Source organism: Phalangium opilio, unplaced genomic scaffold (genome assembly GCF_054372755.1).
Source record: "Phalangium opilio isolate 3A_F unplaced genomic scaffold, DU_Popi_V2 ptg000082l_1, whole genome shotgun sequence".
Lineage (NCBI taxonomy): Eukaryota > Metazoa > Arthropoda > Arachnida > Opiliones > Phalangiidae > Phalangium > Phalangium opilio.
In genome coordinates this window covers 20,135,557-20,207,645 of record NW_028324189.1, presented here as the reverse complement: position 1 = coordinate 20,207,645, position 72,089 = coordinate 20,135,557, and the positions used below count along the sequence as shown (strand labels likewise).

Sequence of the window (72,089 nt, the reverse complement as noted above, 5' to 3'; positions counted from 1 at the left end):
ACTTACATAATAAACATCAATGGTCCCAGCTAAACCCCCACGCAACTTGCGTTAGAAGTCACCAAGTACAATTCAGTTTAAACGTGTGGTGTGGTATTGTGGGTGACAATTTAATTGGGCCATATTTCCTAGAGCCCAGGTTAAACGGTGTGGCTTACTTGCAGTTCTTACGGGACGATTTACCGGAACTACTCGAAGACGTACCCTTAGGTTTGGTAAACAGAATGTGGTTCATGCACGATGGTGCACCACCACATTTCAGCATCGCGGTCCGAAATTATCTTAACGCGACCTTCCCTTTGCGGTGGTTAGGTCGAGGTGGACCTGTGGAGTGGCCTGCTCGATCACCCGATCTGAACCCTTGTGATTTCTTTCTTTGGGGCCACCTGAAAGACTTAGTTTATCAGACTGAAGTGCCCGATGTTGAAGAGCTACGTCGACGAATAATTCACGGCTGTCAAACAATTCGCGAAACTCCAGGCATTTTTCAACGTGTAAGGGAATCATTTGTAAGACGTGCTAATGTGTGCCTTAACGCGGGTGGTGAACACTTTGAACAATTTTTGTAACTAGTTGCAATTAAATGTTAAAACTTGTCAATAAATTCATTTTCTTCGTGCATTAATCATGGCGTTTTATCTATGACACATGAAACACTTACTGAACGAAACAAATTAAAGTTTGTTCTTGTTTTTGGGACCACCTTTGTGGGCCATTAACGCCGAAACGTGGCTCTGCATTGTAATTGTTCTCTGGGCGAGTTTACTCTGTTGGAAACAAACAACACGCCCCTTAATTGGAGATGGGTTTTTCAAATACATTCGAGATGTCCTTTTAGGTTTTCTCAAGGTCATACCTAACGTACAAGAGTGTTGTCCGTGATGATGAAGATTTGCGTAGCTTTTTACGGTTTGAGATAACAGGAACAAGCCAGGGATCTTCCAACATGTCCAAGTATCATTCGAAAGACTGCCTCGTTTTTGTAATGCCGCCCGTGGACATTTGGACTAATTCCTGAAAATAACGTTGTTTACGCTGTGCTAATAAAAGTCCCTTCAATCAGAACCATTTTACTTGGTGCTGGGAAGATCTTGAAACATCATGTCACTTGGGATTAATTTTACATTACCACCGTAGGCATACTTCTACTCATTTATACGCTTCTGATTAGTAAAGGTAGAAATCAATTGTTCGATTAAAAGCTATTGAAATTGTCTAGTAATTTTAAACAAGCTGGTTAGTCGGTCTTAAGTGTTACTCCTCATTTTTGGATATTTCCTTGTTTTAGGGGCGAATGTTTGGAAGGCCATATCTCCGTAACAAAATGTTGTACACCCCATGTTCTTTGGTACTTTCCGCTCAGTTTGGTCCCATAAACACGCCCCTTAATTTGTGATGGACTTTTCAGAAACACCCTGTATATTATTTTGGTGAATAGTGTCCATGTTTAAATTGGAGTCAATGTTTAAATATTTGTTTCATATGTTTATATTATTTTGGGGCCAGTGTAAATATTTAGTAAAGGGATTTTTAATTTTTTATCTTTGTTTGGCCAATGCCTTCTGCCTTGGTTATGGTATTTTGGTTCTTCTATTAAATGCTGTCATTCGCTTGGACATTTTAAACCTCTCCATTTCTTAAACCTATTCATACCCTTAGACTTAAGTTGAAACCACCTTAAGATTTCGAGAAGCCTCGTGCCTTCTGTTAGCCGCTAGTAGAGAAACTGAACTGGTTTTGCAAAGCCAGGGAAAAGCGGTTATACATCTTGTCGGTTTTCTTTTGGTGCTATTCATAGAGTGTCGTAGGTACCCGACACCTTTACTTTGAAAAAATTGGAGTGCTCAAAGCAGGCCTGAATAATGGTGCGTGGAATAATGAAAGAGGACTTCGAGTTATATTGTGTTCGTTTTCGGAACACGAGGTAATGATTTAAAGGGACAGACGGGATATTCGTATTGCGACGCTAGAGGTGAGATTCTTGAACCCTCGCAAGACGAACTACAGCGAAAGCATTTGCCAAGAATTTTTTCATTAATCAAGAACGAAAGTTAGAGGTTAGAAGGCGATCAGATACCGCCCTAGTTCTAACCATAAACAATGTTAACCAGCGATCTGCCTGGTGGTGACGGAAGGGCACCACCAGGAGTGGACTCTGCGGCTTAATTTCACTCAACGCGGGGAAACTTACCCGGCCAGGACACCGGATAGATTGACTGACAAATTTAGAGCTCTTTCTTGATTCGGTGGGATAGGGGTTTGTAGTTGTCCCCTTGAACGAGGAATTCCCAGTAAGCGCGAGTCATATGCTCGTGTTGATTACATCCCTGCCCTTTGTACACATCGCCCGTCGCTACTACCGTGTAACGCGTTTTGTTCTAAAAACTTGTTTATGAAAACTTTTAAACTAAATTCTAAAACCTTTCAAACGTTAGAATGGAACTACGGCTACAAATGAACTATCCTTAAGAAACACTGCGGGTTCCTCGCTAAATTTTCAGGGTTTGCGAGTTGTCTAGAGGTGAAGTGGCTTCTGCATGTAGTGACGCGAGGTATAGGCTTAAATTAAATAAATAAACATTGCGAGGGGATACTTCGAACGAGTTGCCATTTAATAATCATAAAACATAAAAACAAATTACGTCTCAATTGAAACATTAAAAGATATTCCTTACTACTTAGAAGGTTTGAATCAACAACATATATATTTATTTTCATATTTACAAATTTACAGTGCATGGCATTTTAGACTTACTGTGACCTTTGCGTGGGTGGTGGATCGCGTTCGCGGTATAATTGATCGTGCTGGGCCAAAGCCTCTTTTTTAAAGTTTGCCAAGGCCTCTCATGGTCACGAGTTATATGTCACGTGTCTTAAGACACCGGTGAAGGGTCGCTTTTTTGTGGCATTAGCCACAACCTCTTGAGGGGTCTTTTACCCCTTTCCAAGTTCAAAGGTCATGGGAACGGATGCTTCGCGCACAGATACCAACATCGCACCCATTAGCTAATTGGCAACATATATACATAGATACGCACATGGTCCTAAATCTTATAATAAAGGAACATTTTTTCTATTCCTAGAATATTTTGCAACTACTCGTACGAAGTATTGAAAATATTGGGATAAGGGAGAGTCATAGTGAACGCTATAAACTGTTAAAAACTTTGAAAGAAACCGATGGAACCTAAGATTAAGCTATGATAAAAGGCGAGCACCGCTAATGGGTAGAGAGGGGAACCGCACCTGACCATCAGACGGTCCTCTCTTTAACCAGGGAACGGGACGCTAGGGAGATAAGGTCAAATGCAAGGCCATTGCATTAAGAAACCTTTCCTCCCGAGTTTGAGCTATTTCTAAGAAAAAATAAAGGGTCAGGGTGACATACTAGTTTTATCTGTGATTTACAAGGTTGCTAAAAGTAGAGACGGTTTTTGAATTTTGAAAGAAATAGCATAGATTTATGGCATGATTGTAGAAATATTGAAAATGGTAAAACTGGGCGCTACAACTCTCCCCCAATTAAAGTCTCAAAGACCTCGTTGTTATAATGTATATTTTATACTTTTTATTTATTTATGTAAACAGTAGGCTAGTCTATTTTCAACTCTCTTATCTTATCTAATAACAGACATGGGGGTCAGAGTCCCTTAAGAGTTCACCTGGTGACTTGATTGAATGCGTTAACGACAGTTGTATTATGACGCTCGAAAAATAAAGTTTATTTATCACTGCAGCAACTCGTACTATTTAACATGGTGATATAGGTGGGATAAGATTACCACACCCGAGAAGTACCATAGCTAACTCATCATGACGTCCTTTAAAAGTCCTGCACAGTTTGTTCCCGGACCCGACCCAGCCTCAGCTTGGCGAGAATATAAAGATTCCTTTGAAATCTATTACGAAGCGGAAACAATCAAGACGCAAAGATCAACCTTCCTGCATATACTTGGGCCTGCAAGACGACAAATTTATAACACATTGAAGATCGACGAACAAGACAACGCTCGCACGATAAAGGTAATATTAAAGGCTTTCGACAAACATTATGCTCCTAAGAAGAATCTCGCCTATTTACGCTATGTACTCTTCATCACAAAACAAGCGGATCATCAATCTTTTCATGATTTCCTCACAGACCTTAAAACGAAGGCAAAAGTCTGCGAATTTGCGGAACTGACGGACTCTATAATCACAACGCTGATCGTAACAAGTATAAGAAAAGAATCCCTTCGCAAATCGCTATTGGCTGAACCTAATCTGGATCTCGAAAAAGCTACCAAACTAGCTCAAGCTGAAGAAATGGCAACCTCGTACGCGGAAGCTATGTTAACTGACTCACGCCAGTCAAATACCACCGGAATTCCAGCAACAAACGTTGACGCCATACAACACCAGAGATTTAACTCGCTGCGCGGACGTTTTCAACCAAGACAAACGTTCTCGAACTCAAAGGTCAACCAACACCACCGGTCCAACTTTCAACGACATGAACCTGGACGTCAACAAACCTTTTATCACAATCGGCCCTTTCCGGCGAATAATCAAGCAGGAGCTTCATCTCAAAATAATAGGAGACCTAGCTGTTGTTTCTGTGGACATCCGCATGAGCCAAATCGCTGCCCTGCTCGCAACACCACATGTCTTAAGTGCTCTACGCCCGGCCATTGGGCTACTGTGTGTCATTCTACCAATGAGTTACAAGCAAGCGGCAATGGGCATATGATAGAGGACGTCCAAGGACAAGATTACTATGATCATACCGATACGCAAGAGGATGTTCAAAGACAAGACTACTACGCTTACAACGCTCCTCAGCAACGAGAATCACCCAATCAGTATTTCAACTACTGCTTAACCCTGACCGCGCAATCATCCAATCAACTGAAGGTTTATGCTTTGCCGATGACCAAATCATGTGTTATTCAAGATAAAGAAGACTAAATATATGACGAAATATATATTTTCGACGAGCCAACACTCTTCAAGCTAGATACGGGCTCCCAAGTCAACATAATTACGCAAACAATGTACCAGAAATTACCGCATCGTCCCTTACTCCGTAAGCCAGAATTTACAGTTACTGCCTACTCAGGCCGCACCGTAGACTTACGGCATTGTAGACTTACCGTGCGCTTCCTACAACGCGGGGTCCACGTACCCATTTTACGTGACAACAGAAGAACGGACGCCCATACTAGGCGCAAAGGCCTCCATATCACTCGGATTAATTAGTGGTCGGCGTTTGGACAAGATAATCCACAGAATTTTGGTTAATCAGTTATTCGTGAATAATAATCAGATAATTATTCGTGATTACATTGCATTAATCATAGACTTCCCGTGGATAATTTCAAATTATGGATAAAGATAAAACAAACAGATATTATCCTATCCAAATGCCGACCACTAGGATTAATCCAGCACCATAGATATCCACTAGGACCGCGACCACCGCAATTCATTCACGCACTTACTCCAAGCCAACCTTCTCCGGCCATGACGAACGGAGAAGAGCATTACACTGCCAACTCAGCAACGCAAGAACTGGGTTTCACTTTCGAGCAGCTGACTCAACAATATTCGGTAGCGTTTGACTCCATAGGGAAACTTCCTGGACAATACTCAATCGAACTTCGACCAAATGTTACCCCAGCTATATCAGCAGCTCACCAGATCCCATATGCTTACCGACAAGCGGTCAAAAAGGAACTGGACAGGATGTTACAGTACGGTATCATTGTTCCAGTTCATGAACCATCAGAGTGGGTACACTCAATGGTGGTTGTACTTAAAAATGACAAGGATGTCAGGATATGCTTGGATCAACGAAACTTGAATTCCGCGGTAAAACGCCAACCATATCCACTCCCGTCAACACAGGAGATATTCGCAGAATTGAGTGGCTCACGACTCTTTACAGTACTGGACGTACAACGTGCTTTTTGGCAGATTCCACTCACGGAAGAGAGTTCAAGATTATGCACTTTTGCAACACCATTTGGACGTTTCCGTTATACCAGATTACCATACGGTGTAGTCACCGGTACTGAAATCTGTCAACATACGATTCGAACAATCTATCCAGCCAATGAATTTCCAGAAGTCCACATCTCGACTGACGACTTTCTAATCAACTCACCTGACCCGGCAGCTCACAAAAGCACCATCCTAAAAGTACTGGACAGAGCGATCGAAGTCGGACTCTGCTTCGGCTCTAAGAAAGCCCAATTTGCACTACCCAGAGTGAAGTTCTTGGGCAATATCCTCACACCGGCAGGAGTAGAAGTGGATCCATCTTAAGTGACAGCAATTTGTTCATTGCCACCTCCTCTTAATAAGGCGGAATTACAAAGTTTCCTGGGGATGATTAACTATGTCGTTAGGTTTTTGCCCAACTCGAATACGGATACCGCGCCATTAAGAACGCTTATCAAGAAAGATGTCGTATATCGGTGGGAAGCAGAGCACCAGATCCACTATGACAACCTGAAAAAGCTAGCCACCACAGCACCTATACTAGCTTTTTACAATTCAACGAGACCTATAACACTCTCTGTTGATGCGAGCCAAATAGGAGCCGGAGCAGTCATGCTACAAGACGGGCATCCTGTCGAATACGCGTCCACGTCTTTCACTCCAACACAATCCGGATATGCACAGATTGAAAAAGAGATGTTGGCAATAGTGTTTATTGTATTATGTCGCAGGCACGAAGATAATAGTACAAACCGACCATAAACGGCTTTTAGCGATAGTTAAAAAACCGTTACATTTGATCTCACCAAGGCTGCAACGTCTAGTTATGAGGCTTTTCAGGTACCAAATGGAATTAATCTACGTACCAGGAACACAGTTATATATTGCCGATATGCTGTCCAGAGCGCCCTAAAGCCAAACCCTAATCGATACCGACAGTTTAGAAGGTCCGAGAGCCGCCGTTTACGTATTAAGCACCTTACCACCACTCGCGCAGGAACGACAGAAGCAATCTACTGTAAATGATGAAGTCCTTCAAAAGCTCATGCAACTCATTCAGAAAGGATGGCCAGCTTCTCACAAAGCGTTTCCTGCTGAATTAAAACCATATTGGCAACACCAAGAGGAGATTCACACCATAGACGGCCTCGTATATAGAGGCACGTGTCTGGTCATACCAACGGTTATGAGACAAGAAATAATGGAGAAACTACACTCAACTCATCAAGGGATAAATTCATGTATTGCGAAGGCCAAACTAAATGTTTTTTTGGCCCGTCTCCAGGATGACCTAACGCGATACATCCAAGCATGCGCAATCTGCATTAACAGACAACGTGCCAATCAACCATTGCCCATGAAGCCACATCCGGTTCCGAACCTCCCATTTGAAACAGTTGGGACAGACTTATGCAAAGTGGATTCTCAAAACATCATACTCCTGGTGGACTACTTCACCAAGTTCGTTGAGGCGAAAGAATTAACAACCACAAATGCCCAGGCAGTAATCGATTTCCTCAACCCCCACTTCGCTAGGCATGGAGCCCCGCGGCGCTTAATGTCCGACAATGGACCGCCGTTCAATTCGGCTGCATTCAAGAACTTCTTGGATCAATGATCAGTGGAACACATCACGTCATCTCCTTATTACCACAATCTAATGGGATGACGGAGAGAACAATTCAAACAACAAAAAAACTCGATGATCAAAGCCAAACAAAATGGACGAGATTTGCAGTATGTTCTGATGGAGTACCGAATAACCCCAAAAAACGATCTTCCTTCACCAGCGGAACTGTGCATGGGACGGAGATTACGAACACCTATGACGACAACCACAAAAATTTTGGAACCCCATTATTCAACCGAAGCAGCGCGACAAACGCTACATAGCCGGCAAAGGACAATGATTACAAATCAAAGAACAATGAAACCATTGCCACCTCTGCATCTGGGCCAAGAAGTCAGATACTTTGCGCGACATCGTAATTGGCAATCCGCTACGATTATCCGTGTAGGACCGGAACCTCGTTCAAATCAAATAAGAACGGAGGAAAATCAGATATTTCACAAAACACGCACGCATCTACGAGCAATTCCTCTCCTCCTCGGTCAGGATCGAACTTAAGGCTTTTCATTGGCGGTGGCGGTTTTGGGGCAAAGCTCACTTAAGACTTGTGAGAGGTTGAAATTTTCGAGCAGACGACATTGACACGTGTGAAAATATACATCAAATTCAAAGTAGTAATTTTGGAACTTGGCAAACCGTTCAGCATCATGAATCGGTTAATTGACCGGTTTTGTTTTGGTTTCTTTTTCCACCGAAACTTAGCAGACTACACTTCGTCGTTGCTAATGGTGGTAATGGCATTGATTCTTTATTACCATAATAATAAAAAGTTAAGTTTGATTTGTTTATCTTATACAAACCTTTAAATAGCTCACCTCATATTTGTATAGGCGCAAATCACATACTCGTTGGTAGTTTATACCTTCAACAACTATGCCAGCCTTTTCTTTAAAGGGATACCTTAAAGTAAAGCATGCTCAACTAATAAAAGTGTTAATACCTTAATATGCAAGTTGATTACAAAACTTCAATGTTGGCAGATATCCTTAGAGGAAGTGCCCACCCTAGATAATTCGCCATTGCCAGTGTCAATGATAGAAATGTCATTACCACAAATCTATAATAAAAGAAAAGCATATGAATATTTCTATTTGTTAGACATGTGTGCAACGTTATTTACCAGTTGAACATTAATGCAATAGTTGCTTAATAAAAGGTAGAAGTATTTCTTTCGCTGTTGGTGCTTTGATTATAAAATAGGTACAGTTCATGGTGCCAAGTGCCAGGGAAGATGGCTGTGATAGTCATGGAATATATATTATAAGCATATCGAATCCGGCTTTCATGACCCATAAGGATTAGGCAATCATATTTGTATCAAAACACAATTATCTTGGTCATGGCCAATGAATGACGAAATACCTTCGCTATGGGATGGGGCCTCATTTCATGTTCCAATCATTTACTAGCGTGCCTCTGTTGCTTGAAACTTATCTTACAGAGCCAAACAATAAGTCAATAACAGAAAATATAAAATCTTTCTTTACTACTTACTACAGTCTACAGAGGACTTTGTTCGTCATAAGCCTCAGTGTAAATCCTCTTCGATTTGGGCAGAGTTCGACTTCATTTTCCCACAAAACAAAGGCATATTTTTTAAATTATAACAACGCAAACCCTTATATTTTGTAAACTAACAGTATTTAAAACAATAATTTAGTTGCCTTTCGTTCTAATGCCAACAACACCAAGAACAATATAGTCCATTACCTGCCATTACCGCCATTAGCAACGACGAAGTGTAGTCTGCTAAGTTCCGGTGGAAAAAGAAAGCAAAAAAACCGGTCATCTAACCAATTCATGATGCTGAACGGTTTGCCGAGTTCTAAAATTACCGCTTTGAATTTGGTGTATATTTTGACAGGTGTCAATGTCGTCTGCTCGAAAATTTCAACCTATCACAAGTCTTAAGTGAGTTTTGCCCCAAAACCGCCTCCGCCAATGAAAAGCCTTAAGTTCGATCCTGACCGACCAATCAGCGAGCTTAAGTCTGGGGGAGGAGCATACTTTTTCTGCAGAATACGGCCGCTGGAGCTAGCCCATTCAGATGATATGCCAGCCATAATACAGAAAGCACTAAGCATTGGTCCTCCGAATCGAAACGCTTTCAGCCCTCAGCGGGCGTTGGTAACAACCGATGTGTTATCACCGACTCAAGCTCCCAATTCGACACAACAGTGAAGATTCTGAAGTAATATGGCCTAGAACCAGCCGTGGTCGTATTAGCATTCCTCCAGTACGTTATGGACAAGAACTTTACCAAACCGATTTCCATTAAAGAAAAAAAAAATATTGAGAATAATAAAGAGAACAGATAATTATGTATTGTATTGTAAGACTATTTATGGAAAAGGAAGATGTTATTAAGGCAGAGCGATATCTATAATTGTAAAACAGTTTACGGAAAAGGAAGATGTTATAATGTATACTTTTTATTTATTTATGTAAACAGTAGGCTAGTCTATTTTCAACTCTCTTATCTTATCTAAAAACAGACATAGGGGGTAAGAGTCCCTTAAGAGTTCACCTGGTGACTTGATTGAATGGGTTAACGGCAGTTGTATTATGACGCTCGAAAATTAAAGTTCATTTATTACTGCAGCAACTCGTACTATTTAACACTCGTGAGACCATTGTCAGTAAAATCTTATCATCAAAAAATAGGCCCTAACAAACAGTTAATAGAAGACCAAAAATGTAACCAAAGGTTATGCACTAACAAAACCCTGGACTGAGGGTTTACAAACTATCGTAACACACATATTTCTTGGTTGCAGCAAGGTTAATTCAATTAATTCGTAAAAGAAAAATTTTTTTTTAAAGTCAATTATTCATAAAACATAAAGTTAATTTATAGTCAATTATTCGTAAAACACAAAGGTAATTTAAATTCAATAACTCTAAACATGAAGTTAATTCAAAGTCAAGTATTTTTCAAACAATAAACTAATTCAAATTCTTTTCCTTTTAAACACAAGTTAATGAAAAAATTATTTTTCAAACCGAACAAATGCAAGCCGAAGCACAATATAACTAAAAAATATATATAGAAAGCCAAAACAGAACGTTCTTTCAAACAAAGTAATTAAATTCATGAAAAAAATACTTAAGAGTGCGCACAGCTATATACAGGGGTACTCGTTTTATTCCAATAATACTTTAAAAACTAAAAAATTTTCTTCAAAATCTTAAATTACTAGAAAATTTATTTATCATTCTAGTCCATGAATCAAAACTCTTTTAGTCTAATCTTTAGGCCTAGTTAAAACTCTTTTTGAAACTGGATCCTGTGGTCGCAATACTCTACCAACGGGTCTATAAGTATTGAGATTAACTTTCACTATCACTCGAGTCGATAGTACTAAAAACATCGCTAGCCAGAGCAAAATTTGTCCTGTTCATGTATTTTTTTAGGCTTGACACCATGTAGGTTCCTTTAAGCGGCCTACCGTTTAGGGTCTCCAACCTGTACGTATGGGACGATAATTTGTGACGTATACAGAAAGGGCCATCAAAATTGGGCGCTAGCTTGGCAGCAAAATAATCGACTTTCTTTGAAAGAAAAAAGGGTTTTCTTAACACCAAGTCTGCCTTGTTAAACTCAAACTCCCTTTGCTTTTTATCATAATACTCCTTTTGTCTATTTAGGGCCGGTTTAATTTTTGCTTGCGCTTTTTCAACCGCTTCTATTATGCGCGGAAGGACACGTAGCGAATATAGCTTCTCCACCTCTGCATCAGAATAGTGATCAGGATCTTTGGAAGTAATTAAACTGGCAGGGATTCCTATGTCGCGTCCAAACATTATTGATGCAGGGGTGAGTCCAGTTGACTCTTGCACTGACGTTCGCAACGCCATTGCGAATAGCAGGAACCACCTGTCCCAATCTCGTTGGTCATTGTCTTGAATGAAAGAGGCTATCATACAGTGTTAAAAATGATGGTTTGAATGTAAACCCTAAAGGGGTATTTCATTTTTGTCAGAAAATCCAACCCTAAATGGTTAAAATTCAAACCACCTCCAAATATAATGGTTTAAAAAGATACCATACGTTATAACCAAAATTCTCTCAAGAGTTTAAAATAAAACCCTTTACGGTCTTATTAAAAACCGTTTCAGGTTAAAATCTAAACCATTTTCACCCAAAAAATTCACCTAATGGCTTTAATTTAAACCATAATTAGGTTTAAAAGTACTCCCTATTGGGTATACTTGTTTTGTGTTCTTAGTCACTTTTGTTTCTTATTTCAGTCCATTATGGTTTCCCATTTTATTTATTAGCCCCTACAACTTCCCAATTTAGTCCATTTAAATTCCTTATACATACCCTTTCTTTTATTTATTTATTTATTTATTTAACAAGGCTCGAGGGATAGGGTCGTGAAGCCACCAGGGCTTGGAAATGACGGGTCTCGTACATAATCCCCCTGGACATAATCCCCCCGGACAAAATCCCCCTATTTTGGATTTGCCAAGACTTTTTCCCCCCCGATTTTAGACGTGTTTGTACAAAATCCCCCCAGAGAAAACGTCCAGGACAAAATCCCCCAAAAGGAAAACTGTTCAACAAAATCCTACCGAAAGGATCATTTTATTGAAAATCCCCCAGATAATTCTACAGGGCCGGTAGGCCCTTGTAGATATGACATGACACCCTTCCGTAATGTTAAAGAAAAAGTCACACCTTTTAGGGTTAGCGTCCCATAGAAAAAGCATTAAAAAATTTTCGGTTTTTTAAGGCAATTGAAGCCGGCCATACGGAAAAACTATAGCGAAGTTAGTTTTCGGGATACTTCTAAATTAACAAGCATTTATTAAATCGGAAACTTACCTGTTTCGATTTTTAATTAATGAATTCTAATTTTTGTAATTTAACTAATTAAGATAGTACGTCAAAAAATTACTTTTGGGTCAGATGTCAGCCTAACCTTATAGCGCGCTTAAACCTATTTTCTTCATTTCGTTCTCGTTGACAACTAGGTTTGTGGGTGCTAACAAGTTACGTTGATATATTTCAAACGTTTGCTTTTATGTTGTAAATTCCTAATTTCATAGCAGACGACAGTAAGGCAACTAGAATTAGTTACTTTGGTATTTTGTCCGAGCTTGAACACCTTTGATTGGATTTGCTAATTATCTATAACACCCTTAATAACAAATACTTTGATATCAGGTCGAATTTTCGTCTAAAAAATTAATTCAGGTAAATAATTACAGTTAATAGAGGTTTTTATATCTTTTGAAGTAAGTTTTTTGACGTTCTTTACGGCCAAGGCTTAAGTTGTATAGACTAATGTCAATTCATGTTATTTCCCCATAGAGCTTAATACAGTCGAAGGCAGAGGGCTGCCATTACCCTATTTTAGTTACTCTGTGTAATTATAGTCTCATATAGTGTCTTTCCTCTTTAAAGATTATTAAAAAGGCTGATTTCCAGCTCTGAAGCCTCTCATTTGTTTTGGAATCCTGTGTATAGTCTGCTCAATTTTATGCTACAAACATAGCCTAACCGGGTTAACCCTAGGTTTTTTATGCTGTATTTACTTTTACCAACAGTGGATTTTGCTAATTCATAAATATAAGTAACAGTGGTGCTGATTAATCCTGGAGTACAGTGTCGTTATGTAATTTAATTAGTCAAATAATTTCCATGTTTACATCAGCGCAGATTTTTCCAATGTAACCACGTCAGCAACGGAGGGTTACGTTGTTCGCTATCTCCACAGTTCACATTGCCGTTTGTTTATTTGTTTAAATTGCTATGAATTGTTTAGGTATTTAATTTAATTACTGTTATTGAAGCCAAAGTTGCTAAACTATAGAATCACATCATTCATTAACATATGTTATAGATGATCTATATGTTACCGCAAATTTAGTACGTGGTATGATAAAAATTGAACACATTGTGTTGGCAAGAATGAAAAACTCTTCTAAAATTTACAATTAAGGTGCTTTGAAACTCATTTTATAAGCTAAATCAACACTGCCAAACCTCAATCCTTGATTAATTTAAACTTAATTAAGTATAATTAACGGGAATTTAAACATGAAATATACATTATGGATGAGAACTCGAGTAACTTTGAAATAAAATACTTAATTAAGATTAAAACTGCACAAGCTGTTAGTATAGCCCCATGTTTTCTATCTTATACTTAGTTTATTTAAATTATCTTTAAAGTACATTAATAGGCGCGAAATTCGAAAGTTTAAGGTAAAATAAGATTCAAAACCCGCTAAAAATTGCAATTAAGGTTAAGTATATATTGAAAGTCATTTTTAACCTAAATGTACACTGCCGAAACACAATCCTACGTTAATTTAAAATCAATTAAATATAATTAACGTGAAATCAAACCAAAAATATTCATTTTTTGGATTCAAAGCTCAAATAACTTTTAAATAAACTGTTTAATTAAGATTAAAACTACCCAAGCCATTGGTAAATCCAAACATACTGCGGTGTCACTTGTTGAACGTTAAAGCGACCTTCTTCACTTTAAATCCCATGACCTGCTCAATCTGGCAATCTTTGAAAACTCAACTTTCAGGTACTTCCAGTCCCATTTGATATACAGGGTCTTCAGTGTAGGAGCTAAGTACCATATCAAAATTTCAACAACGGAAATCTTCCTGAGGGAGAACTGACAGAAAGTTCATTGTGTTTTGAACACTGGAGCTGTTTACATTAGCGCAGTTCTTTCAACATTACCATATAAAATACACAGGGATTATGCGAGAAAAAACATCGTCTCTTTTTTTAAATAACTGTTTTATTTTTAAAAAATTATTGAAGAAAAAATTTTGTAAAAATTAAAGGACATTTTTCTAATAAAAAAAAATTATAATTTTAAACAATTGTAATTAGGAAAAAATAAAGTTTAAAATAATTCATAATATTAAAAAAACTATAGTTTAAAATAAAAATTTTCATTTAAAATAATAACACTTGAGAAAAAAAAATATTTACAAACCAATTAAATTTTATTGTTAATGCCAATCCTGTAAGGAAATCGTTTAAAATTGTGACTTAAATTATAATGATGAAGGTCCAATTCTGTAATTGTTTTAGTTGTGATAAGGGACATAAAGCTTACGAATTTAACTTGGCCTCTAGTTCATCCAGGGACATGTCGTCCCCGGAGCCCTCCTCCTCCGCCGGCTCGTCCAAGGAGATATCCTCCTCAACCGGCTGCTCCCCAACGCCTTCAGGCTGGGCCGGCTCCTCCCCAGCGCCTAGAGGCTGGGCCGGCTCCTCCCCAGCGCCTAGAGGCTGGGGGGGCTGCACTCCAGCGCCCTGAGGAGGGGTAGGCGCCTCCCCACGCGGAATCTCCGCCAACGGATTTTGTTGGCCATTTTGGACCCCTTTCAACAGAATTGAATAATACTTTGTACATTTTGACATTTAAGTATCAAACGAATTTTATACCACGAACGCGGCTCCAACAGTCGCGTGCCAAGTGGCCATAGCGATCACAATTATTGCAACGCCGGCCTCTGGCGTTGCGACCGCTATGGCCAACATGGCCTATGCGGCCTCCACGGCCTACGTGACCTCCACGGCCCCCGCGTCCTACGTGGCCTCCACGGCCCCCACGTCCTACGTGGCCTCCACGGCCCCCACGTCCTACGTGGCCTCCACGGCCCCCACGTCCTATGTGGCCTCCACGGCCCCCGCGTCCTCCACGGCCCCCGCGGCCTCCACGGCCTCCAGGACCTCCGCGTTCTCCACGACTTGGAGGCGGCCCCATTTCCCCCGTCGCAATACGGCCTCCTCCTCCACCTTCCTCGCTTCCATTACTGTTAAGGTGCACATGGTGCACCGTAACATGGCAGTTTTCCGAAAAATAAAATAGTTTATCCATTTTCGTAACTACAATTTGAAATAAAGACATTTATTTTTATGGTACTAATCTTTCTTTCACTCACGGACTATTTTCACATTCATGGAAGCTGATTTTAATAGTAAAATATATTAACGGGATTGAAAAACAGGGAAGAAAAAGGTTGCACTGGAATAATCTTAAGTCTTATTAATTTCAACAGTCTTGTAACCTTGTTTATCTTAATTACGGGCCTGTATCGTAATTTTAATATTCTGCCTTCTTTCTACTTCCCCTAAGCCTTAGCTGCAGCCATGAAAGAAAGCAGCGTTCATGAACCGAGGCTTAAGGGATATATTTTGAAAAAAGACGTTAAAAAGATTTCAAAGTGAAAATATAAGCTGTTGGTGCTTGAAAGGCTACTAATAATGTAATTAAAGGCAAAATAAATTCTATTTGTTAATAAATTTTCCATTTAAAATCATATTCCATGACAATAAGTATAAAGCTAAATTCGCTTACTTCTTCTGGACGCAATGTTTTAAAAGAGTAAGTGCGTTCAGCAATCACAACCAAGTTCTCGGTTTAATGCCGAATTGTAATTTTATACGGAACCGTAACCCAATACGCTTTTATGGTACACCTAGCTGAACGTTGCTAATGAAACCGGGCAATACGGTAAACTTAGTTTCTACATCTATAGACCTTTTCCGTGGTTTTAAAGATAAAATAAGAAAATTCAAATAATAACAGTTATATTTGCAATATTTCTTTTTTTTTTCTAGGATAACGACTTAAATTGCAGGAAACAATCACATAATAATTTTAAAAGTCGCGGTATAGCAAGTTTGTACTGTTTCAAGCGACATCTCTAGGAAAAACATGTTGAGGCTCTCTCTTAGAAGGGACGGCAAACAGTATAATTTCGGCATTAATGTTCTGTTTGTAACCTTTTTCTTGATCTTAATATAAGTTTAGTCATTATGGGTAATTTCTTTACTAAACTACCTGTTTAAAGTAATAAGCAAGTGTTCAGAATCTATTTACAATGCCATACAATAAACGATGCGTCATTCTTGGATGTTCAAGTTGTAGTGACAATCTAGCCCAAGATGGTTCTTACAGTTTACATTTATTCCCGAAAGGTATTGTAAACCTTAACAAAAAGTGCCTTTTTGGGCGACTGGGGTATTTGGCTAAGTATTTCCCAACATAAAGGTAATGGTGATCTTACTGAAAAGTGGATTCTGGCTACAAATCGTGGTAAAAAGTGGAAACCGAACAAAGTTTCCGTTATTTGTTCAAAACAATTTAGTGACGACGATGTTATTGTTACTAAAGGGAGAAAAAGGATGTTACTTAAACCACATTCAGTACCAATTCTTGGAACAATTTTACATAACGAGCTTGAAGAGAGCTCAAATTCTAAAATTCAACTAACAGTACATGACGATATAAATCTAGTACATGTTCAAGCTTCTGATGATAATGAAAGAGAAACAGCAATTAAATCAAAACCAACTGAAGGTAACCCAGCGCTTGTAGATAAAGTCATGACACCCTGCATGGATAGAATTAGTATTGAAACAGCGAAAATTGGCACCGAATGTAAAGCTACGCAAACAGTCATTACAATGGCTTCAAAAGGTACTCAGACACTTAACATAAACAATGCTTGGTTTCAATCGAAAGAAGTTATTCGGGTATTGCTACTAGAAGAGAAAACATTCCGAAATGATTGATTAGAAACAGTATCAAAACTAACCACAAATGAAGAATGTAGTATGAAGAATAGTTCGAAAGAAGAAATGGAAAACACTTTTTAATATTTTAAACAGATGCCAGAGATATTTGTAAAGAATACCTTTTAAATTCCTTCCAAGCTTAATTGCAACAATTGGAAACAACATGCGACGGAAGATGAAGTCTAGAAATTGTGAAAGGAACTAAATGCAAGAGTAATTTTTACTGAACATTTTGTCATTAAAAATCAATGACTATAGAATTGCATCAAAATAAATGTTTGCCTAATTTTCACAAATTTAAATAACATCAATGGCAGTTTTGAAAAATAGCTTCGCTTATTTTTTCTTAATTAAATCCATTTTTGAGATTTCATTCTGTGTACGTTATTTCAAATAAAAGTGAAAATTATTGAGATCACATTTTCCACAATTATTTTAATTATTTCGAGGCTTATTGGTTAAAATTTTCAAATTTCTTATAATTGAATAATCAGGGGTGTGCAGGTATCGCGGGTACCCGACTCGATATCTGAAACATATTTTTTTATGAGTCTGACAAAATCCCTATGGGTCCAGTTTATGACGCGCATGTTTCAATATTTCTGTCTTTCATAATTTAACAATTTAATTAGTAACAAGTTATTAATTAATATTGTTATGGGAAAATGGCTCAGCTTTGAAATCTAGGTTTTAATTGGACTGTAAGGAAGAACAAAGACTTGTCTGAATTGGACACGCGCAAGCTAATTTTGGGGATTTTGACGGACCCTAGGACCCAACGGGTAATTGAAAATTGGACCCTATACCCGCGGGTAAAATTTTCTATTACCTGAAGTTTACCCGCACAGCTTTTATCATAAGAGATTAAAAAAAAAGCAAACCTATTTCTTCATTAATAGACTTTTCCATGCTTTTAAAGGAAAAATATAAGAACAATATAGTTACAATATTTCTTTATTTTTTTTTCTAAAATAGCAACTTGACTACAGGAAATAATCACAACCACATATTAATTTTAAAAGTATTAGTATATAACAAGTTTGTGCTATTTCAAGTGACGACTTTAGGAAACGGTGTAGTTTAAGAAATATGTTTATCTATTTGAAGGAACAAACAGTAATTTTATCTTCTGATTTAATCAAAGAAGGTAAAAAACGAGTAGTAGAAGGCTTGACTGAAGTCTTCTGCCTTTAAAATATTCTCTCTGAACTTCCTATGTGGTCCTAAAATGCTTTCCCAAAGCTGCTAGTTCCGCTCCCGTTCTTTTTACCCTCCTTGATTTAATATAGTTTAAATTCCAATTGCAACGTGATACTTGTCGGTTTCAGTATTTATTCACTAAACTCCCTTTTACATACAGTCATGCCACCCTGCAACGAAGGAAGTATTGAAACAGGAAATATGTCACCAAATGTAAAGCTCAACTCTACCTGAATTTTACCACTTCTTCAAATTGAACATTCCACGCGAGTTTTCTTCCATACTATTTAGACGCACGTTTAATGTTTGAATCAAAACTCAAATTTATATCCTGGTCATAGGCCTAGTTGTGAATTTGGCTGTTAATAATTTCAACAATATTTCTCAAACTCCATCTTTCTAGAAAATCCAATGGCGTTTTGCATTTTTGTTAGCCACTTTTTAATTCATACCTTTAGACAGACGTGGATCGTTGATATGGGAATGGGTAGCAATGTGCAAGTTGTTGTTTTAAGTCATTTCAAATCAAAGCAAGAGTCATATTATATTGGCCTTGAATAAAGACGTAGTTCAACTCACTAGATTATTACTGAAATCCAACTATAATTAATTAATTGGCCTAAGTTGGCTATAAGTTTACTAATTTCGAAACGTAGCATTTAATTGAACGTTCAAGGATGTTACCAAAGTGTGCATTGCGATACGGCAACATTAAAATTGTATAAATTACGTTCGCGGGACCCGGAAATTTGGTAAAATTAAAAGAAAAGCTCTCACATAATAAATAAAATTAAAATTTAACTTTGAAGTCATAGAAACAAGAAAGATCGACCAAGGCTTGACTAAAACCATGGATGATGGTTAAAAAAACACAAATTTCAATGGAGGGTTATTCTCCGCATCTGAGTGGGGCGCTGTTTGTAGGTCTTACCGTGGAAGAAGGGGTTGGCCTTACAATCTTTTGCGTTATCCGTGGAGTACTAGCAATCTATTACCATGGAGTAGTATTAAGTGATCCAAAGAGAGAATTGGTGTATTTTAATAAGAATTTTCGTTTACACGACAATAAATCTACTCCACGCAAAATATCCCACGGAAACGACAATCAAACTCAGCCTCTCTCTAACATTTGCAAATTTCTTCGATAACATTTCAAACTAAACTGAACTGAACTGATCATAAGCTAGCTGGAAAATATAACACGTTGACACTTGTCTCGTGTTCATTTTTGGCTCGAGGACAGATAAATTCTTGTATTTTTGAATTTATTTCACGAATTCTAGGTTATAGGCCTACTTTTCTCCAAGCCGTTTAATTAGTTTTGCTGCAAGGGTTGCTTAGGGTTTACGCTTTTTTAAAAGCGTTCTAAGCTTAACTTTGCTGCTTTGAGGATTTATTAAAGTAAGATTTCTGTTGATTTTTATTCGTTGTTTGTGCTGTATTCTTTTATGTTTCCTTTGTTTGTGTTGTATCCTATTTTTCTTCTTTACGGCTTCTGTAACACTGAATAAAATAGACCTATTGTGGCACACTGAGAAAACCTTCAGTGACTTGGTAATAGACCTATTGTGGCACACTGAGAAAACCTTCAGTGACTTGGTAATAGACCTATTGTGGCACACTGAGAAAACCTTCAGTGACTTGGTAATAGACCTATTGTGGCAAACTGAGAAAACCTTCAGTGACTTGGTAATAGACCTATTGTGGCACACTGAGAAAACCTTCAGTGACTTGGTAATAGACCTATTGTGGCACACTGAGAAAACCTTCAGTGACTTGGTAATAGACCTATTGTGGCACACTGAGAAAACCTTCAGTGACTTGGTAATAGACCTATTGTGGCACACTGAGAAAACCTTCAGTGACTTGGTAATAGACCTATTGTGGCACACTGAGAAAACCTTCAGTGACTTGGTAATAGACCTATTGTGGCACACTGAGAAAACCTTCAGTGACTTGGTAATAGACCTATTGTGGCACACTGAAAAAACCTTCAGTGACTTGGTAATAGACCTATTGTGGCACACTGAGAAAACCTTCAGTGACTTGTTAATAGACCTTCTCTGGCTTGCTAAAAGACCTGTGGCTTTGCAAAAAAATAACTATAGTGACTTGGAAAGCGACCTTTTTGTGGCAACGAAACACATCTTTGTGTGCTAAATTTAAAAACTCAAAATGGTTTCTCGAGAAAAAGCTAGAAGGGACAAGAGACGTTTGAGACAACAAAGTCAAAGAGGGTTGATAGCTAAAACTAAGACTTTAGCGAACAAAAACAAATCAAAGTGCAAAAGGTACTATATAAAAAAAAACAGCTCTTTCAGAAGAAAAAATCGAGTGATGGACTCAATCGCAAGTCTTTATTGACAAGTTCAATAAAAACTCAAAAGGTTTTGCAGGCCCCTAAAATAGGTGGCGCTTCTCGACAAATAAAAGTTGGTGCGAACCCGACTAAGAATTATGTTAAAAAAGTCTCCTTTAACAAAGGAATTTTTAAAACAAAAAATAAAAAAATGATTGCCGAAAGTTTCAAGCGGTTTTTGGTGACGCGACTTACGGACCGTTTAATGACGAAAAGAACTTTTGCTAATTCACGTAAAAAGCAAAGTTCCAAATTTGCATCCCACAAACTCCTATGCCAGTTGCTATCTGGAAAAACATTCTATTTAAAAAGGCGAATATATTCGGCCTACCATGCAAGGCGCTCGTTACTTATTGAAGATTTCAAAAGTTTCGCGAAGAAAGTGCAAGAAATTGGATTGGTGGATAGTGACAATTTTATCAAAGTCATTGGAGGAAAAAGGCTTCACAGTAGTCTGGAAGAAGCTTTTTATCACCAGACAACATATTTTACTTTGGAGAATGATGGCAGAATTTTGAAAAACGAGGACCACGAAACGCGTTTTGAAAAAATTTTGCAGTTCGACGAAAATGGTCTATTAATAAAAGTGTTAAGAGAAAGCTCTCGTATCGGCGAAAAGGTTAATGAATTATGGGTTGATGAAAGTGGTAATTTTATTGACCAGAAAAGACTGAACAAAGGCATTGAACGCTGCTTGCAAGTTAATGATTTAGGGGTTGTCACGAATCTATTCAATGCAGTAGAAAACGTGTCAGAGGAAAAAAATCCCAAAGCGAATATCGTAATTAACGAATCTGGGTTTATTGAAACCAAAGAAAAAGCTTCGTATTGGGAATGCAGCGACATTTGCAACGTTAGAGAGCGGGCAATTTTTAAAGTCGTAGCTTTCATTAACCAGGCGGCAAAGGCCAGTGATAGCGACCTAAATGAACTTTTTGGCTCTGATTTTGACGTTTGCTCCTACAAAAACAAGTTTTGCCAGAAATCCATTGTCAAATTGCCATTGGACGATTCAGATTTTGAAGTTAAAGTTTTGCCGTATCTTGGTCATTTCTTATATTGCTCTGAAAGCGAGGAATGCCAAAGTTACTTGAGGGCCTTCAGAGAACTGGCTCCGCATTACTCTGGGATTAGAACTATTTTGAGTAAAATCTACTCCGTTAGAGCGTTGCTTAACGCTTTTTCAACATTGACCGATGAGATTGAACATGGTGATTACAAATCTCTTCAAAATGTTATACCCAAAATTAGTAAAGTTGTGGAGGCACGTGGATTAAAAATGTCAAATGCCGAAAACGAGGCGACGAAAGGCGGTGAGAACGATATAAGGCCTTGTCTCGATGAGGGTGAAATCTTGGCTTTCTACGCTAAACAATTTGCTAGAGCTGAGCGTGATACGAATGAATTTCACGACACATCTTGCGATTGTTGCGCTAGATTATTGAAAAATTCTGATTTGAGGACCGTGGAAAAACTAGCATGCACTTCAGTTTTTGACAACCACGCCTTTCTCATTTTAAGAGCTGGTTTACTGTTGAAAAATCCAGAGTTCAGAGAAATGGACATGCTTTTATGCCCTTATTGTTCTAAAGAGTTGCAAAAGGGAAAGGTTCCAATTAGATGTTTCCTCAACGGCTTGGGGGTTGACGTTCCTCCGACCGAGGTCACGAGTTTGAACATGTTTGAAAAGGCCTTAATTCAGCTTGTGAAGGCATTTCACACTGTTGTCCGGTTAGGTACTAAAACTAATTCCAACATGCAGTTTGGCGCGGTGAAAGCTTTGAAAGGTAGAATCATATATTTGCCAATTCCAGTCCAAAAAAATTTGGATATGATACCAGCAGCACTGCCTAAAGATCACGAATTGCACGTCTTGGTTAATGGTTTGCCCACTAGTGACAAAAAGATTTGGCAAAAAATTGTTCGCCTTGATGCTTTGAAAAAGGCCGTCGCTAAACTGAAAAAAATTAATCCATTGTACAAAGACATTGATATTACTCTTATCAATGAGGATTACAGTTATGGCACCGAAGAGATTAACGGAACTATTGAAGACGAAAATTCATTAACTCCCGATGAATTATTGGCAAAAACGGATCCTCTGGCGCTGTTAAACAACCGCGACGAGGTCAATACAAACGGCTTCAGTACAGTTGCAAAAAATCCGCAAGCGGAATCGCACCAAATCGATATCGATGTTATCAATGATGGTGTGATCGAATCAAATCTTTCGCCAGACGACCGTTATAAAATTTTAACTCAACCTGAGGCACTGTTGAGAAAACTCTCAAAAGATGAAGTGAATGAGCTGTACGATCACTATACAATTCACCCGGTGAATGTTCAGCCGTCAAAAGATTTGTTGGCTTCTTACCAAATGAAGCGTGTCGAAGCCGAGCCCATCAGTAATTGGGACAAAAATCTAGAATACATGTCATTCGTGCACTTGTTCCCAATGGCTCGCTATGGCAAGCACGACGAAAGACCGTTTGGGAAAATGACGGAAACTGAATACCGACTTTCTCGTCTTTTGAACGCGAATCCAATGTTTAGACGTGATTATGCGTTCATGTTCCATTTATACCAAGAGGCCGAAATGAAATCCATTAACAGTAGTTTGAATTACGTTCTACGCGTGAAAAAACCCATGAACGTATCGGTCAATGATTTCGTGAATCAAGTTGATTCTCGAGATTCGGAGCTCGAGAGTAATTTAGCGACTTTCATGGCCCACATTCGAGGAACCAAGGATTATTGGTATAAAGTTCTCAAATGTGTTTTGGCCATGATTAGGGAGTATGGCCCCCCTACTTGGCTTTTAACTTTTAATCCGGCCGAATACGATGACATTGAACTTCACGACCACCTACGACGAGTGAATGCTGACGTGCCAGGGATCGAATCTATGTCGGTGGCTGAACTATTAAATTTAGATCCTCTTAGCGTTAGTTTACATTTTCACAACAAAGTGAGGTCTCTCCTAAGCAACTTTGTGCTTTGTAAAGAGAATCCGGTTCTTGGACCGATAGCGCATCATTTTGTGCGCGTCGAGTACCAATCTCGCGGCTTAGCCCATTACCATTGCTTGTTGTGGGCCGAGGAAGCTCCCGTGATTGGTTCCTCTTCGGCAATAGCTATTTTAGAATACGTGCAGAAGTATGTCACGTGTTCAATCCCAAAAGCTGCTGAAAGTCCAGAACTTTACCGGCTAGTAAAAAAATTTCAAACACATAAATGTTGCAGCAGTTGCTACCGAAAGGTTAAGAGAGGAAATAAGGAGCTCAAAGTGTGTCGTTACGGTTTTCCTCGAAACGTTACAAACGTTGCGACATTGAACTCTGCTGAATCAGTAACGCGTCATCGTAAAATGAAACGAAGCCAGAAACGCCTGTATGATTTGCCCAGAAATGAGAGCGAAGTTTTTATCAATGACTACAATCCGGCATTACTTTTGGCATTGAAAGCCAATATGGATTTGCAGTTTGTCGCCGATTCCTCGGAACAAGTGGCGATATACGTCACGTCGTACGTGACAAAGGGAGATCGGGCTGAAATGGATCAGTGTTTCGCAGAGTTGGCACACGAAAGCCTGTCTAAAAGACTGTTCGCTTATGGACTGAAATCTTTCACAAATAAATCGGTCGGTATTTACGAAGCCTTGGACATGATGTTGGGTCAGAAATTGTTTCAAAAGTCTGACAGCACCAAATTTATTAACACTAACGTGAAGGAAAACCGATCCAAAGTTTTGAAATGTTACAAGGATCTTGCGCGCTTGAGGGAAATTGATCCTGAAAGCGAAGACATTTGCCAACCAGGGTTTGTGGACGATAAGTATCCCAACAGACCCGATAGCTTGGAAGATTTAAGCTTGCGCGAGTTCGGCCGATTTTACGACTACGTCAAGTACTCGGAGGCAGCGAAAAAATCTGAAAATGTAATCGAGTTGAAAAATAATCTCGGTTTGATGAGAAAGAGGATTAAGCCCTACATAATAGAACATTACGTTCACGACCCAATAGAGGAACCAGAAAAGTACTGCCACTCTCTACTTATTCTGTTCAAACCATGGCGAAACGAAACTGAGTTATTGGGCGAATTTGCAACCTACGCTGAAGCTTTCAAAAGCGCATTAACGACGCTAAAACCCATGAGAGAATACCATGAGAAATTTTCGGTTTCCAAAGAAGTTGAAAAGAAGCGCAAAGCCTCCGAAAAAGCTAAAGAGACTTCAGCTCTTTCGGATACAGAAAGCTATGACGATGAAAATGCCCTTCAAGGGAAAGAAATCGTCGTTGAAACGGAAAATGCGATGCACGATGTCGAAGCCGCTATGGAAATTGATTTCGAGGGCATGACACTAGACCAAGTTGCGCTACTCAACACTGATCAAAAAAGGGTGTACGACAAAGTCATGGATCACTTCACTCAAGAGGGAGGGCAAAAGGAAAATTTTTGCCATTTTGTGTCTGGTCCGGGTGGCACTGGAAAGTCCTTTCTTATTGCCACTATCGCCAACGCCGTTAGACGCCACTTTAAAAATGCCGGTAGCGTCGCGATCGCCGCTCCCACGGGCTTGGCTGCTCTAAATGTCAACGGCGTAACGTTGCATAGATTACTTATGTTGCCAGTAGAACATGGGCGTACCGCGGAATACCATTCCCTCAATTCCGAAAATATTTCCATTATGAAACAAACTCTGGGAAATTTGAAACTCTTGATAGTCGATGAGATCTCTATGGTGTCTTCGGTCTTACTAACTTACGTTCATTTGAGGCTAAATGAATTTTGGGAAATGAACAAGCCTTTCGGCGGTGTCGTTTGCATTCTCGTTTTTGGAGATTTCTTCCAATTGCCGCCTGTACAGGGTAATCCCGCGTTTTTAAAAGTCACTTCCCAGGAAGCGAGACTAAGATTTAATAGCATTGGTGGCACTGATCTTTGGAAGTATTTCCAATACGATGAACTAACGCAAAACGTACGACAGGCCGGCGACAGAGTTTATGGCGACCTACTTAACCGAATTAGAATTGGAACTGTTACGAAAGACGACGTTTCAACCTTAGAAAGTAGACTAGTTCCGGGAGGGAACAAAATTGAGGTGGCTATGAATCTTTACGTTGAGCTGGTTAAAGAAGGATTTCATCCCATCTGTTTGATGCCGAAATTGGCCATGTGCGATAAATTCAACATAAAAATGCTCGAAGAAAGCCGACAGAAAGTTGAATGCGTTGAATGCGAAGACAAACTTGTTAATTACGACAAAAAAATTACCAAAAACATTGTCAGGAGACTCAAAATGTTAGACAATGAGCCGTCTAAAACCGGAGGTCTTGAGAGCAAGCTGTATCTATGCGTTGGATCTCGAGTAATGGTTAGGAGAAACATCAATTTCGAAGAAGGTGTTATTAACGGCACCATGGCCGTTATAACGGGATTCCAAAAGAACGACCGTGGAAACATCATTGGTATCCGGATCAGAGTAGATCGGGAACCAAACGACGAGAACAATAAGCCCGACTTTGTAGTCGAGAAAATGAGCGTCAAGTTCTTGCTAATGACCAATGTATACGTGAAACGAACGCAATTCCCCATAATCTTGGCATACGCCATTACTATACACAAAAGCCAGGGAATGAGTTTAAAATGCGCAATTATGGATTTGGGATCAAGTTTATTTGGAACCGGCATGGCATACGTTGCTCTATCGCGAGTGACTTCCATGGCCGGTCTCCATCTCTTGCAGTTAGACCCGAATAAAATTATGGCAGATGGGCGAGCCATTGCGGAGTATAACAGGCTGCGTCAAAAACACAGACCTGATCTTCCACTTTTAGAAATAGTGGGGTCGGAAGCAAAGAGAGGTACAAAAAGGCCAACGTCGAAGAGTATTTTAGAAGGTGAAGGAGAGCGATCTGATGAAACGGCAAAAAAAAGACCAAATAAAAAGATTAGACTAGGTCTTCAAAGTGTAGACATTTTTCCCTTGAAAGGATTTAAAAATGGAGATGGAGTAACGTGCTACGCAAATAGCGTTTTGCAATTGCTCTTACTGATTCCGGAATTAAGAAACATGGTTAAAGGGCATAAAGGATCATTGAGCGATAAGCCTATTTTGACTTGCCTTCGTAACACTATTGAGCATGTTGAAAATTCAAATTCGAGTTCTGGCGACGATGGTTTCAATTTGCGAACGGCTGTTGGTCTGCCTTTTACCCACAAACAACAACAAGATGCTAGTGAATTCTTATGGGTTCTCTTGCCAAAACTTTGCGAAGAAATGGAAACTTGTGACTCTGACGCTCTTCAAGAACTATTATGGACAAAGTCGCAAAACGTTACCAAATGCCCGAACTGTCACCTTGAAAAAAGTTCTGGAAACATTATCCAAAGCTGCATCTTCACTCTTCCTTTGCCAAACCTCGCTAAAATTGATTGGAAACTATTAATCGAAAGGATGAGACCAGCAATGATGGCATGCGGAACTTGTAAACACAGAGAAATTAATGAACGTGATGTATTGATTTCTGCCAGTAAGTACGTATTTCTGTGGTTTCCACGAGATACTGTAGTAAATGGTCACCCTATTAAGATTTTAACCAAAATATCGGGATTCGAAAATCAGAAAGTGGTTTTAAACCAAAGCGTTTACAAAACTAGGGGCGTGATCATTCATAAAGGTTCATCTTTAAACCAAGGTCACTATCTGAATTTTATTCGAAAAGATAACAGCTGGTACGAGGTTAGTGATACAACAATCACCAAGCGTGACAGATTCGTCAGTAACTTGACTGATGTCTCAATTATCCTTCTCGAGAAAGTCTCTCCTTTTTAAAGAGAACCCAGCCTAACTAGCGTTGTTAGGGGTGATCACTAAAAAATGGTAAATTAAGGAAAGAGGAAATTTGCCCTTGAAATATACGGAGATGTTGGTGTAAAATGTAAGCGAGAAAATAATGAAATTGTGGGGAAAACTAGGGAGAATTTGTGGGGGAAAAACTAGGAAGAAATTGTAGGGAAAAAAACTAGGAAGAAATTGTGGGGAAAAAAACTAGGAAGAAATTGTGGGGAAAAAACTAGCAAGAAATTGTTGCAAAATAAACGAAAAGTACATAAATAAATTATCAATCAAAATCTAGTTTCAAATGAAAAGTAGAAACTTCATTATAATTTCATGGTTTGAGAGTTTTACAAAACTATTCAAAATCTAATTATATTACTTTACGATTGCGAGTTAAATTCCAGAAATTTTGAAATTTCCTCCAAGCTATAGAAAGTATAGCTATGGTTATTTAGAAATTATCGAGAAACCCACAAGAAACTAATTCCCCGCTATCTATTGCTATTGCTAAGTATTCCTCACAAACGAAGAACGTTTAGAAATATTTCAAAATGTAAGTTTTCCATTTAAATTTCAATATATCAATAAAATAGTTCGCAAAATCAGAAGCGCCAATTAAATCTAGCAACATTCAATATCGTAATGCTGCCAAACAAGAGAATCGACCCCGTAATTAAGTAACATCGCTTGCGATTTCTCGCTATCCCTGATTCAACCTGTTTCCTTCTGCTGAAATATCCTCTAGTTGGCCGATGATTGAGAGGGGTGGCGGGGGGGGCGGTTATTTCCTTTGCCTTTGAGACAACGTGGATAACACGTTGTTTAAGGCCATACTTCCTCATATCAGTTAAAAAAATACAATGGCTATAATCTTCGAAGCAGGGTCCTATACAAAACTCTCTTATGGCCGCTTCTATCTCCTTTTCCTTTCTCTTGAAGCTCATTTAACACGTGGTCAAAAATATATAGACATCTTCTTCAAGCTTTGCTACTCATGAAGAATTTCCTCAATAATTCTCATTGATATATGTATAGAGTTTCAAAAGAAATAAACATTTTTATCCTACATTTCAAATCGAGGGGTCACTTAAATAATCAGGTGTACAGAACTAAAGAAATCGATTACTTGATTACTAGAATTCTTAGAAAAACATTAGTAATCACAATAATTTTTGTGTTATTCAAAGGTAATGAGAAATCTCCTATAATCATTGGAAATCTCGTGAAACCTTGAGAAAATCAGAAACAATCACATGATTTACTAGTAATCTTTTGTAACCACCTCGGTAATCACACCTTTCGTGAAATAATCACAGATAATCAATCGAGGAATTCAAAAATCCAAAAGAAAAATCATAATCAGTTGAAATAGAAATAATCACTGCATTCATCGAAATTCACGAAGAACCCAGTGGTATTCACGACATTCACCCAAAAATCAATGGGATTCATTGGAATTCAAACAAAAATCGCGAGTAATCAGCGGCAATTACGGGAATCAGTGTAAAGATTATGAAAATCACCGACAATAATCGTAATCACAAAAATCAAGGAATTCTATCAGTAATCATCAAAATTCGCATAAAAATTTAAAAATCAGTAGTCAGGTGTGAAACTTTTGGCTGATGACTAGACCCACGTTTCAAATACTGTTATTTTTAAACTTACTACGTAAATAAAGTACAACATTATATGCTTATCGAAATCTGTTTTATTGAATATAACTTAAATATAATTAACGATATTCAATTATAATTTTAATTAAATTAAGACTGAAGGGACAGATATTATAAAAAAACGTCTTGGTTTGGACCAAGTCCGAAAAAACAAACGATATGTGTGAGGTTTATCAATTGGCTGAAGTTTCAGATATTGCAATTTTTTTTTAAATTATTTTTATTCCTTTAATCCTTAATCATTATTTAATTCAATCAACTGATTTTACTGTTAATCGATCTATTCCCTCTAAATTAATTTAAAAAATTACATATCTACGCTTTTTCAAGAATAATTCCATTTTCCGAAAACATTTTATCATGAAATTAATTATTTTGAAGGGATTTCGTGTCAATGTTCACTAACTTGTAAGCCCCTTGACGAAGATAGGTTTAATTGTTGCTGGCTTGGCAAACTTTCAGGTTTGTAATTTATAAGTTCCTGAGAAGACTGTTGCTCAAGATAATATGATAAATAACTTTTTTCCTCAAACTAATTTATAATCTTATGATGTCTTCTTAAGACAAAGCAACATGTTTATCCGGTGTCGTTTCTTTTAATAGGTGGCTCTCCGCAGTAATGGAAAATTATGATACCGGCTGATATAACCAAAGGTACGGGTAAAGATTACATAAAAAGAAATAATTTTCAGTACCAATGACTTGTTATATTCATTTCCTGCGGAAATAATATGGTTAAACACCTACCTTACCTCAATTTTCCCAATATATATTAAATTTTGCAATCACCAGAGGTTCCAGTGTCGAAACCTTTTCACATTAGTAAACGGTACATGACTTTCCAGACCTAACCTTAATAACCTAACACTATAAAAAATTCATGTACATACATAAATGTTTATGTACATGGCTTGAGACTCGCTAGCGCCGAAGGACCGATCACTTAGTGTAATCGGTGTACATTTGTTAGTGTGTACACCATTTGGAAATTACATACAGGGAAACTAAACTGGGGTCTTCACTTTCTCGCCTAGAAGCACTGCTATAGGCAGTGCGAGTTGACTGGCCTCCCGCGGCCCGCCTGTAGTGAACTTTGACACCGTCTGGCGATGACCCTAATGGTGGACAAGCCCCTGTGTGTTTTCCGAAATGGTCTCTACGCCTGATAAAATGATTACGCGAAATACGTAACCAGTGCACAAGTAGCGCCAACAATGTAGTAAGGGGTGATGACGTTTCAAATGTAGATTGACCAAGAATCTCAGAAGCACGGAGAGTGAAATTGCAGTGCAATCTTTCCTTCATAGAGGTGGCAAAAGAAATGTAGCGTTTTGATATACGAAATTAAATGTATAAATTCGCGCAACAACCTGGTATGGCATCCACTATTAAATATTCACATTTTCCTTTCGAATTAAGTCAAAGTTCGCTTGCTCTTTTAAGACAATCTGTAGATTATTCAATATTGCTCCCCCAACACGTACTCCCTTCAAAATAATTAATTTCATGATAAAATGTTTTCGGAAAATGGAATTATTCTTGAAAAAGCGTAGATATGTAATTTTTTAAATTAATTTAGAGGGAATAGATCGATTAACAGTAAAATCAGTTGATTGAATTAAATAATGATTAAGGATTAAAGGAATAAAAATAATTTAAAAAAAAATTGCAATATCTGAAACTTCAGCCAATTGATAAACCTCACACATATCGTTTGTTTTTTCGGACTTGGTCCAAACCAAGACGTTTTTTTATAATAGGCATTTAGAAGTAAAGGTAAACGGAAGCCCAAATCCAAAGATTATCTTTAATAATAATGCAAAAGTATAATTCACAAGAGTGAAAGGTATTGCAAACAATGTTCCTAAACCAAATGAAGTAAACTACTGATTTTGTTTTAACTTATTTCCAAAATTCCAATATTTTGGAAAAGGCGGCATTTTATGGTTAGTCAGCAATATTTTGGAAAAGGCGGAAATTTATGGTTAGTCAGCGATATTTTGGAAAAGGCGGAAATTTATGGTTAGTCAGCAATATTTTGGAAAAGGGGGAAATTTATGGTTAGTCAGCGATATTTTGGAAAAGGCGGAAATTTGTGGTTAGTCAAAAATATTTTGGAAAAGGCGGCATTTTATGGTTAGTCAGCAATATTTTGGAAAAGGCGGAAATTTATGGTTAGTCAGCGATATTTTGGAAAAGGCGGAAATTTATGGTTAGTCAGCAATATTTTGGAAAAGGGGGAAATTTATGGTTAGTCAGCGATATTTTGGAAAAGGCGGAAATTTGTGGTTAGTCAAAAATATTTTGGTAAAGGCGGCAATTTATGGTTAGTCAGCGATATTCTGGAAAAGGCGGCAATTTATGGTTAGTCAGCAATACTTTGGAAAAGGGGGAAATTTATGGTTAGTCAGCGATATTTTGGAAAAGGCGGAAATTTGTGGTTAGTCAAAAATATTTTGGAAAAGGCGGCAATTTATGGTTAGTCGGCAATATTTTGGAAAAGGCGGAAATTTATGGTTATCAGCAGTATTTTGGAAAAGGCGGAAATTTATGGTTAGTCAGCGATATTTTGGAAAAGGCAGAAATTTATGGTTAGTCAGCAATATTTTGGAAAAGGCGGAAATTTATGGTTATCAGCAGTATTTTGGAAAAGGCGGAAATTTATGGTTAGTCAGCGATATTTTGGAAAAGGAGGAAATTTATGGTTAGTCAGCGATATTTTGGAAAAGGCGGAAATTTATGGTTAGTCAGCGATATTTTGGAAAAGGCGAAAATTTATGGTTAGTCGGCAATATTTTGAAAAAGGCGGAAATTTATGGTTATCAGCAGTATATTGGAAAAGGGGGAAATTTATGGTTAGTCAGCGACATTTTGGAAAAGGCTGAAATTTAGGGTTAGTCAGCGATATTTTGGAAAAGGCGGAAATTTATAATTAGTCAGCGATATTTTGGAAAAGAAGGAAATTTATGGTTAGTCAGCGATATTTTGGAAAAGAAGGAAATTTATGGTTAGTCAGCGATATTTTGGAAAAGGCGGAAATTTATAGTTAGTCAGCGATATTTTGGAAAAGGCGGAAATTTATGGTTAGTCGGCAATTCATACTATTTTCTCCATCATTGGTTCCGCTTTTCCTCGTAGGGGGAATACTACTATTTTTACTACTATCCTACTAAAAAAATTTCCACTGTGGAAAACGACCTCTAAAATAGGAATGACCCCTGAAGGGTTCGTCTCCAAGGTGGGGATTTCGTTCCGTAAGCGGGGGATTTTGTCTCCAATTTGGGAGGGATTTTGTCTCCAGTTTGGGGGGATTTTGTCTGCAAATGGGGGGATTTTGTCTTATGCCCATTTGGACGGGGGGAAATTTTTGGGGGGATTATGTCCAGGGGGATTATGGGAGTCACCCGGAAATGACCCCCCTCCATGGCACAAGAGGCAAGATACAATACGGGAGTAGGTACAAAATTACAAACAGAACACGTACAAATGAACTAAAAGAAAGAGAGTAATAAAGAAATAAAGACTACAATAGAAAGCACCAAAAACAAATCATTGTAAAATTAAAAAAAAATCATAGCAAAAATAAAAACAATTCATAGCAAAAATAACAACAAATCATAGCAAAAATAAAAACAACTCATAGCAAAAATAAAACAAAAAAAACCAGGGTAACCACGGGCACGAGGCTTAAGGGACCGAGCAGAGCCAGGACGATACAGCGGACCGAAACGACTTGCGACCAGCGGAATCGAGCAGGGCGGGAAGTAGCGCGTTCCAATCGGTCACAACGCGGGACTTAAAATGGTTTTGGCGATGGTGAGTGCGGGCACGTGGCTTACGGAGCTTCAGTCGATGACCGCGAGTGCGCGACGCAGAGTTAAGGTCGAAGTACTTCTCGACTGGGGCATCGATGGCCCCCCGAAACAAGCCGAACACGTACACCAGGTCATTGACCCGGCTGCGGAGGGTGGGCGGCAAGACACTGAGCCTAGAGTCGCGTTCGGCAGGTAGGAGACGTTCACAACCCCTGGTTAGCTTCGTGAACCGATTGTGAGCATTGACTAGCGAAGTGCGTGGCCCCGCCTGCGGAGGAGACCATATGATGGACGCGAAATCGACGGACGGGAGAAGCAGCGAATTGTAGATGGTGCGCATGAACCGGGGGGACCGAAATTAAAAATTGCGGCGGACCAGCCCCGAGATGGAGTTCATGCGGCCGACTATTTTGGAGGTGTGGTCGCGAAATAGGAGGGCGTCGTCGACAAGGGTGCCGAGGTCGGCAGCACACGCTGTAGGTGGAAGAGGGGTCCCATCAATTCGAAACTGGTGACGCGGATTACGCGACCCGAGGTGCAAGACTTCTCACTTCCCGGCGTTGAAATTGAGGCCGTAAGAAGTGGTCCAAGCGAGAACAGCGTCCAAGTCAACCTGGAGGGCAAGCAGTCGGAGGGGTCAGTGATTCGTCGGGATAGTTTACAGTCATCAGCAAATAACAAGATCAGCGAGTCCTGAACTAGGGCGGGAAGAGAGTTGATGAATACTCCGAATAGGCGTGGTCCCTATACGGAGCCCTGCGGGACCCCACTATGTAGGGGCAAAGGCGCCGAAGTATGACCCTGAAAGACGACACTCTGCCTGCGGTCGGACACGAACGAGGTCAACCAACGTAGGGCCGAACCGGAGATACCGGCGCGTTCGAGGCCCTCAGAAATGCCTAGCGTGGGGATGGTGTCGAACGCTTTGGACAGGTCTAGGTAAATGACATCAACCGAACCTCCATCGTCGAGCCAAGTGACCCACGAGTGAGTAGCTTCCAGCATGTTGGATTCACAAGTGCAGCGGGTGCGAAAGCCATGTTGGGAGGGATGCATGAAGGCCGTGGAGGTAAGGTGGGCATCGACGAGGGTTTTGACGAGACGCTCGCAGAGTTTGAACGCCATGCTAGTTAGGCTAATAGGTCATTAATTTGAAGCTATGGAGCGACCGCCCTTCTTATATATTGGGGTGACGTCAAAGGCCAGATCAGGGTAGGACGCTAGCACGAGGTCCAGAACACTGGGGCGAGAATCAGCTGAGCCCCCTTGCCTTATAGGCGAAGTGACTAGCTGCGTGAGGAGGAGGTCGACCACATGCTCTAGGAATATCCTGGTCTGTCGCGAGGCTAGCGGTTCGGACACGAGCGAGGGCCAGTTAATCCGAGGGTAGTTAAAATCACCAATGATGAGAGAACTACAGGAGTTTAAGGGCACAGTAGTTGTTAATGCAAGAGAGGAGCTGCAGGAGTGGACAATGGTTATCAAACGATGGAGACCGATATACAACGCAAAGGACGAGGCTGGACTGGGTGTTATTGCACAAAACCGTGAGGGCCTCAAGCCCATGGGCCGAAGACCAGGCTGAGATCTCCGAGGGGGTAAGGATACAAAAGTCGCGGGAATGGAAGTCGGTGGAAACATAAAAAAGCGACACCACCGCCCCGGAGGGAAGGGTGGCGATCCTGGCGGTAGAGGGCGAGCGACGGAATATGAAGTTCAGAGTCGAGGGTGTTGGAGGTGAGCCAGGTCTCTGACAGGGCAACGATCTTAGCTTTATTGGCGAGACGTTACTTCTGACCTAATTTAATCCATTATATATTGCATCCATTGGAAAAAGATGTTTTCCTGCGCGGCCATTCTTCAGACCAAACAAATGACAATTCGTCAAGCTGCAAATCAAGTGTTTCGGCAGATCCGGAGCAATTCTGTGACAGCACCGATGAAAATCCTTCACGGTTATTGTCCTCGTCTTCAAACAATGACGTCCTAAATGAAAATAACATCAAGAATGATCAAGATGAAGTTGACTCAACGGAAGTCAATTTTTCACTTCCTGATGAACTGGACGATCATTCAGCCCATCCTGATGAACTGGACGATCATTCAGCCCATCCTGGTGAACTGGACGATCATTCAGCCCATCCTGATGAACTGGACGATCATTCAGACCATCCTGATGAACTGAACGATCATTCAGCCCATCCTGATGAACTGGACGATCATTCAGCTCATCCTGATGAACTTGTAACCGATTCACTTACAAAGTGGGTTACCAGGTTGAAATAATGAGACAAAGCATTACTATCTGAATCTCAATTTAATAACCAGGTCTTTTCTGGTACGTTTAACATACAAAATAAATAAATGATAAGTGCATAATAATAATAAATAAATGACTATGAAATTTACAATTCTTTAGTAATATTTAAGTATTTAAGTAGCGCCAGTAAATTGGGTTCGATTATATAGCAAAAATTTACTCGATCTCTTACCAAGTTTTATAGAGCCATGAAAGTGTTCTGTGTGTTGTCTCTAATAACGCGGCGCGAACTGGTTAAGATGTAGGTTCGGTGAAGAACGAGTTTGTCAAACTGGACAAAAACGCGAGGAACCTTTGATACAAGCTAGCTAACTTGACACTTAAAACAGATGTTAGTTTAAGAGAGAGGACTACCGAACTCCACTACTTAACTAGACGGCTACTAACTGTAAACTACTAAAGACTAATGTGAACTGCCAGCCGTACTGCATGGCAGACCTGACTTTATATATCCCACGGGCAGGCCTAACGCAGTAAAGGGGTCGCTTCAGGTATTGCAATAGAGCGCCATCTATCCGGCTATTGATAAACTATGAGTCAATAGGCTTAATTAAAAAGATAAGGAGCCTGAACGGTAAGACACTAAAGTGGGTTTCTCTTTAACTATTTAAATGTGTGTTTTTTATGTTTTGGTGAAGGCTCATGTAGCTGATCCGCTACATTTCCCCACACTTTAAAACGAACCCTATCACTGTGGCGCTTAATAAGGGTGAAAGACATGACAGGAGGAAAGAAAGCCTTCCTATCCTCTTCTTTATCATCAACATGCTATCGTGCTAATCGAGTCAACTCCCAAGGAGGAGCATAGATACCATTTATCCGATAATAAAAATTCTCAAACGTGAGATGAGGAAATGGATACGTCCTTAAGTAGGCATCCACTTCACGTCTGGAACGTAGTTTTCGTCTGAACGGCTCCGGCGCGTAAAAATAGATTTCTCGGTCCGTACCACCTGGCTGAACAACCCGTCTCTGCACCACTTCTCGTATGAAACCATGGTGGAATGGACGAAGGGTTTGCCTGGTGAGTGAGAAAGGATGTTGCCGAAGATGATGAGGTGTGGAATCCTCATGTGCAGGATCTTCGTCTGCAACATCCTGAGCGACACGAGCCATTTTGGGGTAGCAGACTTCCTCCTCCTCCGAAGAAGACGACGGCGCCGTTCATTTGCGGTTAGAATAATGTTCCAATGTTGAAGGTGAAACAAATTGTGGCGCTGAACTAGGTCCAGGTTGGGGTGATGGTGGGCATGGTCGAACTGGACTAGGTCCAAAAGCTAGATCACGCAATGTAAAACATTGCGGACTAGTATGTAGTGCTGCAGGAGGACTTGAAGTATTAGGACGGACTGGTGTTCGAGGACTGTCGATGTCCGAGACAGCACGCAGTTCCTATGGATCAGAGTCATCCAAAGTGGGAGTGGAAGATTGTAAAAAGCGATCAGTGGTACGATATAGCTTTAAATGGGCTATATTTTCCAAAGATCGTTTCCCTGTTGCGACCTCCTCAATTACATAACGTAATTCGTCCAGTTTTTCAACTTTGCGATTTGGACCATCCCATTTGGGAGCCAATTTACCTAAGAAGTAAGTAGCACCATGGGATTGGGGGTGTAAGACCTTCCAAACATGCATGCCTACATCTAATTCCCACTGCTCTCTACGCTGATTATAATAATGTCGTTGCTTGGCTTGCATACGATCTATGTAAGTCCTAACGGCAAGACTGTCAGCCTGTAATTGAGTAACTCTATCCTCTAATCTATTGCCAGCTTGGGTCAGGTCAGGAGACTGAAAAGGCTCCGTAGGAAGTTCTCAAGGTAGACGTGCTTCTCTATGTTGTCTCATGAGGTGTTGTATTGAGAGAAAACTCTAATAAATCTAATTTACGATCCCAATTACGGTGTTCATTCCCTACATAGATACCTAACATAATGCCTATCGACTTATTAACACGTTCAGTAGCATTAGTCTGAGGGTGGTACGGGGTAGTGTAGGTGCATGTGACGTTGAATTGCGCACAGGTATCTTTCCAGACACGAGACACAAACTGCGTTCCATTGTCTGAAAGTGTTGCCTTAGGGGCTCCCCAATGCAGGATCAGACCTTTAAGAGTCTGACTTACTGTATCATCGGTGTTGTTCTTTAGTGGAATTAGTTTAACATAGCGAGTATAATAATCCACATACACTAAGATGTAACGATTACGCTTAGGACTAAGAGTTAAAGGATCTAAAATGTCAACCCCAACAAAATCCCAAGGTTGTTCTACCACTGTAGAGTGCATTAACCCAGGAGTTTTGCGGTTGCGTCCTTTATATTGTTGGCACATAAGGCACGTAGACACAAATAAGGCTACATCCTTTTTCAAAGTAGGCCAATAATATCGGAAACGAATACGTTCATACGTACTATCTCTACCTCTATGACCTGCAGTCATGTGTGTGTGAAATAAGTGTAACGCTTGAGGACGTAATGTACTAGGCAGGTAAATCTTACGCGGTTGATTACCATAGCGCTTACGATAAACGAGACCATCTATGATTTCATAGAATGGGCTAACTCTATCATTAGCTTCTAATTGAGCCTTAAGATCTCTATATTAGGTTCTAGACCTTGTTCACGTGTTATGTCTGCCAGATTAAATGCATTCATAACAGGAGGTAAGGGAGGCGGAATTACTTGAGGACGGGGCCTAAGTATCGCTCCTAAAACATATTCTGTAGGTGGAATATCTCGGGACAACGCGTCAGCGACTATTTTCTACGCCCTTGCGATATTGCACTTTAAATTTTTAAGTCTATAAATACATAATCCAACGTAATACGCGATATGAAGGGTCAGTACGTGTATAAAGCCATTGTAAGGCTTTATGATCAGTGATCACTGTGAAGTTTTTGCCATCGAGGAAATGTTTAAATCTGTTAATAACCAAGAATATAGCTAAACATTCCTTTTCGAACATAGAATAATTCTTTTCCGCTGCGTTAAGCAGAGTAGAAGTGTAAGCTATAGGAAATTCTATGTTACCATCTTTCTGACTTAGCAGAGCACCTAAACTAACAACGGGGTTAAGTAGTAGGCTAACTAGGATTACAATGATGTACACTGTTAAAAAAAGGTATTTTGAAGGTACTACAAAATACCTTCGCGACCTTTTTAGTACCCATGAACGTATTCTATTAGTTGTCTCAATGTGCGAGTATTAAATGATTTCGAAAAAGGTATTTTGGAAATATAAGGTAAATAATGAAACATTTTAGAGTTTCAGCGCTTCTGATGGTATGTTATCGTACCCTGGAAGTAGAAAAGGACTTAACAGATTCCTTTAGAAGGATTTATTAGCTCCGGCGTGCTGATCAGTAATCCAATTTTTGCTGGCTCAACTTTATCATTTCATTTCTTCAGTAAATCAAGATGAATTACAAAAATAGCCTTTTTCGCGGCTTAAGTGCCAAGGTAGGTGGCGCTTAAAATGTTCCATTTTGGCGGTAAAAGTTTAGTCGTGTGAAAAGGAAGGATTTACTTCACTTTTCCCTTCAAAAGTTGGGCAAGTTCATACAACTTTTTAACCCATCGAGCTGAGTCAAAAAGTTGGATAGTCTGAAAGAGCCTTAAGTAGGCTTACTAGTATCATAATGATGCACTGGATGCTCATTAGCATGCACTATAGCGGCTTTTAATTTATTATTATTATTATTATTATTGTTGAGGAGGGTACGCGCCCTAGCACCGATGCCAAAGGCATATTGTGCATCCTCGTATTCAGGCCTTGAATAGGCCCGTGGCTACAGCGTAGCGAAGAATTCGCTCCACCGTAATAGAGGAGACCCTTGAGGGCTCCACAGTGTGTGAATCAAAATGTTCTAGTCTAAGCGAGGCGAAGCAGTCGCACTCGCAAAGTACGTGAGCGGATGTTTCATCCTTCTCCCGGCACGACCTGCAGAGAGGGTCGTCAGCAAAACCCATCAGATGGAGGTGTCTATTAAGCCGACAGTGTCCGGTCAGAAGACCGGTGGCCAGCCTAATATCCCATCTGCTAAGCAAAATTAGGTCTCTAGCGCGAGACCTGCAGGGACCATTGACTAACTGTTTTGTCTGTCTCTGGCCCTCCATGTTATGCCAGAGCTGGTTTTGTATGACAGTCAACCTGTCATGCAGACTCCGTTTGACGTGCCCGTAGGGGATGGGGACGGCCTGCTCCGGCCCCAAGAGCTTGGCCTCCGAGCCCCTTTTCGCAAAACTATCGGCTTGCTCATTGCCATAATACCCGCTATGCCCTGGCACCCAATACAAAAAACCCTGTTGCAGGACGCCAGTCGCGCTAGCAGATCAAGGCAGCTGCGCACCAGTTGAGAGGAAATCTCACACTGGTTCAGCGCATTCAAGGCGGCCTGACTGTCAGAGTAAATTCTCACAGTCCGTCCGGTATACCCTTTGTTAGTACAGTAATCTGCGCAATAACAGATCGCGGCAATTTCCGCCTGGAACACACTAGCAAAGGGGCCCAGGCATGCAGAAAAACCGACCCTTGTGGTTTGGCAGTAATAGCCGGCGCCAGCGCCGGAGTCAGTCTTAGAACCATCGGTGAACCAAATAGTTTCACCTCCAGTGCCAAGAGGCAGCAGGTTAGTCCACTCGGCCCGACTGGGAAAGTGGATGCTAAATGGCTTAGTGAAGCCAAAACTGGTAACGGTTTTGTCAGAGCACATCGTAAGCGACGGCTCGAGTGCGGCGTACTCCCAGAAGAGCTTCGTATGACTGTAATCCCAGAGTCTTGGGACCCAACAGCCATTAATGTGGAGCCTGTAGGCCCCCATGGCAGCCTCCTCCTCAACAAAAAGATGAAGAGGAAGCATGTCAAGGAGCACCTCCAGGGAAGCAGTTGGGGTTGATCTCATGGCCCCCGTAACACCGATGCAGGCAAGCCTTTGAAGCTTGCGCAGGGCAGCCTGCACCGTTTTAAGCCGGACCCTTGTCCACCAGACAAGTGCCCCGTAGGATAATATGGGTCTGATGATCCCAGTATAGAGCCAGTGTACAGCCTTGGGGTTAAGGCCCCAAGTCTGGCCGACAGAGCTCCTGGTCCTCCAGAAAAGCATTTTGGCCTTCTTGATGCACCGATCAAGATGCGGCTTCCATGTGAGTCTACAATCAAAAGTCACCCCCAGGTATTTCACCTCGGTGGACTTTGTCAGGACCTGGCCAAAGAAAGAGATATCATTGAACAGATCCTTAGTGTTCTTCCTCGTAAATGGAACAAGGACAGTTTTGTTAGGATTAACAGTGAGGTTGACCGCCTGACACCATTGCTCCACGTTAGAGAGAGCAGATCTCATAAGTGCGGTGACAGTTTCCGGGAACTTCCCGGTAAAGACTATCGCCACATCGTCCGCATACCCGAAACAGTGACAACCCCCAGAACCCCTGAGCATTCCACCCTGAGGGCAGCCCCTACTGGTAGTCACCCCTAGAGAGTCCCCAAGGAGAGACGCCGTCACCTCTCGGTCGGTCAGCATGGACTTGATCCAGCGGCCAAGAGTGTCGCTGATGCCAAATCTCTTGACAGCTTCAGTAATAACCGAGCTAGAGACCTTATCAAAGGCCCCCTCGATATCGAGGAAAATGGCCAGTGAAAATTCCTGAAACTCGAATGCCTTATCCAGGCAATTCGTAAGGCCGTGAAGGGCCGTCTCAGTTGATTTACCTTTTCGGTAAGCAAATTGTGAAGAAGAGAGAGGAGTTACCGAAAGTACCTCGTCTCTAATGTACCTGTCCACCAGCTTCTCCAGGATTTTGAGGAAGAAGGAGGTCAGGCATATGGGCCTAAATGCCTTCGCCTCGAGATAGGAAACCTTCCCGGGCTTGGGAATAAAGATGACCCTAGAGCGCTTCCAGTCACGAGGTATGTGGCCGAGAGCAATGCAAAGTCTATAGATTTTGCATAGCGGAGAGGCGATGTGGTCTAAGCCCTCCTGCAAAAGCCGAGGGAAGACCCCATCGGGTCCCGGAGACTTGTAGGGCTCAAAACAGTTGACAGCCCATCGAAGCTTGGGAATCGTAACAACCTGCCTGGCTACAAGCCAGTCCTCCCTCTTCGCCCTGTGCAGGACAGGGTATCGAGAGTCAGGGTTTGTTGGATTGATTGAAGTGGAGTCAGGAAAGTGGACTTCCAGCATATGCTTGAGAGTCTCAGCCCCAGACTTAGTGTACACACCCTCCTGCAACTTAATAGTATTAAGTCGGTGTGTGTTGTCATGCGCTAGGATCTTCATGACCCTAGCCGTGGCAGGGACATTGGAGACTTGCTCACAGAAGGTCCGCCAAGAGTCCTTCTTAGCAGCTCTAATGGCCCTGTTGTAGGTATTAAGGGACTGCCTTATCCAGTCCAGTCTCCCGTGCGCTTGGCTTTGTTAAAGAGCCTGCGCGTGTATTTCCGGAGCCGGCTGAGATCCGCATTCCACCAAGGAACAAGCCTCGAGCGGTTAACGGTCTTGAGTGGGCAGTTCCGGTGAAACGACTCAATGATAGAGCACTGTAAGTCACCAGCAGCCCTATCAAGATCGTTAGGTGAAGTAAGTTTAGGGGTGTTATAACCATCTTGACATGAAAATCAAATTAAATTTCCGATTAAACCTTTAAATTAATAACGAAATGCCTTAAATTACCCCTATAAAGATAATATTAGCCCTTTAAACTTAAACCTATCCCTTTAAAACAAACTGAAAAGAAATTCACGGTTTCTAAAAATAACTACAATGAAAGAGGAAATAGCCCATCAAAATTGACAGCGAACTTTCTAGAACTATCCTATACCACAGTATCCACAGTGCAAAATGAAACACCTAGCAAAGAAAACTTTTTCCAAGAAACCAGAGAAATACTAGCTTATTTAGACCCCCAAGCAACAAGACCTTGAGTCACTATCTTGGTACCTGGCCCGAGAAACTTCTAGAACATTTTTTTTAACCCTTTAACTGACCAATCCGTATTTGGTCCCAAAACAAAAAGTTTTGCCCATTCGCTGTTAACATGAATACGCCCGGCTACGTCATAAATATGGTCCACTATTCGCCAAACCAAAGTCAATCAGCAAACGTCATTATCCCAGAAATCCTTGCGAGAAACTAGAAGTTATATATACGAAGTCCCTCCTGTCCCATAGTCAGTCGATACCTGAAATGTCTAAACGAGACCCTGTCGGCTCACCCCCAAGAAATCTCTAAACGGACGGAGATTATTTTTTAAATCGAAACCTTTATTTTTATTCGATGTTTTTATTTTTTTATTCATTTGATACCTTTATTTTTCATCAAGTTGAATCGGAGAATATTTTAACCCCTAGAAGAAGAGAGCGCGCGAACCCTTAAATCGAGAAAGAAGAAAAAAAAACATAATTAACCCTTAAATCGCGTACTCAGAGAAAAAAAAGATCCTGAAGAAAAACCCTGAAATCGAGAAAGAAGAAAAAAAAAGATCCTGAACCCCTATAAAGAATATGGAAGAGGAGCTACTTGGCGTAAGAACTTAAAAAAAACTTGAAACTATTGATTAACTGGCTTGAAACTATTGTTAAAGAACCTGGATTATGGTTGACGGATTGATTCATTTTAAAAAATCTTAACTTTCTATTTTTGAACATCATTTTTTAGTGCATAATTGCACGCTTTTAACCTAACAAACCCCTAAATTTAATTTTTAAAATCTTAAAGGCTGTAGGAGGTAATCCTATTGAGGAGCCATTTCAAAGAGGTTATAAATTGCAAACCTCCCTTAGATGTAAGTTTAATTGTCTTGTTTAATTTCTTTATTTTGACCCCTATAAAAGTGTGTGAACATTTATGAACAAGATTGAATATTATGTTGGATATTAAAAATTGGATTAGAATCTATTTTGACTCTCACTTGACATATACCAACAAACGCGGTCACTTTTGATTCAGAAATTTTATAAGCCCCTCGTTTCCGCTAAAAAGGCCTTAACTCCCCATAACTGACTGCATTCTAACATCTAGTCTAGCGTTTGCGAGGATGAATCATAAGTGAAAATAGGTAGGTGTTTATCTTATACTTTAACCCCTCTAATAAGACGTCGAACACTCCACCTTACCCCCATAAAATCTTAAACAGCATAAAGAAAAGGCTTATAAATTGGCGCAGTCGGCAGGATCCGATACTTCGGAATCTTATCGATATGATGGATTCTGACATGTCTTAAAGAGAGTCAAAGTTGGTTCAATTGTTAAAAATTCCCTATTATTAAAAACCCCTATATTTTGAGAAAATATTGAAAATAATCGAGCAATCATCATGAGTCAAATTGACACATCGGATCTTATTATATACGTTTTGATTATTTTGATAATCATATTGTCGTATGACAAAGTAATTCTACCCTTGATAAAATTGTTTTATGTCTTGGTCAGTTGGATCCAAAGAAAAAATTTAGTTACCCCTAATCTTAAAGATGAAATGATATTAAAACTATTACAGCAAAATGCTGAATCTCAACAAATGTTTAAAGAAACGATAGAGACACTCAATAAGAGTTATAGAGATTCATTAGAAACCCATAGAGGTTCCCCTCCCCAATCTTTGAGATCTAACTCAAGTTCGAGTTCGGAATCTGATACCCATCAAATTAATACGAAACGTACCCATATAAATGATGTACCAAAATCACCCGAAGAAAATGTTATTGATAGAGAAGAAATCCTTAGAAGAGTCGAAAGAACTAGAAGAGAGGAAGAGAGGTTAGACCCCATATTTACATCTACCCCTTATAACCAAAAAGAAACAGGAAAGAAAGTATCCCTCCCCTCCAATATTTACGAAGAAAAACGTTCGGAAGACCCCCATGCAACACGAGTAAAAGAATTTTTTAATCCCCCTACTAACGTTACCTTGAGACCAGAGAGAGAGGAACTTTTTCCAAGAAACGACCCTATACTAAGTCAGAATACCTTCCAAGACAAGTTGAAAAGTCCTATATTTCCCGTATATGAGAAAGAACAAGAGATATCAAATATTCCTGATATTACCTTAATTCCTAGAGGAGAAAAATTACAATATTCAACCCAGAGAAATAGAACTTTACCAATTCCTCAATTTACGGCAAGATTTAATGGAGAATCAAACCCTATAGAATTCCTATATAGCGCTTACGAGTATGGGATGATAACAGGCGTAACCCTTCAAGAATTATTGACCCATATACCCCTAGCATTCGAAGGACAAGCAAAGAAATGGTATTGGAAAAATATTAATCATTTTCATACCTGGGATGATTTTGAGAAAAAGTTTAAAGAAAAATATTTGGGAGATAGTTATTCCAAAATAATCAAAAGAAAAATCCAAACAAGAAGGCAAAGACCCAATGAGAGCCCTGAAGATTATGTTCAAGATATGATTAACATATATGATCAATTACCCTCTATTCCCTCTGAGCAAGATCGACTAGATCATATAATTTTTGGATTAATGCCCGAATATGAAGCCCTATTAAATCTGAAAACATGTACCACTGTTGATGAACTTCTAGAGGTAGTGAAGCAACTTCAACCAGTGATGGGAGTTTTACACCCTAGAAATCAAGGAACAAACGAACCCCGAAACCCCTTAACAAACAAATTTTGCAACTATTGCAAGGAATATGGACATTTTGTTTATAACTGCCCAAATAAAAGGAGTAGACCACAAGAAGTAACCTTACCCCTTGAATCGTATCTTCCATCAGCTAGGCCTAAATGCTTTGTATGTAATTCTACGGATCATATGGCTAGAGATTGTCCCCAAAAACAAAACTATCAATCAAGAGAAAGAATAAATGAAGAACAAAATACCACTCCTAAAAGAACGGTTGAGATAACTGTCCCACAACCAGAAAACTTAATTAACGTGATACGTAATTTCGTCCCAAGAACTGGAAGTATACCCCTATAATTACCCAATGGCAATTATGCTGCAATCCTAGACACGGGAGCATGTACATCGTTTATGGTCAAAAATGTCGCTGAACAAGTCTACCCAGAAATGGATTTTAACCGTCTGAAAACAAGAGAATTCTATTCAGCTTCCCCTAACAGTCCTCTTAAAGCTGAAGGCCCAATTAAACTTCCTGTACAATTAAATGATGAAATGGGTCCCCCTATGGAAATTGAATTTTACATAATTGAGAAAGCAAACTTTTCGATTATATTGGGATCTAATTGGATGACAGATGTAGGAGCAAAACTGAACTACGAGGATCATAGTATCACTTGCACAATAAATGGACAATACTGGGTGTTTCCATTTATTCAAAACTCAAGAGCAACCCCTACTACTATGACCCTGACCAATAACATAAGCATGCCAGAAGATATAGATCTGGATACAGAGAAAAAACAAGAATTGCAAAACTTCTTTATCGAAGAGAAGAGAATGAATGAAAATTCCCTTACGGAGGATGAACAAGACAAAGAAGAATTGAAACATAACACCCCTACTTTTTATCCCACTGAGCGGTTTTTGAATGGAAACAAGTTGATGAAGTCTTCAAGTACTAAAACCCCTATGCATCGAAAAAAAAAAAAAAAAAAAAATTTAACGTGATGGTAGGATGAACAGAGTAAGTTCGGGGACGAACTTTTCAGAAGAGGTGGGGATATATAACCATCTTGACATGAAAATCAAATTAAATTTCCGATTAAACCTTTAAATTAATAACGAAATGCCTTAAATTACCCCTATAAAGATAATATTAGCCCTTTAAACTTAAACCTATCCCTTTAAAACAAACTGAAAAGAAATTCACGGTTTCTAAAAATAACTACAATGAAAGAGGAAATAGCCCATCAAAATTGACAGCGAACTTTCTAGAACTATCCTATACCACAGTATCCACAGTGCAAAATGAAACACCTAGCAAAGAAAACTTTTTCCAAGAAACCAGAGAAATACTAGCTTATTTAGACCCCCAAGCAACAAGACCTTGAGTCACTATCTTGGTACCTGGCCCGAGAAACTTCTAGAACATTTTTTTTAACCCTTTAACTGACCAATCCGTATTTGGTCCCAAAACAAAAAGTTTTGCCCATTCGCTGTTAACATGAATACGCCCGGCTACGTCATAAATATGGTCCACTATTCGCCAAACCAAAGTCAATCAGCAAACGTCATTATCCCAGAAATCCTTGCGAGAAACTAGAAGTTATATATACGAAGTCCCTCCTGTCCCATAGTCAGTCGATACCTGAAATGTCTAAACGAGACCCTGTCGGCTCACCCCCAAGAAATCTCTAAACGGACGGAGATTATTTTTTAAATCGAAACCTTTATTTTTATTCGATGTTTTTATTTTTTTATTCATTTGATACCTTTATTTTTCATCAAGTTGAATCGGAGAATATTTTAACCCCTAGAAGAAGAGAGCGCGCGAACCCTTAAATCGAGAAAGAAGAAAAAAAAACATAATTAACCCTTAAATCGCGTACTCAGAGAAAAAAAAGATCCTGAAGAAAAACCCTGAAATCGAGAAAGAAGAAAAAAAAAGATCCTGAACCCCTATAAAGAATATGGAAGAGGAGCTACTTGGCGTAAGAACTTAAAAAAAACTTGAAACTATTGATTAACTGGCTTGAAACTATTGTTAAAGAACCTGGATTATGGTTGACGGATTGATTCATTTTAAAAAATCTTAACTTTCTATTTTTGAACATCATTTTTTAGTGCATAATTGCACGCTTTTAACCTAACAAACCCCTAAATTTAATTTTTAAAATCTTAAAGGCTGTAGGAGGTAATCCTATTGAGGAGCCATTTCAAAGAGGTTATAAATTGCAAACCTCCCTTAGATGTAAGTTTAATTGTCTTGTTTAATTTCTTTATTTTGACCCCTATAAAAGTGTGTGAACATTTATGAACAAGATTGAATATTATGTTGGATATTAAAAATTGGATTAGAATCTATTTTGACTCTCACTTGACATATACCAACAAACGCGGTCACTTTTGATTCAGAAATTTTATAAGCCCCTCGTTTCCGCTAAAAAGGCCTTAACTCCCCATAACTGACTGCATTCTAACATCTAGTCTAGCGTTTGCGAGGATGAATCATAAGTGAAAATAGGTAGGTGTTTATCTTATACTTTAACCCCTCTAATAAGACGTCGAACACTCCACCTTACCCCCATAAAATCTTAAACAGCATAAAGAAAAGGCTTATAGTGTGACCATCTCCGTAGCGAAGGATTAGGTCTTCCTTAGAGCCGGCCCAATTGGTCCGTTTTGGATTGCCTATCTCCGTCCCCACCGGGACAGAGGTAGTCGCGACAGTAAAGCAGATGTGCCTATGATCCGACAGTGACGGCTCATTAGACACATGCCAGTTAGACACGGAAGACACGACAAAACAAATGAGAGCTGGAAATCAGCCTTTTTAATAATCTTTAAAGAGTAACTAAAATAGGGTAATGGCAGCCCTCTGCCTTCGACTGTATAAAGCTCTATGGGGAAATAGCATGGTGTGCTATTAGTCTATACAACTTAAGCCTTGGCCGTAAAGAACGTCGAAAAACTTACTTCAAAAGATATAAAAACTTCGAAATGAAGAAAATAGGTTTAAGCGCGCCTGCGCGCTATAAGGTTAGGCTGACCTCTGACCCAAAGTAATTTTTTGACGTACTATCTTAATTAGTTAAATTACAAAAGTTAGAATTCATTAATTAAAAATCGAAACAGGTAAGTTTCCCATATAATAAATGCTTGTTAATTTAGAAGTATTCCGAAAACTAACTTCACTATACTTTTTCCGTATGGCCTGTCTCAATTGCCTTAAAAACCGATATTTTTTTAATGCTTTTTCTATGGACGCTAACCCTAAAAGGTGTGACTTTTTCTTTAACATTACGGAAGGGTGTCATGTCAGTAGTATAGAGCCACACTTCCTACCTCCGTAGGTGTAGAATGTAGGTGTAGAGTGTAGGTGTAGAATTTCAAGGTCACCCTCTGCCACGCCCACTTGGGAAACAGCGCCCCCTCGCGGCAGCGTGCCCCCTCGCGGGAAAACTCCCGCGCGCCCCCTCGCGGGAAAACTCGCGCGCGCCCCCTGGCGGCTGCGCCCCCTCGCGGGAAAACATTGCGCGGGAATCTGGCAGTCCTGTCTACAACTGTCTCTGTGACGTCATTGGCGGGAAAATCTACAACTGTATTTGTGACGTCATTGATAAGAGACGAGAATTTATTAAACGTACATGGCCAAGGGTTAATGATAGGCTGAAAGTTGCGCAATCCATTGTAATTTTTAGTTTGACTCAAAATTTTAACCTTTTTTTCAAGGAGTTTATTTTGATTATGGTATTGTTTTAATGGTAATTAAAAGGTCCACGTAAAAGCGTAATTAATATATAAGAAATTCATCTTAGACGTAATAGTAGAAAGCAACTGTATCTGTAACGTCATTGGCGGTAAAATCTACAACTGTATCTGTGACGTCATTGATATAAGAGATGAGGATGAATGGATAAAGGTTGAACTTATAGCTTTAAGCATACATTGACAAGGGTTAAATAGAAAATCTTTCATTGAGAAAGTGTAATTATGGAAAATAAGTTAAGCCGAGTGTATTATAACAGTGAAAGTCCTCTCAGTTACGGTAGCGTAAAGAAATTGAAACAAGGAGTGAAAAATGTTTCGAAGAAAAAAATTAAGACATGGCTTCAGTCTCAACCAACATATACCATTCACAAAGCAAGGAGGATATACTTTCCAAGAAATCGTACTTACGTTACAACAGCCAATGAAGTATTTCAGTGCGACTTGATCGATCTACGAAATCTTAAGAAATATAATAAAGGGTTTCAATATATTCTAACTATTATTGATATCCTCTCAAAATATGCTTGGAGTCTTCCTTTGAAAAATAAAACTAGTAAAGAGGTTTTGAAAGCTATGCGGAGAGTTATTAAAGAAAGAAAGCCGTTACGAATTAATGTTGATCAAGGTAGCGAATTTTTATCAAAATTGTTTAAAGATTATTTAAGAAAAGAGGGGATAAGTCTTTATACTAGTGTAGGTGCGATTAAATGCGGAGTAATTGAAAGGTTTAATAGAACTTTAAAGGATAAAATCTTCAAGTTATTAACTAGAACGAAGAAACTAAATTACATTGATGCCTTACCCAAAATAATGAAAGCCTACAATTCAACTGTACATTCAAGTACTGGTTTCGCTCCTGTTGATGTCAATATGCAAAATGAGCATTTAGTGTGGAAACGTCTGTATGGTAAACAATCTAGGGCAAAACCACCAATGTTAAAGGTCGGTGATCTTGTTAGGCTATCAAAAAGCAAACCTTTGTTCGAAAAGGGTTACAAAGGGTACTGGACCAAGGAAATATTTATCATTTCAAAAATTCTGTACAGAAACCCCGTTTGTTATATTGTAAAGGACTTTGATGATGAAGAAATAAGGGGAGCCTTTTACGAATGTGAACTTCAAAAAGTTATCTTGTAAAATATAAAGAATAGTAATTGAAAAATAAAAAACATTTAAAGTTAACGAGTCATGTCGAACGATTCATTTTACGTAACTCTCGTGAGTACGGCTTCTATGAACGTGTTTCCGGGAAACACGCAATCTCATTTTAAAGTTCAATTACCAGCTCCATTGCATTTGAATGGAAACTGGCATGTGGGCTTAGCCGAAGCATTTTTACCTAAAGCTTGGGATAATGTGTCTTCAGACTATCTTTATTTTAGGGCCGGAGTCTACGATTATACGGATAATATTTGGGATCAATCAAAGGTGCAATTTACCGGCGGAACTTTACGCGGAGATGGTTACGACGCGTACAAAAATTTATTAAAAACTATGAACAATGCCATACCACCGGAAATACGATCTTCGGTATACATGTTTGTAGCATATAGTGACGATAATGAAAAAGCTTTTTGCGCCCTTAGGGCTAAAAATGGGTATGAAGTTCAAATACCTGAGGAGATGGGTAAAATCCTAGGATTGAGTTCCATGGAATGGATAAAAGAAAGATTTACGTTTCCCGAAGAACTCGTTAAAAGAAAGAAAGAGGACCCTCTCGTCCTAGATAGTTCCAATAATTTTTTCTACATCAGGAAGAGAAAAGGTCATAAAAATGCTCGAGAGTTGATATTACAAATACAACCGGGGCAATATACAAGCATTGAAAACGTCATCGAAGCTATGACCAATGAAATTCCTACGGAACATAGATCTATGATTAAAATAAACCTGAATCCCGACGGAAAAGTAAATATCAAATGTGTAAATGATTATTATCTACTGTTCACGAAAGAAAAGTCGGGTCTTGGAAGATTGTTAGGGTTTCACGAGGATCAAATGGACTATCCTCTTAGAAATTCAACTAGCAAGAGTATAGCGGATATTGACAAGGGCACTGCAAGTTTATATATTTATACAAATTTAATACTACCTCAAGTAGTTGGTGATGTCTATGCTCCGTTACTAAGGGTTGTGCCTATAGTCAATGATAAATCAACAACGTTAGCCGTCCATCGGTTTCAAAACATTGACTATTACCCATTAAGATGTCCGTCATTTGAAATGATAGAAATAGACATGAGAACTGATTATGGAGAGAATATTATGTTTAAGTTAAACAAATCAGTCATAAAACTTCATTTCATACTCAAACATGACACGAAGTAACATATACCTAAATTACTACTTGAACCAAACCGGAAGTGGTCTTACCGGAAGTGGTCTTAGTCACTTCCGGGGACCAGTATTTCAGAGAGGAAATGGTCTTGGGAGCATTTTTAAAAGCTTAATAAGATTTATAACACCAGTTTTTAAGCCCGTTGGAAAAGCATTAGGAAGAGAAGCCCTAAGAACTGGGTCCAAAATAGCTGGTGATTACATTGCGGGTAGAAACCTAAAAGAGTCTCTGAAATCTAATTTGAGCGAAGCTGGAGCCAATTTATTACAAAAAGCGAGTCAACACTTGTCACAACCGCAAACTGGTTCGGGTCGCCGTAGAAAGCTGAAGACTAGAAATCGAAGCATAAAGAAAAAACGAACCAAGACTGACTTTTTGGACTAAAAAACAATAAACATGGTTGAGGGTATGATGTCAGAATACGGACTTGGCTAAAACATTGTTACAAGTTAGAGTAAAATTACTCAAAGATGATGGTTCTGCATTAACTGCTCTAGAAACGGATGTGGGTCCTGTGAATTTGTTACACGCTGCTCTGTTTAATCAAGTAGATGTGTTTTTCGGAGATACTCAAGTTAATACTTCGACAAACGCTTATCCGTATTTGGCATTCTTTGAAACGCATCTAAATTACGGTGACAGTGCAAAAAATTCCTATCTATCTGCAAAAATGTACTAAAAAGATAATCCAGTAGACGCCGCAAAAATGTTTTTAGCTGCGAACAAAAATGATAACAATGGTATGTTGAAAAGGAAAAATCGCGTAGCCCTCTCAAACCCCGTTGATATGATCGGTGATTTACATCTTGATGTGTGTCGAATGGACAAGTTTCTTTTAAATAACGTAGATGTTAGGTTTCGATTCATAAAGTCAGTAAACGAATTTGCTATTATCTCAACAATAGCAAATCAAAAATTTAAATTTAAAATATTAGACGTAACTTTACTAATTAAAAAGGTTAAGGTAAATGCGGAAATAATGTTAGCTCACGCTATGGTTCATGAAAAACATAACGTTATTTACCCTATTAACCGGACCGTGTTAAAATACTTTTCTATTAGCAGTGGTTTAACGGATATTACACGCGAAAATGTATTTATGAACAAAATGCCAGCCCGGGTAATTATTGGTTTAGTTAGAACGGCAGCCTTTAACGGCGATCTGAGTTTAAATGGTTTCGAATTTGCTCATTTCAATTTAAACTACTTGGCCTTAACAATAGGGAACCAAACATTTCCCAACCCTCCGTTCACGCCAAACTATAACGTTAACGAGTATTCCCGAGAGTATCTTTCAAATTATACGGCTTTGGACTTGTTCAAAAGAAATAAAGGAAATTGTGTTTCTTACGAAGAATATAAAGAAGGTAACGTTCTCTACGGATTTGATTTAACCCCGGAAGAGCAAGCTAGTGCTGACCATCTATCACGGAATAAACAAGGAAACTTGAGAATATCAATGAAATTTAAGTCTCCGTTGGTTCATAATGTAACGGCTATTGTTTACGCGGAATTTGAATCGGAAATAATAATTTCAAAAGATCGCACCGTGATTTACAATCCCTCAGGAGAATGAACACCGTAGAAATAAACGAATTTTTAACGTGTGAATCCGTAACAAAACCATTTTTTCTCGGTGTTTTTGCCTTTGATCAAAAACCATTACCACCCAGACAGAAAAAATATTGTTTTTGTTTGAATACGGAACCAAAATCAAGCAGAGGCCTTCACTGGTTAGCAATCTACGTAGATAATGGAATAGGTACCTTTTTTGATTCTTACGGAAATGATCCTTTTTACTACAATCTTGTAGACCTTAACCTTTACGCTAGTAAATGGTATTTTAACAACGTACCTATACAATATCCTTTGTCAGAAACGTGTGGACTACATTGTATTTTCTATTTATTTAACATGTGTAACGGTTATACCCTAGATATGATTATTCAAGACTTATATAATCCTCATGATTTAATGTATAACGAAGCAATGGTACTTTTGTTTATGTGCAATCATTTATTAAATCATAAAGACATGTATTGTAATCAATAAACTTTATTCGTATAAATCGATCCATTTATTTTCCGTCTTTCGTCTTTTGTTTTGTCGTCTTACAGTTATGTTTGATTCTTCTTCTTTTGGTTTGGAATTTTTTTTAGGTTTCCTTCTTAGTTCAAGCGGAGAGTACAATTTTTTCAGTTCTTGATATTCGTGAATTACTTGGACCATACTGTTTTTCCTATTCTTTTTAAGCCTTTCAGGATTTGGTAATACAGTAGATACTGGAGCAGAAAATGTAAATGGCGGAGCTGGTGCTGTTGCTGCTGGTGACTGCGTTGACATCACATTTGCAGGTGTTGATGGAATTATATTTGGAGGCATTGTATGTATTAGATTAGGTGTCGATGTGGGAACCATTGGAACTGGCAATGGTTGTACAATAGAGGGTTGACTTAATTTTACGGTCGGTGGTTCAACAAATTTCTTAACGTTTAGAAACTTTTGTAGCGTTGTCAAATATTCTCTCAATTTTGTTTCGGATGTTCCTGGTTTTTCAAGAATTTCACTCATTTCTTTGTCTAAATCGGATAGTTCTCTGTCTACGGCCGACAAAACTGTCGAAGCCGGAACTAGTATCATTTTTTTCATCGTGCAGCGTTAATCGCCGAAATTACACTAGGTACCAATGTTCCTAGTAGTAAAGGCCAGAATCCTCCTGTTTGATTCGTTATCAAACGACGTTTCTTTTTTAATGACAAAGATTTCAAAGCTAATCTTCTTATAACCCTTTTATGACTCCTAAGTTTTGCCTTTTGAGTCTTGGTGATTGGCAAGCCTCCAGTTGTAATATTATGACAAATATTGCAAATAGCTTTTATCTGAGCATTGCTACTATTTTTAAGAATTTTTTTTCTTTGTTTACTATGTTTTAAAACGTGTAAGAAGGGATAGTGTGGACGAAGTGATCGGGGTACCATCGTTATGGTAAATAATTTATTTTGGCGAGTTCACGTTAATTTAATCCTCGACAAAAACTATCATAGGACCATCAGAAGGAAGGACATTGCTCCTTAAACGAAGTTTATCATCTTGGTCCTGTTTACAATCAATTAATATATAACTATGCGGTTTCTCCGTAGCCATTTCATAGGCTTTAGCTAAAAAATGTTTCTTTTTGGGAAACGTTTGCCGTCCTAGGTATTCAACAGCGGACGAATCTCTCGGAGATTTATAGATAATTATATAAGAACAATTAAGACTTATTGTCCTGGCCTCTTTCCCCTTAGCGAAGAGGTTCTGCGTAATTAAAATCAACGAGGTATTGAGATGATGAGACCCCTTGACAAACCAATCAGAAATTTGACTGCTACTATTACACTCGGATGATAAGTCGTCGAAAATCAACAGATTATTTTTAGTCCTATCGAAGAAATCTTCGTCATTAGGCGGTAAACCTTTTATAAAATCGATATTTCCAATTTTTCTTTTTAATTCGTCAAATTTTGGTTGATACATAGAATAACAATAAACTATACGATCTGGAGGTGGCTCAATCATTAATCGACTATTTTCCAACAATTTAAATACAAATGTCGATTTTCCCGACATAGTTGGTCCGGAGCAAACCATTTGATAAGGATGAATAAATTTTAATCTGCATGCCATAATTTATAATAAGTGAATAAAACCTTTTTTAGAAAAACGTTAATATATACGTACGAAAAAGGCTGGTGCAAAAGTCGTCAAGACGACCTCGTGGATATGTATCCCGCGAATTACGTTGAAGAAGTTAAGAAGTAATTGTCAAAAATTGCTCTTAATTGAAAAACAGCAGCGCGTGTGTGCATCTAGGGACTAGAGTACGTTACTTGAAATAAACCTCAGAAACAGATGAAATCGTTTCTTCAGTCCCTGCCCCTTCATTTTATTAAAAAATAAAAGGAACGAAAAACGAAATATCAAAGACAAATAAACAACAACAATAGCTCTTCATTTAAAAAACAAACTCTTAATGAAACATCTCTTAGGGTTGAGTTCGGGTAAGGTATAGGGTTCGAGGTTGGTTACGGTTAGGGTTTGGGTTACGGGCGGGGTTTGAGTTCGAGTTACGGGTTGGGATTTGAGGTTAGATTAGGAGTATAGTTTGAGGCTGAGTGTTTCAAAATGGTTACTATTTCCCCGCGAATTACGTTGAAGAAGTTAAGAAGTAATTGTCAAAAATTGCTATTAATTGAAAAACAGCAGCGCGTGTGTGCATCTAGGGACTAGAGTACGTTACTTGAAATAAACCTCAGAAACAGATGAAATCGTTTCTTCAGTCCCTGCCCCTTCATTTTATTAAAAAATAAAAGGAACGAAAAAGGAAATATCAAAGACAAATAAATAACAACAATAGCTCTTCATTTTAAAAAACAAACTCGTAATGAAGCATCTCTTGTTTGTAAAGAAAAACAGAAAATAAATGACACTATTAAACATTGTGGTGAACTGTTTTATTATTAATTTTAATTTTCTTAACCAATCAATTAAGTTATTAGGATATTATTTCTGTATTTTTCATAATAGAGTTGAACTGCCTATTTCTACGAGGATGAATTCAGGGTTCGTACAAACCTGGGTAACTGGGAAAACTAAGGCAAAAAATTCAGGGAAATTTAGAGTTTATGGTAAAATTCAGTTGGAGCGGCGCCTGTACGTAATTAACTGTTAGAACGCGTCTTCTATTGTAGGTCTTGGAGTAGTGTTACGGTTAATGTCTTCCCCCATAAAACCGTGTTCGAAGGGATAATTATTTGACGGACTATGCCAATCAGTAGTTTGTTCGCAATCGTCAGCATCTTTTAATGAGAATAATGGTTGTAAAATGCAGTTGGAACACCAACTTTTGTTATAGTTCCAGATATAATAGTGTAACGCATCTTTACTATTAACCTGATAGTGATCAGTTAACTGTTCATATTTAGCGTTTAAACAATCGTTTAAACTATGATGAAAATAGCAACCGGGACATATTCGTCTATAATTTTGAGGGCAACCACAATAGCAAATTTTTGCAAAATATTGGTAATGTAAATGATTTTGTTCATTTGTTAAGATAAATGGTGGCGTTTCTATCCGATTGCGATGCACTAGTTCAAATTCTTCAAACGTTAAGGGAATGAATTCGTCGAACACTATTTTTCTCTCTATAGACGATTTTGATATACTTATATCCAAATCTTCGAAAGTTCCAGGTGGTCGATGTTTCTCTACTTCGGCGGCTTTAAAAAAGACTGATTCTATTTGCCCCCAAAAAGTTTTCGGTATAAAATTTTTTACATCGTTAAAATTAAAATATCTTTCATTATGCAACTTATATTTAAAAACATGCATCAAATTTTTTATAGCGATATCTTGTAAAGACGTTACTTTAACGTCTTCTATTTTTTGTTTTTTTCTAGGAGATTCTATTATATTTTCTTCTTCCATTTCGGTCACAAGAGCGTGTCTCTTACTCTGATTCGCTGTATAAAATAACTATTTCCCTCTTACTAAATTTTCTAGTCCATTTGAAAAGTATAAAGTACTCACCTTTTTATAGAAATTTGTTATAGCAAGTTGTTAGTAAAGTATTTTTCGGTCCGAATGATTCTCGTCCTTTAAGGTATGCTGAACCGAGGTTCATAGATTTTTGTAGAACGAAGTCTATAACCTTGACGTCACACGTATATTTCAAATTATCTTTGACGCCAACCAACCTTGTTTTCGCTTTATAAAAACACCTGTTAGTTATAACGGAGCAAAATATAACACGGTATAGGCGCTATATTATTCACCTTAGGTATAACGAAGCCTCGGATCCTAGCTAGCTTAATAGTATTTTATGGAACGAAGTCTATAACCAACAACTGTTTGTTATAAGAGAGTAAAATATATTTCCAATTATCTTTGACGTCAACCAACCTTGTTTTCGCTTCATAAAAACAACTGTTTATTATAAGAGATAAAAATATATATCCTTTACAAAAGTAACCTTGGTTCGCTTGTTAAGGACTCTCGCTAAGGGGATTCGAACTCGTGATACATAGAACAACGAGTTTAAAGGCAAATACGTTAACGAGCGAGCCAATGTTACTTGAGGGTGTATTCGGTTGATGACTATAGTACAGTGGATTTATTAATATAATATGATTCTTTCCCCCCGTGACGAAAAGTATATCTGCTGGATTCCCCCCGTTACAAAAAGTATATCTGATGGATAATCAAGTTCGCTACTAGCCATAATAATAAATCTATCAAATTCTCTCCGCCATAATAATAGTCATGTCTTTATCGAATATACCTTCTCTTTTTACCTTGGCTAAAGAAGCGTCGCGCGAAACTTTTAATATACTATACGAGTATGAACTCGCTTCTCGGCATGATCTTTATTCGGGTTGTTTACCAACTCATATCGCTACTGAACTTGAAGAAACACTCGCTACCGCCGGTCAGTGCCTCGATTCAAACATTTTAAACTATCTTTCGGCGCAAGATGTTTTCGACACTCGAGTTAAAGCGCATTATAAACTTTCATTTCTTCAGTACAACTATGTTATGACGCGCCCCTCGGAATTACCTCACAATATTCCCGATTGGCGTCACGGTAATCATGTTGTAAAAGACTATTTTAAATTAGAAAATGTTTTTGCGTGCCCCAACAAAAACCCATATTGCTTAAGGTGTCACGAAAACGAATCAAAACGTATATTAAAACTTTGTTCCACGTGTTATTACGATATCGATATGAATATTGAGAAAGACTTTGATCAAGTGACCCGTGTAAAATATCATTCAATTATAGATAGAAACGATATTTACGACAATATCGTTCTGGATAAGGGTAACAATTGGTGTAACAATTGTTACACTACCCCCTTATTCACTATTTTTCCGGAAACCATTTGTAAAGAAACATTTAAAAATATTTACCACGCCGTTAAACGTCCCCTAATATTCGATGAAACAGACGTCGAATTCAAAATCTTAAAATACCCCCGCTTGTAATATTAGTTTTAATTTAAAAATTTAAACTTTACCCCCCCAGTTCCCGTGTAATTTAAAAATCCTTGTAAAATATTGTTTAATTTCTGTTACTTTTGTATTATATTTCCTTTATCACGTAATACGTGGGGTACATGTGTATTTTCACAAAGTTTCTGTAAGACTCAATATCATATTGATCATAATAACACGTGAAACAAAGTATTTAGTTTATTATTAGTGTATTTAGTTTATTATTAGTTTATTTATATATTGTGCATTTATAACATTAAAGTAAAACGAAATAAATTTCCTTACCTACATCCCAAATATCACTCCAAAATTATTATGATATTTTTCGTTTGAATCAACTAACCATTCCACGAACATCTGTCACGACAAAACGGAAACAGTAGGTGTACCATTTTGGAAACGCTTTTCACCCAATACCAGTTCAATATAAACCAACTAGTTTTTTCTACCTTTGGCTGCATAGTGATAATTTATCTTGGTTTAGTGTATTTTTAGAGTGTTTTATTGTGTTTTACTGTGTTTTGGTGTGTTAGTTTTTTGTACCCTAGTGTATTTTATTTACTTTTAGTGTATTTTATTGTGGTTTTTTATTTAAATCAGTAAGTATACAGATCATAAACAAAAAACATTGAGATTACTTGAATATCAAGTATAGATTAACTTAGTTTTGAAAAAGTCAATATCGTTTATGATACAATTAAAAAGAAATGGCTCGTCAATTGGTTGGTTAGAACCAAAATCATTTCTATAATTTTCCAAAACTTTTTCATAATAAATTTTTTTCAAGGCTTTAATGAGGTTTTTTTGTACTCTTTCATTCCAATCACTTTCTTCTAATTCACATTGTACATCGTGAGCAATCTGGTTTTGACAGGCCTCGTTTTGACAATATTTGGTTATTTCCAATAATATTTCAGTCAGATTCTTAAGAACAGCTTCTCTCATGGATTCCACGGCTCTAGTTTTCTCTACCAACTCATTGTCAAGAAGTCCTCTAATTTTTTTTAAGTGTTCCCAAGAAGTATGGTTAAGGGAAATTCCCTCGCCAGTAGCGTACATGACGTTATATTTTTCACATTTTCCTCTAGTGTATTTTCTTATGTCCAATATACGTTTCTTTCCACGGGTAAAACATTCCAATTTCAAATTTGAAGTAGTAGGATATAACCAGACGGAAAAACGCGGCGAATTACCCTCGAAGAAGGTATCAATCTCGTTGGCATACTCAAAGATATTACACCATAGTTCCTTTTGTAAGCATAACTCTACACCCGTATCAGTCCTTTTCCAGTAAACCTCCGGGGATAAGACGTTACCGATCCAAACCTCTACTTTATCCGCTACGCTATGAACTTGACACATCTTCATTTAACAATGATAAAACTTTACTGCAACCCCTTAATATACGTTACGCAATACAACAATTCTTCGAATGACGTCACAATTGTAGAAGAGAAGAGACTGACAGGTGTTTTCCCGCCAATGACGTCACAGATACAGTTGTAGACAGGACTGCCAGATTCCCGCGCAATGTTTTCCCGCCAGGGGGGCGCAGCCGCCAGGGGGCGCGCGGGTTTTCCCGCGAGGGGGCGCGCAGCCGCCAGGGGGCGCGCGGGAGTTTTCCAGGGGGCGCGCGCGAGTTTTCCAGGGGGCGCGCGCCAGGTGGCGCTGTTGGGGGCGTGGCAGAGGGTGACCTTGAAATTCTACACCTACACTCTACACCTACATTCTACACCTACGGAGGTAGGAAGTGTGGCTCTATACTACTCATGTCATATCTACAAGGGCCTACCGGCCCTGTAGAATAGATTCAGTTTAAATTACAGATTAAGAGTGACCACATATTATTTTTATATCCTTCGTATATTATCTTATAATTTCATTAAACGTTTCTTATCGATTCAGGCTTTTGAATTATTGAGTAAAAATAAATGTTATTCGTACTTTTTATTTTAATATAGACTTTGTTAAAATCATTGCTTCCTATTTTCTTCAATATTTTGTGTTAATTTCTTCCTGTTTTTTCCTAAATTTTTACAATTTTTTCCTATACTTGATACATAAATTTCCTATATTTCTTACGAAATAATTTAGGATTTTTAGTGGTCACCCTAATTTATTCATATAGAAATGTTATCTCCCTCCGAGTGATCTCGATCGACGAATCACTCTCTAAAGGCCGAGAAAACATAGCCAATTTGAATAAATCCAGTTTATATTAAGAATTTATCCCAATCGAAATGTTATCTCCCTCTGAGTGATCTTTTTGTATTTTATACACATCACTCTCTAAAGGCCGAGAAAACATAGTCAATTTGAATAAATCCAGTTTATATAAAGTATTTATTCAAATCGACATGTTATCTCCCTCTGAATGATCTCTACTTGGATTATTTTTCGTTCAATTATCATAGGTTATGCATTCAATTTCTAAGGCAGTGTTAACCTTTCTTGAAAATGCAAATTGATTTGTGAAACGAATAGAGCGATTCTCTATATTCAGCTCTACATTTCTGGATTAGCAGGTGGTTTCCAAAGGCCAAGTCAAGCTGACTTCCTTTATTGGTTGAAACCTTGCTCTTTAATCCTGGCATGAGCTCCATTTGCCAAGTCAAAAAAAAACTTGGTCAATACCTGTTTCCTTAGCAAAAAGTCAACATTAAAATCACCAACAACCATAGTGGGTATGGTTGGATCATATTTTTCAGAAAATAGCGAAGTCAAATCGTCCAACACTAGTTGTAAGCTGGCTTGCGGCGACTTGTATAGCAAAACAACAGCAATGTTTTCGCCTTCTAATTTACAATCAAGCCAAATTCGTTCAAGACGAGCTATGGGCGAGGGCTGACCATTTGGATGCCTACCACGAGACGAGTGACTGTACAATCCAAATACAGTTCAGTCACGTTCTTTTTTCCGTAAATAGTCGATCCATAGGATCGCCTTTCGGGGGCGTCAACCGGTAAGAAAATTCCTCCAAAATTCTGAAATTCTGGGATGCTTAAATCATCTTGCGCTTTCGCTCTTATTTCCACGAAGAAAAGCAAGTCAGCGCTGACAATGAAATCGTCACGTCTGATATCCTCCAAATGACCCCTTAAAGACTCGGGGTTATGGAAAAACATAACTGGTCGTGAGAGTAATGTTGGCACAAAGAGTTGAGCTTCTCTTTCCATTCTCTCCATTTCTATTTTAACGACATCATCGTCCTTTGAAGGATCAGGCGCTACAAACTTTGCGTCAATATAAAGCCCTTGAGCAGAGGTGTCTCGACTGCAAGCGACATACAACATTGACCGTTGCATTTTTCTTTTATTGTTGATGTGAATTACCACACATTTGTAGGTATCCCCCTGACTCTTATGAATAGTTATAGCTTCAGCCACTTGTAAAGGAAATTGTTTTCTAGAAACAGCAACATTTTTATTCGAGTGGCGAAGCGTAAATGACCTAACTGTTTTCTCAAGGGGTGTCCAAGTTGGTTCGGCTTTAAAATTGGCAATCAAAGTGGCACTTTTTGCTCTAATGTCTTTTCCCACTCTTTCGTGATCAAAAGAAATCCAGACTCTGATAGGCACCCGAGCCCCGTCGGGACGCACTCCGTAGTCAATTTGACGGATTCTGACGGTGGCCCCATTAACAATTCCATCTTCAATGTCTATGTTGTTGGAACAATGTAGCGAGCATTAATTTGCAAACGAATATTTTCACGCAACCCGTAAGTCGAACTGACCTTCAGTTGTTTTGCTTTGTCCAGGTTGTTTTTTTGCACACCCGCTTGAAAGTCTCCTTTAACGGTATCGAAAGCCAAAGAATGGCAGAATTCGGTATTGTACTGATTGAGACGCAGCTCATTGAAATCTGCCGCACCTTGGTTCGTAGCATACAGGTGTATGGCGTCGAGAGGAGGATCACCTTTTACATTCACCTGCTGTTTCTGTATTAGTAATTCGTCATCGATTTCCATTTTTCCAATGGCCATTCGATTCAGAGCCACGGCGAATGCCTTGTCTTCCTTTTGACGCATGATCTCAGTCAAGAAAAAAACTTTAAATTCTTTCCAAATCGGATTATTATCCAGTAATCCGGCATAAGGGGTGTCACGAGCTTTAGGTACTTGAAATGCAAAACTGTCGCCTACTGGTTTCAGTTGGTTAAAATCACCAACAACCAAAAATGACAGTCCACCGAATGATTCTTCCAACCCCATAATCTCTTGACACCTGGAATTAACTTTCGTAAGAAGTCCAACTCCAGCCATAGAAATCTCGTCTATAATGATTAGTTTGAGGTCCTTCCAAGCAACCCTCATTTTATTCAACGTTTCAGATTCAAGTCTCGACATGGGTCCTCCGTATTGGCTAACTGGAAGCGAGAAAGCAGTATGTAGAGTGGTTCCGCTAATGTTAAATGCGACTTTTCCCGTAAAGGCGCACTTTAAAGCAACAACGTTGGAGTTGTCAGCCCCAGATTATTTGTGGAAATACCTCGTGACGCCCTCGTAAACAGCGTTTATCAAGATGCTTTTACCAATTCCAGCTCCTCCAGTCACAAAGAGGCGTAGAGACTGCTCGGGCTTGGTTTTAAAATGTCCAAGAATATGGCCAAAAACTTCTCTTTGCCTCGCGTTTAAACTCTGTACCATTTTTCCATACTCAGTGTCTTCTACGATACGAACATTTTTCACGATTGTGTAGTCTCGAACGCTGCCATCGGGCAGCTCCTGTCCAATGTCTGCATTACCATCTCTTAAAGCCAAAACAGCGAATTCTGGGTCATACATCGTGTATTCTCGATCTCTTTCATCTTGATGTTCCAATATTGGTTGAACATTAGTAACATATACTTGGGCTTCATTTTCAAGGAATTCCACCCTCGCTCTTTCAAAGTCAGCTTCACCAGCTTCGTTTACAAATTCTTTTCTCTTCATTGAAATCAATTCCATATTTGCTTCGTAGACTTCTTTGAAATCTTTATTCAAAATATCAGTGGCTTCATCGCGCCAAGGATAGAACAAGAGAAGCTGTTCCCTGTAGAAATCCAAGGTATCTTTTTCGACGTTGTAATTTCGGTATCGAATGACTTAGGCTTGTGTACGTTTGCGTACAAAACCATGCCCATGCATCAAAGCGAGCCAAAGCGATTCATCCTCGGAGTTCGCGCTATCGAATTGTTCATCCTCGTTTGGACTTGCAACCTTCGTGACTCGACCTTTGTTTTTCTTGTTGAGTTCGAACCAAGCTGCAAATTCAGCTAGGCAAACCGATTCCATGGATTCTGGCCTAAAGGGATAACGATCAATTAGGCCTTCCGAGAATATGTCTGTACTCTCTTCCGGTAAATCATCAAGCTGACTCTTGGGCCGGAGAATATGAAGCCGTTTCTCTGGAATAATTGTGTTGATAAAGATGGTAGCTCTACTGGACTTAGATACAGTCATCTGCAGGCATAAGTACGCCGCTTCTTGCGCAGAAATTTCTTGGCCGCTGAGAAACTTGTTAGCTATAACTTTGAGCCTTTCTCTAATAGTTGACCCCGCCTGCCTCGCCGCTTTCATAGCTTCCACAAGCAAATGGGAAACTCCACGCTGCGATTTCCCAATATACGCGATGACGTACATAATGCAAGCGTAAGGATCCAGAACAAATTGAATGTCCATATTGGCTCTCCATAATCTAAGAACGTCTTTGTTGTAGGCGTTCACTCTTACTTCCTTGGGGGATCTCTTCAGCAGTATTGTTTTTTTCTTGAGATTAACTGCAACACAATCAATATACACCCGTTCCGTCATTTGAAGAGGGCGCAAAAACTCTTCAAATGTTTCTGGTGCATTTTCTAGTGTCAAAGCCGCTATAGCCTTTTCAACCTTAAAAGATTCGGATGCTATGCGTTCACCATACTCCTTTGTCCAATTTCTTAATTCCGGGTCGTAAACGTATGTTCTCGGCATCGGAGGCCAGGGAATTCCAAAACGGCAAAGCGTCTCTTCCCTCCGCTTCACCTTGCACGTTTTCGTGTGTTTATGCGTTTGAAGCGGAAATTTAATGCGGAATCAGGTTTAGCATATCTTGGTCTTCAGACTTGGAGCAAGAAATGAATTGGTCAACAAAGATCTCAACTTCAGCAGCGTTGGAACCATCCGGTTTCAACTTTGGAGCACCGGAAATCCAAAATAAACTGTGTACATTAGGTGACCCTCGGTGTTGAAATTCCACTCGATAATAATAATCCACCCAGTGGAGCAGCTTTGCTTCTGAATTACCTCAATAACGCTCGAAATCTGTTATCGAAGTATCTCGCGCATGTAATGGGGTCCTCCTGAATTAACTTTGCTTTATCCTTGAAAGCCATATTCTCAATTTCTTGGTTGGTCATAGTACTTTTCCCAGAAGTGACCAACAAAGCGTTGATTAACTCGGGCCATCGAGTCTCAGCAGTGCTTACAGTCAGGAAAAAGGTGGGAATGCCAAGTTGTCTGGCCATTGCGAGAAGGTCCCTCGATTTTCGCTGCCAAAATGCGGGAGAGTTCCGAAGAGGCTCCAATATTCTGAAACCATCGTCGTGGTGAATTAGCAATTCAATCCCACCTTCCAATCGTACTGTTCTCGCTGTTAGTCTTCGGCCGTCAGAAGCCTTAGTTTTGCGTAAGCATATTTGAATGGCTTGACTAACTTTCATCGTCTCAATCTTCAACCATTTGAAAAAGAGATTGGTCACGTCGCTAGCGCACCTTCTGCCCGAAGACAACAATGCCCACTTTACAAAATCCTGATAGCTGCTCTTGATCGTAATTTCCATTTTCTGGCCTCCATATATTCGAGGAAATGAGAGTTTTTCGCAATCTTCATCGTATAGCAAAGACACGGGGCGGCTAGCTTCTCCCGGTGCAAACGTTATCGTTACGTTTTTATCCAATAAATCATCAGATGACAACAGTAAGGAATCTCTGGCTCCACAATTGACTCTTTCGTCTTCCTTTTCCTCAACCATTCTTCGTCACCATCAACTTCCTGTTCACTAGCACTTACACCTATCGGTGCATCGCCTTCGGTTGAGGTAGCCTCTTTAGACTGTGCGACTTCCGTTAGAGCAACGTTTCTGTCGTTTTCATTCACGACGAAATCGACGCTTTCATCCACCAACGTGTCCATGAGGCCCTCCGAAAGGGTGATGGAATGTTTCTTGTAAAGTGGCGACTGCAGCAAACATCTAAGCGCGGCTAAAATGTGCTTAGGACGTACTGTTTCAAACAAAAATGGGTTATTGTACTGCATGCGTCGCATTAATTTAACCTGTATTGTATGCGTGTTGTTAGGTAGCCTTGGTAAAACCGAACAGGACGTGTCTACGTTACAAAGAACATTAACAACTGTACCTTAAACCCTTTTTGCAAATCGCAACCAAGAGATCGTATTTGAATGAATGGAATTCTAGGGCTAACAAGTCGTTGTTCGAGATTAGATAGCCCTGTAATAATCTCACTTACGACTGGAAATCGAAAGCCATTTAGGGGACTGAATTTTGGAACCATCCCTTTAGATACGGCTGCATGACAAGTCACGCATAATTCCACTATGGGAGTCAAAATAGTGCTAAGATATCCTACGCTTGCCTGGACTTTTTCTAAACTCATTAACGCCGTACTCCTTTTGAAACAAAGCCTAGAACAAATTTTGCACTTACGTGTAGGAACATCTTTTATTGCTTCAGAATATAAACTTTCACGATAAAGTGGGTTATCCTTTTTCATTTTTTTTCTAATTTGAATCGTTGCATTTTCAATCTGGCGAAATTCGGGGTTTAGCCTACGTGCCGCTATGGAAGTTCTCTCCATTTCCCTATAGTCGGGGTCTTGCCTACGTTGCCCTATGGAGGCTCTCTCGCTTGCCCGATAATCGGGGTCTTGCCTACGTTTCCCTATGGACGCTCTCTCCCTTGCCCGATAATCGGGGTTTTGCCTACGTTCCACTATGGACGCTCTCTCCCTTTCCCTAAAGTCGGGATTTTGCCTACGTTCTCCTATGGACGCTCTCTCCCTTTCCCTATAGTCGGGGTTTTGCCTACGTTCAGCCATGTAAGCTCTCTTCCTTTCCCGATACGCAGTAGGTTCAAAAACAGTTAATTGAACTCTAGCCTCTGAATCTAATTTTTCTCGCTCACGCTTAAGTTTATATAACTCTTGTCTTCTAGCATTTACTTTATCTCTAGCGTCTGGATCTGATTTTTCTCGCTCACGCCTAAGTTTATATAACTCTCGTCTTCTAGCATTTAACTTATCTCTAGCCTCTTGATCCAGATGCTTTCCCTTTTCTTTTCCAGTGCCTTTATCTTCCTTACTCTTATCCCCTCTATCTAAAGCATCTCTGTTTTTGCCATCAGACATTTTTGTACACTAATATATTAGAAAAATTGGAATATATTTAAAATCAAACGTAAAAAAAAAACCCAAAAGATAAAGATTAGAGCCTACTTGAATTCTTTCTGAACTTCACTCCGTTCAACACAAACAAACACAAAAATTATACTAAACTAATTTAGTTTTAAGATTTTATTAGAAAAATTGCAATATATTTAAAATCAAACGTAAACAAGTTGGGAAAACCAAAATATTACCTCTCCGAGTCAAGACGACTACTTACAAACTTATTTACCCAGATATGGAAATGTTTCTTAAGTTAAAATTTATGAAATATTAAAGCAGTATACAAAGCATAGCAAATTTACTGTAAATCAGACGACATTTTACATCCAATAATGATATACTTGTACACATTAAAATCATCCGATGGGGGAAAAACGGGTCATCGGCGTTTTATAAATGACGCTAGCGCAATAAAGCGTGCAAGGTACCAAGGCTTAACAAAAATTGTAGGATAACATATTTATAGAGATAGATAACAACTTTTATAATTAAAATTAGAAACTAACATGTCTCTTAAAATTCTCGCGTGATCAACTGGTTTCACGCCAATTAAATAGCTACAGTCCCATAGAGCTATCTGTATTAATTCCTCCATGGTTTTTTCGCCAAGCTGAGAACTACGCGTTTTACGTCACGTTATCCAAACGTCTTTATAGACCGCGCTAGCTCAGCGCAAAGCACCGTGACGTCAAAATTCAAAAACAAAATCCCTGGGCCGCGTTCAGCAGCGCTGGGCTCTGCTGAACGCGGCCCAGATTTCCACCATGATTATAAAATCTAAGCCTAATTATTTAAAAGTGTATTTAACTTTCGGCTCACTCTGAACCGTTAATGTCTCTGCATACAGAAACGAAAACCAAACCCAAACGTTTACTTTTTGGTTCACTAGGCCTATTGACAAATAAAAGTTCATTTGACCAACATAGCAGCGTTGTGCTTGTAATCACTGTGACATTAGAAAGGATTATGCTATAAACAGATGTAGTATAGCTTAAGTAATATATAAACATCCATTTTAAATAATAATATTAAAAGAAATCTTTGGAATATCAAAATGAAACAGAGCTTTAAAGCTACAAAAGTACTAAATGCATCATAATTACGAAAAATATTTCCACATATTCACTTTATATTAAGGATAAAGGGAATATTATGGTTCAGTAGGATTTCTATACACATCAAAACAAAACGAACTTCTAACGCAGCGCACTACTGTAACAACGGACGGACACACACAGACAAAAACATAGACTGCTTTTTAACTCTTTCCGTATTAATTTTGAATTGAGAAACAAGATTATCTTAAATTTTAAAATAAATATAATTAATATTTAATATTTTCTTCGTTAGTTATTCGCCTTATTGAACGTTACATCGTTTTAAAAAAGAATAATTAAACATTCTTGAGAGACTTGACTAATATTGGCGTTTGAAATGAAGCATACGCCGGTTGCTTCGCCATACTCAAATAGGTAGTATATAAGGGTGTCGAACTACAGCTAAAAGCAAGAACAACCGCATTTGCGAAAACCTATCGTGGACAACCCACCCTAGGGAGGCTAGACGTTTCTCGTAACCCTAGCTGATCGCCGCGAATGTCTTAAACTCAACGATGACGATGGAGTAGAAGCCAGGTGTGCAGACTGGTGTCCATGTGGGATGGACAAAAACAAAGACCAGAAGATGGTGGTGTAGAAGCCAGGTGTACAGACTGGTGTCCATGTGGGATGGACAAACACAAAGACCAGAAGATGGTGGTGATTAGAAGCCAGTATGTACAGACTGGTGTCCAAGTGGAATGGACGAAGACTAGAAGATGGTGGTGTTTAGAAGCCGGTATGTACAGACTGGTGTCCAAGTGGGATGGACGATAGGGCTGTGCGAATAGTACTTTTTAAGGTATTCGTCGAATACCAAATAACAGTGTTTTTGGGAGCCATCTCTCGGCTCGGAATAGGAAAATGACCAAATAATTTGACCAAATAGTGTGAAGTTCAAAAATTCGACCAAATTTAAATTTCTATAAAACTATTCTACCAAATTTCAAATTTATAAATAATGGGACACGGAAAGGTACTTTTGAACAGCTGAAAACTTATTTTTGAACGAATCAAAGGTTTTATTTTAATCAAAATTGGGTTATTTGTCGATATATCCCTACTCGCTTTGCAATGTATGACCTCTTCCATGATACTATATTTTTTAATAGGTATAATATAGTGACATATTATTAGGAAGTTCAATATAGTTAGCTCCGCAGCGAGAAGTTGATAAAAGGTTAAGTTAAAACCTTTAATGATTTACTCTTGTCTATGAACTTCTAAAGACTGAGTGGCTGATTCCAGCTATATCCTCCTAGATCACGCGACTCGGTGAACGCGGGTAATACTTAACAGTAGCCACGTCAGAATTTTAAGGCTGTGTCTGCCGAGTCGCGTCATCTATGAGGCCACGGTCCAGCGGACACTATCACAGCGCCCATAGGGATAGGAGCATAACATTTATGTTCCTATCTCAATGACAGCGCCCTCAAATTCACAAAATCAACAGAAAAATTCAAAAACTGGTTGCGAATACCAAATAATTTGGTCAATAGACTGTTAAAAACATTCACTTTCAAATTGTTTTATCTGCTATAGAATAGTCGGTTTTTCGAAGCTCATTATTTGGTATTCTAGAATTTTGAAAATCATTATTCGATTCGTCGGTGCGAATAGTAAACGTCGATTTTGACCAAATTATTTGGTCCGACCAAATAGTAACGAATAGTCTGCACGGCCCTAATGGACGAAGACCAGAAGATGGTGGTGATTAGAAGCCAGTATGTACAGACTGGTGTCCAAGTGGAATGGACGAAGACCAGAAGATGCTGGTGATTAGAAGCCAGTATGTACAGTTTGGTGTCCTTGTGGAATGGACAAAGACCAGAAGATGGTGGTGTGAGAACTCAAGTAGAGGAGCCATTTCCGTGACTGTGAATGCAGTTCGGAAATGGCGAACACGTTTGCTCCGATTTGGAAATTGCGAACGCGGTCACGTGGGTGTAACAACAGACACACACACAAACACACCCACAAACAGACACACACGACATACGTCACTCGGAGAGGTAAAAAACTTATACGTATATTTATTACTTTTTATTGTTCAAACTAGAGATACAACAAAGTTTTAGTTAGAAAAAAATGTTTTCATTACTGAATTTATTTACGGTTTTTTAAAAGGTTTATGTTACTGACAAATTTTGTTTAAAATTTGACATTTGTTTTTTTTGTTTACATTGCTTGGGAATACGATATTTCTTCTTCTTTGTTCTCCACTTTTTGTCCCTGTTCTTCGATTTCCTCCATTTCTTCTCCTTCCTCTTCTTGATTATCGCCATGTCCTTCCTCGATATTATCCTTGTCTTCTTTGATTGGAAATTTGTCCAACGGCAACAACTTTCCGAGGCTGATGCAGGAATTGATATACCTTGCGCTGTGTACGTCTATATCGTATTCTTTTCCCTTTACGAAAGTCGCTATTTTGGTTACCCCCTCCGTCCTTTGGTTCATGGTAATAGTCCCGCCAAATTTTTCTATAAGATCTCTCATTTTAAGTCTTTCGGAAGTTGGATTCACTTCAGCTATGTAAAATTGCATTGACTTTCCGTTCGAAACAAACAATTTCTCCGCAAGAAGATTAGATGCCATCTGAAATAAAAAAGCTTCAGAAAAAAATAAACTCTTCAGCGTCCGTGAGCGATTGCAATGTTAAATATTTGAAATTTCGAATAAATAATGAAATAAAGTAATGGTTTATTTGCCACTGCATTTACTAGTAAATATAAAAATCATTTGACACACATGCTTCGACATATTTAATTAAAGAGCACACGCAAAAATCAACCTTGAATAAAACAAGTTTCAAAACGCCAAGAGTTTGCCGTAGCCAAGGGCAAATTTGAAATTCGACGTGAGCCTACATTTAAAAGTAAAACGTAACTCACAATTAATTTATCGCTTTAACTTCTCCAACGGCGAATTGAAAAGCAAAGGGAGCTTAAGAATTTAAGAAGGAACAAAGCATCAACAGCTCTTCTCACCAACGTATTTGGAAGTAAATGAAATTTAAAGGACAAATCCGGTATTTATAAGCAAATTTTACTACAAGTAGCGCCACATGACGTTGAATACATCAATGTCACTTCCCCCTTTCATTTTTCCACACGTCATCTATGGCCAAATCTAAAAACTTCGCAATTACACAACAAACTATTCCACTTCAAAATATTTTTTGAGCGAGCACCCTTCGCAGGTTAGGGCAAGAAATCTTCAGTACGGTTATTTGCTATGTTCTGTTTAACAAACGCAGTACTTCATTACTTCGTTCAAAACAACTTCAATGAATTCATTAAATTAATTAAATTAGAAGAAACAATTGGTTGAATAAATTTGTAATATTTAACTCGCATATAATTCAAAACTTCTCCTAGTGGTTAAAATATTTTTCATTATTTTAAACTCGGTATTTAAATCAGAAACTTAATTTCAGCATTATTATTGGAATTAATTTATGGAAACAGACTAAATTTGTTTGCAAATGTTCTACCGAATAAGTATGCAGACAAATTATGTAACATTGCGTTAATTATACATTATATGGCATAATGCGAATCGTCCGACACCAGCCTAACAGATTCTAGTTCACATATTTTATCTGCAAACTTTCTACCTAAAAAATATGCAGATAAATTGTGTAAGATTGCATTGATTATCCATTATTTGGGATAATGCGAATCTACCCTGCTAGATATTAGTTGACATATTTTATCTGCAAAATATATACCAATAAAATAGGCAGATATCTTATATAATATTAGTACACATATTTTATCTGCGTATGTTCTACCGAAAAAGTACGCACAGAATATGTAACATTGCATTGATTATCTATTCTTTGGCAAGTAACGGTTACATCGTAAAAATAAAATTTTAAATCGTGTATTAATTTTTTAATTGAAAATATGTTACGTATTACAATATTTTTATTTTTTTTTTGTTGAGAAAACTTGATCTTGAAAGGATTAAAAGGTTTCGGTCTAATTGTGTTACTAAAAATCGAGCAATTTAATGAAATCTACACCGATTACAAATTCTTAATCTCCACCGATTGCAAATTTTTAATCTACTTACACTTCAGTGTCTTGTAAATCATCTCGTTTCGATCTCCCCTCTTTTACTTTATTACTGTATTCAAGGGATAAATTCGACATGTACAAGACAAATCCCAAATATTCTACTTACATTTCAATGTCTGGTTCTTTTCCTAAATACGATTTCCTTTCTTCTACTTTTGCGCTGGATTCAAGGGGTGAATTCGACATGTTTGAGACTTTGTTACCGTTTTCACACTTCCTAAAATAAAAACGCTTCATTTAATTGCACTTTTTCGGAAATATATTATTACCTTTGTCTGTTAGAAGTCTTGTTTAAAGCCTTAACAAAGTCGTTTTCCATTTGAATATACCATTTGTCCTTAAATAATTTTAAACCTCCATATTTC

At 38.8% G+C, this 72,089-nt stretch overlaps 4 protein-coding genes across 4 annotated transcripts; 1 reads left to right on the top strand and 3 right to left on the bottom strand.

The window, feature by feature from the left end:
* Positions 1–14,537: 14,537 nt before the first annotated feature.
* Positions 14,538–15,530, bottom strand: LOC149653725 (uncharacterized). Its single transcript, XM_089847148.1, has 3 exons — positions 15,045–15,530; positions 14,713–14,980; positions 14,538–14,617 (listed from the first exon to the last, which is right to left on the bottom strand). Exons 1-3 carry the CDS (start codon positions 15,508–15,510, stop codon positions 14,593–14,595), a joined length of 759 nt encoding a protein of 252 aa, XP_089703274.1. The 5' UTR covers positions 15,511–15,530; the 3' UTR covers positions 14,538–14,592.
* Positions 15,531–16,300: 770 nt separating this feature from the next.
* LOC149653724 (uncharacterized) lies at positions 16,301–17,328 on the top strand. Its single transcript, XM_089847147.1, has 3 exons — positions 16,301–16,583; positions 16,657–16,701; positions 16,780–17,328. Exons 1-3 carry the CDS (start codon positions 16,487–16,489, stop codon positions 17,178–17,180), a joined length of 543 nt encoding a protein of 180 aa, XP_089703273.1. The 5' UTR covers positions 16,301–16,486; the 3' UTR covers positions 17,181–17,328.
* Positions 17,329–55,719: 38,391 nt separating this feature from the next.
* LOC149653723 (uncharacterized) lies at positions 55,720–56,792 on the bottom strand. The gene is made up of 2 exons (XM_089847146.1): positions 56,660–56,792; positions 55,720–56,605 (listed from the first exon to the last, which is right to left on the bottom strand). The coding sequence occupies exon 2, from the start codon at positions 56,555–56,557 to the stop codon at positions 55,796–55,798; it is 762 nt and encodes a 253-aa protein (XP_089703272.1). The 5' UTR covers positions 56,558–56,605; positions 56,660–56,792; the 3' UTR covers positions 55,720–55,795.
* A 4,162-nt stretch (positions 56,793–60,954) lies between these two features.
* On the bottom strand, positions 60,955–64,073 carry LOC149653722 (uncharacterized). The gene is made up of 4 exons (XM_089847033.1): positions 63,221–64,073; positions 62,611–63,172; positions 61,823–62,523; positions 60,955–61,781 (listed from the first exon to the last, which is right to left on the bottom strand). Exons 1-4 carry the CDS (start codon positions 64,071–64,073, stop codon positions 60,955–60,957), a joined length of 2,943 nt encoding a protein of 980 aa, XP_089703159.1.
* Between the last annotated feature and the right edge of the window lie 8,016 nt (positions 64,074–72,089).

Excerpts from the sequence above, each read along its gene's own strand:
- LOC149653723 (XM_089847146.1), bottom strand. The coding sequence starts at position 56,557 with ATGGAAGAAGAAAATATAATAGAATCTCCTAGAAAAAAACAAAAAATA.
- LOC149653725 (XM_089847148.1), bottom strand. The coding sequence starts at position 15,510 with ATGTCTTTATTTCAAATTGTAGTTACGAAAATGGATAAACTATTTTAT. Across the intron at positions 14,981-15,044 it reads CTGTTGGAGCCGCGTTCGTG|GGGTCCAAAATGGCCAACAA; the intron begins GTATAAAATTCG and ends TTCTGTTGAAAG. Across the intron at positions 14,618-14,712 it reads CTAGAGGCCAAGTTAAATTC|GATTGGCATTAACAATAAAA; the intron begins GTAAGCTTTATG and ends ATTTCCTTACAG.
- LOC149653722 (XM_089847033.1), bottom strand. The coding sequence starts at position 64,073 with ATGCCGAGAACATACGTTTACGACCCGGAATTAAGAAATTGGACAAAG. Across the intron at positions 63,173-63,220 it reads GCATGGTTTTGTACGCAAAC|ATACCTTGGATTTCTACAGG; the intron begins GTACACAAGCCT and ends ACGTCGAAAAAG. Across the intron at positions 62,524-62,610 it reads GTTTACGAGGGCGTCACGAG|CGGAACCACTCTACATACTG; the intron begins GTATTTCCACAA and ends ATTTAACATTAG.
- LOC149653724 (XM_089847147.1), top strand. The coding sequence starts at position 16,487 with ATGCCATACAATAAACGATGCGTCATTCTTGGATGTTCAAGTTGTAGT. Across the intron at positions 16,584-16,656 it reads TTTACATTTATTCCCGAAAG|GTAATGGTGATCTTACTGAA; the intron begins GTATTGTAAACC and ends CCCAACATAAAG. Across the intron at positions 16,702-16,779 it reads GATTCTGGCTACAAATCGTG|GGAGAAAAAGGATGTTACTT; the intron begins GTAAAAAGTGGA and ends TTGTTACTAAAG.